Source organism: Aethalodelphis obliquidens, unplaced genomic scaffold (assembly GCF_003676395.1).
Source record: "Aethalodelphis obliquidens isolate GAN/ISIS:26980383/991018 unplaced genomic scaffold, ASM367639v1 scaffold3, whole genome shotgun sequence".
NCBI classification, from domain to species: domain Eukaryota; kingdom Metazoa; phylum Chordata; class Mammalia; order Artiodactyla; family Delphinidae; genus Aethalodelphis; species Aethalodelphis obliquidens.
Genome location: NW_020837947.1, coordinates 15,286,803 through 15,358,891, shown reverse-complemented (window position 1 = coordinate 15,358,891; position 72,089 = coordinate 15,286,803). Strand labels below are relative to the sequence as shown.

Below are 72,089 nucleotides of genomic sequence, written 5' to 3'. Positions count from 1 at the left end.
GTTGCAACTGCTGTCACAAGTGGATTGAGACTGACCACAAAGACCTGGACTCAGAGTCCTGGAATTCAATTAAAGGAACATTACATTTATCATTTGAATTTTTGTAGAAGGATTGCATGTTTCAGTGAATTGTGATATATTTGAGAAAGGTGAGGAAGTTGTAAAATTTGGTCTGCAATGAATATAGATTATTCTATTTTGGATATATCCTATTTGAAATGATGACAAGACACAGCCATGGAAGTATCCTGTGGACAATTGGAGATTCAGGAGTAGAACTTGGGTGAGAGGGAAGGAATGGAGATAAAAGTTTATGAGTCATCTGCAAATAAATGGTAGATTAAAATGAGATTGGAAGACATGTTGAAGGGATACTATAGATGGAGAAGATCAGAAGACCAAGGGTTGAATCCTGGGTAAATGCAGAGTCAGGAAGCAGAGGTGGCAAGTGTAAAATGTGGCTCTGACCTCCAAGAGTTTGTCATCTTGTCAGAGCCACTAAAAATGTACGTGATGGGGCTTCCCTGGTGGCGCAGTGGTTGAGAGTCCGCCTGCCGATGCAGGGGACACGGGTTCGTGCCCTGGTCCGGGAAGATCCCACATTCCACAGAGCGGCTGGGCCTGTGAGCCATGGTCGCTGAGCCTGCGCGTCCAGAGCCTGTCCTCTGCAACGGGAGAGGCCACAGCAGTGAGAGGTCTGTGTACCACCAAAAAAAAAAAAAAAAAAAAAAAAAGTATGTGATGAAGAATTGGAGAGTGACACATGACTGTAAAAACCACCACATGATAATTTGGGCTCTACAACCGTAAATGCTATAGGCAGTAAGAAAGGGAGTGATGTCATGACACAAGGCTGCTGCAGAAGGCTTCCTGGGAAAGAAGGCAAGCTCTGCCTGGGAAAGGTGGCTCTGCAGGCTCGGAGCCAACTGCAATGTATTAGGGAAGTCCCTTTAGCCCAGAGCTATGCACAAAGAAATGCGGGAGGTCTAGTAAACCCAGTGGAAAAATTCCCTCCCCGCCCGCTGCCCCCAAGCTAGCCTGTGCCCTCTCAACATTGCCTCCCTCTTCTCCCTCTCACAGATCCATCATCCTCTCTCTCTCCTGCTGTTGTACTTTCTGGAAGCCTCACAAGACAGCCCTAGTTGACTTCCTTTCTCAAAACTTTAATAACCTGGCTCTCTTTACCATGTATTTGAAACTTTTCTTTATATTTTTAGTCATCATTTATATGATTGGTCTGTTCCCCAAGTCTGTCACCTGCCTTAGAAGATGGTTATAAGATCAGGGGCAATGTATGTAAAGCACTAGCACAGAGTAGGTGCCTCGTAAGAGCTGGCTGTCATCAGCAGTGGCATTACGAGGTCCCTTGAGATCAGTGGCCGTGTCTGATGCCCTCTCCACCCTAGCTAAAGGCAGGCCCACGGTGAACGAATGCGTGTGGATATGACAGTAGATTCTTCCCACATTCCATAGGCTTCTTCTGCATCTTTAGCACTTGTGTTTAACAGTAGGGACTGTGAAAGTTCATTTCTGGGAGGTCTTAATAGATATTTGCCTGGTGATGATCATTTTATAGTGTATAAAAATAGTGAATCACTATGCTGTATACCTGAGACTAATATAATATTGTAAGTCAATTATACTTTAATTAAAAAATTTTTTACAGAAATTTGCCTGATTCATTTTTTTTTTTTTTTTTTTGCCTGATTCTTTTTTTAAGAGATGGAGAAAAGCCAACTCTTTTTTCCTTTACTGATGAAGGACTAGTTGCTTTTGTTAAATATAACATCTCAAAATCTTTCAAATGGACATTAATGCTGATGACAGACTTGACCTCAGCAAACTGCAGATAAATGGGAAATTACTAGCTCAGGAAGAAAACACTCATGGGAGTTTTAAATCCCTGGCTGTCCCTGGCTTGATCCATTAATGTAGGGAGTAATTCTGTTAGTTCCCTCTGTTCTCATCAGGAACTTTGCTTCACATTTAAGAGCACCTGCAGAAGGAGGGTGACGAGGAAAGGAAGAGAATGACGTGGTTTTCTTTTTCTTTTTTTTGGAGTGACATGTATGAGGCCCAGCCTAGATGATTTCCATGATATATTGTTTAAAATTTATTTTTATTTTTGGCTGCGTTGGGTCTTTGTTGCTGCGCGCGGGCTTTCTCTAGTTGCGGCGAGCGGGGCTACTGTTCATTGCGGTGCGTTGGCTTCCCGTTGCAGTGGTTTCTCCTGTTGTGGAGCACGGGGTCTAGATGTGCGGGGTTCAGTAGTTGCGGCACGCGGGCTCAGTAGCTGTGGCTTGTGGGCTTTAGAGTGCAGGCTCAATAGTTGTGATGCACGGGCTTAGTTGCTCCGCGGCATGTGGGATCTTCCGGGCCCAGAGCTCAAACCTGTGTCGCCTGCATTGGCAGGCAGATTCTGAACCACTGCGCCACCAGGGAAGCCCCATGATACTATTTTTTGAAACAGCCTTTAAAAAAACCTTTTTATTTTATATTGGAGTATGGCCGCTTAACAATGTTGTGATAGTTTCATGTGCACAGCAAAGCAACTCAGCCATACAAATACATGTATCTGTTCTCCCCCAAGAAACAGCCGTTTTTAGAGCTTGAAGTAGTTGCAACTCAGATTAGCCCCATTGTCTCTGATGTTGGCAGAGTGATAGGACCTGGAAAGTGTTTGTGTCCCCGGAGAGAGCTTAGGTATCCCCTTAATGGCACTTGTGGTTTGGCCTGTTGTCACGTTTGCTGGGAGAGGGATGGAGACGTGGCTGTTGGAATCTCTGGGCCACATCTCTTTCACACACGGATCTTCAAACTTTGGCTAACAGCTCACTCACCACGAGCTCCTTCACTGTGTGCCTGGACGCCACAGGAACCCACGCCTCCCCCACTGCCCCCCTGCCCATCCCACCGCTCAGGGACAACCGGATTCGGGGAGGATGCCTGCCTCAAGGGCATACAGTCTGTTTTGTCAACTTGTGAGGGGGCTTAGAGTTAAACCATTACCCGAGAGGGACAAAATGATTAATCAGAGCCTCTCTGTCTGGAATTTGCATTGGAATGGTAGAAGTCATATAGTTAGCAGTGGATTTGCCTGAAAAGTCTTGCAGACAAACACCAGGAAGGGCCGTGAGCGAGCTGCAGTGATGAGAGAGCAGAGGGCAGTAAGGCCGGAAAAGACACAGGGCGAGACGTTGGCTGTTTGAACTATGATGATGCTGGGTTAGTTCTTTCAAACTTTGATTTTCTATCCACTAGACGTGAGGGTGATGCCTCTTACATTGTTAATATCATTCAAAGACTTCCATCTGGAAAATTGAATTTCATGTAATCTGAAAAGTGATGTTGAAGGGGAAGGAGCTGCCGGGCCCGAGTTTTTGAGTGTCTCTCTCTGTCTAGGACAAGTGGCTTCCTCAAGACCCCTAAAGCTGGCAGCTGCTCCCTGGTCCCCTCACTCGCAGTGCACATCACATTGTAGGCCCTCAGTAAGTGTCCATTGAAGGGAGAGATGAAGGGCATCTATTTCCTACTTGGGCAGAGTTTTGATTTCTCTAAGGCTTCTGTAGGGACACGGTGCTCATGCTACTGTCCTGGAGGCCACACCTTCGCAAAGATTGCTTTCGCTGTGCTTCCTAAGAGATATTTACGTAGTTAGGCGACGCCTACAGTTTAATAAGTGCAGTGTGTCAGTCAAATCTGACTCAAAATAGAGCCTCCAGGGAAATGACCCTGCTGATAGTTTAGGACAAGAGGGAAGGACATGGTCTAACACAGCAGCCAAGGAGGCCGAATGCAGCGGAGTGTCCGGGCGGTGAGCCAGGCATTCACCTACCACATTCATCAGGCCCAGATACGGTTTCAGCCCAGTCAGCAGTGGCTTCTCTGTGTTTCTCAGCTGATCCTGCTGCAGACCAGGTAGAGCTTGGATGGTTTATGTGAGATAGAGGAGCATTCCCATGTATTTTATTACCACCCATGTGTTGGTTGCAATATCTTGCAAAGATGCTGATTTTCGAGGACTAGGAGCCCTATGGGGGCTCTTCCTGGAATGCAAAGTTGGCACAGGTACAGAATTAACAGCAACTGATGTTCCGAGAATTGGTGTCCAGAGAAAACTCACACTCCTGTGTTACTCACCTGCCTGAGGTCAGTAAAAACAGTCACCTTCAATAAGTCACCTTATTGAAGTCACCTTCAATAGCTTCAATATTAATAGCTCACGTTTTACAGAATTTTAAAGCCAGAATTTCAGAGAGCTTCTGTTTAGTCCTTTGTTGTTGTTGTTTTTTTTTAAACAGGTAAGGAAACTGAGACTCTGAGGGAATGAAATGACTTGTCCAGGGTCACACATTTCATAGCAAAACCTTGATTTAAAGCCAAAAGTTTTGGGCTTCCCTGGTGGCGGTGGTTGAGAGTCCGCCTGCCGATGCAGGAGACACGGGTTCGTGCCCCGGTCCAGAAAGATCCCACATGCCGCGGAGTGGCTAGGCCCGTGAGCCATGGCCACTGAGCCTGCACGTCCAGAGCCTGTGCTCCGCGACGGGAGGGGCCACAGCAGTGAGAGAACTGTGTACCGCAAAGCCCAAAGTTTCTAGCTTCAGTTCAAGGCTTGGGACTGTCTAAAATCTACTCCTTTTAAAAAATTTTGTCCCCAGTATTACTAATGACACATTTTTTCCAAGGTGTTTATTTACATTTGTTATTTTGAAGTGATAGCTGGTTGGGATTTTTTTTTTCCCCAAAATTAAATATATAGAATATCACCACCATCCACCTAGTTGTTGAAGCCAATAACTGAGTTATTCTCAATCCAAACCCTGGCCGCCATCCCTGGCCTGGGTAACATCTAATCTGTTGAGAGCTACTGTTTTTTCTACTTTTAAAATACATTTCAAATCCTTCTATTTCTTTCTGCCTCCATCTCTGTTCCAAGCCCCAACATGTCTTTCTGCATCTGCTGCAAATTCTCCCATCCCTTCTCTATGCTGGAGACAGAATAATCTTTTTAAATTTTTATTTTGAAATAACTATAGATTCACAGGAAATTACAAAAAAAAAAAAAAAGTACAGGGACAGCCCAGGTACCCATCACCCAGTTTCCCCCAATGGTCACATCTTACCATCTTCTACAACTATTGAACACAGTATCAAAATCAGAAAATTGACATCGGTGCAATCCACAGAGTTGATTTCACCAGTTTTACTTGCACGTGTGTGTGTGTGTGTGTGTGTGTAGATTCATGCAACCACCACCACAATCTAGAGAATAATCTTCAAAACTGTAAATCAGTCATGCTATCTCCTTGCGGAAATCTTCCCAGTGGCTTCCCATCCTTCCAGATTGCACTCCAGCTCCCGCCTGAGCAACTTCTCAGCTTCCTCGCAGACACGAGCACTCTCGCCCTGCTGCCTGGCCGGGCCCCGCTGGCCCTGGGAGCTTTGGCACCTGCTGCTGCTTCCATCTGGTTTGCTTGTTCTTGGCTCCTCCTGCCACTGCCTGTTCTCCTCCTTCAGGTCTTGGGTCCCAGGCCATCCTCTCTGACCGTCCTCTCTGTCACAGCCCCCTGCCCTTTGCCTTGCAGCGCCTGTCACCATCGGCACAGCTCCATATGCTGGCTCACTTGTTTCTTTGTTCCTTGGGGAGATAAATGCCAGGAAGGCAGATACTTTGTCAACAGTTGTCCCCTTAGAACCGACTGCCAGGCCTGGTGCCCAGTAAACATATCAAAGATGAAGGTCAAGGGGAGGTCTGCGTCCTAATGCCCAGAATGAGCCAGGGCAGCCCAGGGGCTGAATTTATTTGACAGGAAAGGAAAGCAGCGTCATATATGTAGGGAAAAAACCTCATATTTTAAAAAGAATAGTTGCTTATACTGAATACAAATAATACTTTTAGAATACAAAGGTATAAACGTCTGTAATTTAAAAAAGAAAGTCTGTATCCAATCCTTTTTGAGGTATAGAAAGTTGTATTTTCTATATTTTTTATCAAGTCACTTTTTCGGTGAATGTTTAAGATACTGTTTCTTTTTATGTGTTATATTTTGTATCCTTAAGAGTATCAAGTCCATCTCTCTATATATACTGAGAGTAAATAATTCAAATAGTAAGAGAGGATGTTGCACTGAATACAGAGTGTGCTTGTGTTATAGCTCACGCACCTGGGAGTTTCCGTTTCAGTGTCCTCAGCCACTTGCACACACAGGGCTTCGTGACTGGTGACAATGTTTGGGTTCAGTCCCGAACCTATGGCTGCAGAGGTTAAGCAAACACCCTGAAGACTTCAAGTCCCCTGGGTAGCACCGTGACATTCGGTGCTTCCTGTTTACAGGTCCCTTTCAAAAACTCCTTTTCAACACAAGGCCTTGGGGTACATTCATATCATTTAAAATATAAATGTAAATTAAAAAAAAAAGTAGCCAACACAGAAGGCAATGGAACTTTCATTGCCCTTTTTTCACTTTGAACTGAGGGAATCAGCCAAAGTGACACAGGCCATTGACACACAGGCCCTTCTGCCAGGCTTACTGGTCATGTCTGCCATGGGGACACCCTCCTGTGTGGGAACCTCTCTGGACAGGACTGAGAAGTGGAAGAAATTTGCCTTTCCATTTCTCCACAGGTTTCCCGCTTTCTGTCTCCCGAGGATGTCCGCTCTGCTTCCTGCAGCCTCAGCTCCATCAGAAGTGGGCGGGCACGCAGGGACCTGTTAACGTGCTCCTGTTTCTCAGGCAATCTAGACTGTAGCACTAATCCCTTACTTCATTAAACACCCATTAATTGGTACAGCTGTGGGTCAGGCATCATGTCAGAGACACATAGATAAAAGACACACAGTTCTGGCCAGCTGGAAACTTCCAAGACCCCCAGGGAGGGTGGATAAATGGACAGGCAATCTAATCACAGTAAGACATGAAGGCTGGTGCAGGTTATGTAACACGTGTTACAGGACAAGCCTTGTAGATTTCGGTTCCGGTCAAGCCAGCTGAGAAGGAAAAGGGGTAAGAGCTGTGAGCTCTGAGGGAGCAGCGTCCTCCAAGCTGTCCTTTGAACAAGAATCAAAGCTGGCAAATGAGACCTCCTGCTGAGGAGCTCTGGGACAAGTGGCAGCTCCTTAACTTGTCCCCCCTTTCCTGACCCTTCAGCAGCTGGGGGGGACCAGAGATGATGGGCGATTCCTCTACCAAACCTCCTGGGCTTCTTCTTAACTTCCTTCCTTCCTTCCTTTCCTTCTTTCTCTTTCTTTCTTTCCTTCTTCCTTCCCTCCTTTCTTTCTTTCTTTCCTGTATTTTTATTTACTAAATCTAGCAATACTATTTACAAACTACTATTTTATTTTATTTATTTTTAATGTTTTTATTGAAGTATAATTGGTTTAGAATGCTGTATTAGTTTCTGCTGTACAGAAAAGTGATTCGCTTATACATATACATATATTCTTTTTCATATTCTTTTCCATTATGTTTTATCCCAGGATATTGAATATAGTTCCCTGTGCTATACAGTAGGACTTTGTCTTTTATCCATTCTTTATATAATAGTTCGCATCTGCTCATCCCAAACTCCCAACCCAACCCTCCCCCCTGCCCTTGGCAACTGCAAGTCTGTCCTCTATGTCTGGGAGTCTGTTTCTGTTTCATAGAATAGTTCATTTGTGTCATATTTTAGATTCCACATATAAATGATATCGTGTGCTATTTGTCTTTCTCTTTCTGACTTACTTCGCTTAGTATGACCATCTCTAGGTCCATCCATGCTGCTACAGATGGCATTATTTCATTCTCTTTTTATGGCTGAGTAATATTTTATCCATTCATCTGTCAGTGGGCACTTAGGTTGTTTCCATGTCTTGGTGATTGTAAATAATGCTGCTATGAACGTAGGGGTGCATGTATCTTTTCAAATTATAGTTTTGTCTGGATATATGCCCAGGAGTGGGATTGCTGGGTCATATGGTAGTTCTATTTTTAGTTTTTTGAGGAACTTCCTTATTGTTCTCCATAGTGACTGCACTAATTTACATTCCCACCATCAGTGTATCTCCCAGGTTTTTCTATTGCATTTGCCATCTCCTGATCAAAGACCAGGAGACGTGGAAGCGGAGGTTGAAGCCCAGCACGGCCCCAGCGCTGCCGCTGCGTCGAGGAGGAGGCCTGGCAGAGGTCCCACGCTGAGGCCTCAGAGGTCACCATCCTCTTCGTGTGACTGAATGAGGGGGCTTCTTTCTGTACTGTCTGGGTCATCCCCAGGTTTATCAGGATGCATTTCACACTGCAGATTTGACTCTGTTCTTAAAAATATTTTCTTAATTGCATTTTTAAAATAAATTTATTTTTTAATTTATTTGTTTATTTTTGGCTGTGTTGGGTCTCTGTTGCTGTGTGCGGGCTTTCTCTAGTTGCGGCGAGCGGGGGCTACTCTTTGCTGCAGTGCAAGGGCTTCTCATTGCAGTGGCTTCTCTTGTTGCAGAGCATGGGCTCTAGGAGTGCAGGTTCCAGTAGTTGTGGCTCACGGGCTCTAGAGCACAGACTCAGCAGTTGTGGTGCATGGGCTTAGTCACTCCACGGCATGTTCCTGGACCAGGGCTCGAACCCGTGTTCCCTGCATTGGCAGGCGGATTCCTAACCACTGCGCTACCAGGGAAGCCCCCTCTTAATTTCATTTTAAGAATTAGTAAAATAGTACCTATTTGTATTCCTCCCTCCCCCTGAGAGGAAACTATTGGTAAAAGAGTGTAAGTTCCTTCCCATCATCACTCCTGCTCTGTCTTCACCCTGTATGTGATTCTGTTGAAAATGAAAATATCATTATTTGAAACAAATCCATTCTGCATCTGGAGCTGCCTCTTCTCCATTTCAGGTCACTGACATTGCGGATCTCCCCAGGAGCTGCTCAGGACCTGCTGTATGTTTATTTTCCTTCAAGCCTTTCAGAAGGACCAGAAGATGCCTGGCTCTGAGGAAGAACCGAGAATGTGGAGGTGACTGACCCAGGGATCCAGGTGACCCGTGGATCTGCCCCAGGGCCTGGTACTGCTTCTCGACTTCTCTGAGCTTCAGTTTCCTCATCTGTGAAATGGGGGTGATGAAAGCGCCCACCTCACGGGGTTATTGACCTCACACACACAGCACTAAGCCCAGAGTCTGGCATGTGAAATCTCCTTAAATATAATGGTACAAGGATAGTGGTTAATCAACTCATTGATCTCAAACACAGACAAAGCAGAAAGCAGAGACTAAGAAACGCTAGTATGTTAGCCGATGTAATGCTTTCTATGACTGCCTCTAAGCCTAAACCCAGCCACCATCACAGAACAACAGAGCGGGTAGCCTCCCCAGGCTGCCGTCAGCTGGGTTCCCTCTCACAGTGAACCTGAGCTTTCGTAGGCTCTAGGGTTCTGCTGATGCTTTGTTATGTGCTGTCCTGAGGTCTTGGGTATAATCGTCCCTTTGCGTCATCTCCAGACCTCGGCTGTCTCTGGCCAGGGCTGCATGGCGGAGAACCAGGCTGAATACAGTCAGCTCCACAATAAATCTCAAGCCAGTGCATGACTAACAGTGAGAGTGGACCAGTCTCGTCCATATCTTGGGTTCCTTCAAACGGATCTCCTTTTACCCAGCCATGGGGACCCTCTGAATGTAAATGGGGAACGAGGCTTCTCGGTGATGCTCCTAGCAGTGTGTAAGTTGTGTTCCCATGGGGAGCCATCTATATGGTACAATCAAGACACTCAAAACAAAAGGATCAGAGACAGACCGGAGGGAAGCATGCTGGCTGGTGAAAGGAGCGGGACAAAATGGGGAAGATAGGAGCAGACAGGCCGGGAGCCCCTCAGAGCCACACGGAGCCCACCAGTCCGCCTGCTTCAGCTGCGGGCACAGCCTCTGCCCAAGCCCCGTGGCCTCACGATGGCGGATCCGCTGAGAGGACAAGCCAATGACGAGATGAAGGCCACACTCAGACTTTCCCATTAGCACCTGCATGATGCTTTGCTTGTTGGCTTTTCTCTGAGATTGCGGAGACTGGAAACACCCTGCCTTGCCCAGCCTCTGTTTTAAGGACACCCTCACTGCTAGATTATTTCTTTTCACATTTTAAGTGTCCAGAGGGTCAGAGAGCCGCAGCCCCCTTTAACACACCTAACTTACTGCACATCATATGGCTTAGCCGCGCCCACCTTAAATGTGCTCAGAACACTTGCATTAGCCAACAGTCGGGCAGAACTAGCTAACACAAAGCCTACTTCATAGTGAAGTGTTGATTCTCTCATGTAATTTGCTAAATACTCTATCAAAAGTGAAAAACAGGGCTTCCCTGGTGGCAAAGTGGTTGGGAGTCCGCCTGCCGATGCAGGGGACATGGGTCCGTGCCCCGGTCCGGGAAGATCCCACGTGCCGCGGAGCGGCTGGGCCCGTGAGTCATGGCCGCTGAGCCTGCGCGTCCGGAGCCTGTGCTCCGCAACGGGAGAGGCCACAACAGAGAGAGGCCCCAGTACGGCAAAAAAAAAAAAAAAAAAAGTGAAAAACAAAATGGTTGTGTGGGTACAGAGTGGATCTAAGCGAATTGGTTGTTGACCCTCGTGACGGCCTGGCTGACAGCTGTGGCTGCCACTGCCCAGCATCACGAGACAATCACTAGCCCGGGAAGAGACCCAAATTCAAAGCTCAAAGGACGGTTTCTACTGAATGCGTATCGCTTTTGCACTGTCATAAATTTGAAAAATCCTAAGTGGAAACATTGCAAGTCAGGGACCGTCTGTATAATAACTTCAGCCTGTATTTTTGTGTGGAGTCCAAGAGGAAAAAAAAAAAAATCTCTGTGGCTTCCTCCGGTTTGTCTCCACCTGCCATATATGGAATTCAGATGACCCTGGAAGTTATTTTCTTGGAAGCTTGGATCAGGAGTTTGAACTTAAGGTAACTCAGGCATCCCGACCTGGTGAGCGGCCACTGGCAGCTGACGGGAAGTAGTTACTGGAGAAAAGCTGCAGTTGAACCAAAAGTCTTAGTTCAGCCCTGGTCTCGCCACTCATGGATGCCATGACCTCTGACAAGTCACTTCACATTTTGGTTTTTGGAGCTGTGAAATGAGGCTAAGAATGCAGTCGACCCTTATTACTCACAGACTCCATATTTATGAGTTTGCCTACTTGCTAACATTTATTTGTATCCCTCAAATCACTACCTGTGGCGCTTCTGCAGTCACATAATGGCAGCGAAAAGTTTGAGCCCCTTGCTGCACACATTGCTGAATGTTGTCAGGCAAGGCACCCTCTGCCTTCCTGTTCCTTCTCTCCTGCTATGAAATATTTTCACAATATCTACTTAGTGCTAAATTTTTTGAATTTGGGGAGATTTTTGGTGATTTTGCTGTTTAAGATGGCCCCAAGCCTGGGGCTGAGTGCCGCCTGGTGTTTCTGAGCGCAAGAAGGCTGCAAGGCACATGATGGTGAAAATACGTATCTTAGATAAGCTTCATCTGGGCATAAGTTATGGTGATGATGGACATGAGTTCCATGTTAACAAATCAACAACACACATTAAATAAGATGTCTTTAAGCAAAAGCAAACTTAAAACACGTTTATGTAATGATTGGTCGATGAAAATGATGTGACCAGAGGCTCACGGGAATCTGAGCCAGTTATTTCCTTTAAGAACAGGGGTTCAGTATCTGCTAATTTGGTGTCTGTGGCGACTTGATAGAACACAGCTCCCACAAATAACAAGAATCGACTATACTTGTTCTGCCCCACTCAGAAGATTGGTGTAAAGATCAAGTGAGAGGTTAAAAGCAAAACTGCTTTCTCAACTACAAGCGCTAAATGCTGAGAGGTGGTCACACTTGTTCAGCAGCTGACATTGTACCAAGAACTTGGACATTCACCATCTCACGACCCTGTGATGCAGGGTTTGCTGTGCTTGTTGCTGTTCGTGCTCCAAATCTAAGGAAACAGAGCCCAGAGAAGTGAGGGTCCTACCAGCAGGGACGCGCTAAGTGCAGTAGTATTCATCTACTCTGTGTGAGGCTCTGCGTGAGCCCCAATAAAATGATGAACATGTGTGTCTCCACCTGCACGCCATCTAACGCACTGGGAGGATTAGGCCCGTGAAGCAGGGAGCTTTCCACGTGTGTCTCCTGATTTCCCCTCTCTGAGCTCTGGCCAAGGTGAAAATATTTTGGATGAGTTAAGGAGGCTGGGAAAGTCAGGTGATCTTGCCCTCTGACTCATCTGGGAGCCTGGGAGAGACTGACTTGCAGGTCACCCCTATACCCAGCAGGGGGAAGCCAAAGAGAGTTAGGTGTCGTCAGGGGGATGGTGGCTCCCAGAAATAATTTTACCAAGGTGGCCTGAGGTTCTGGTGGCCTAGGCAAGGTCCACAAGTAGCTGAGAGTCACCTGTAGGTCCTGCCAGAGGAGGTTCTGAAGCTGGGGCAAGGGGACCAGTGTCGGGGCTGAGGAGTGGCCATAAACTGGGCCAAGCAGGAGTCTTGCTGGGTCCTGAGCGTCTGTTGTACTGTGATGTGGGATGAGGCCTGGTAGGACAGGGCCCCCTGTGAGAGACCTCATACCTGAAGTTGCCCATGGCTGGATGCCCCCAGGGTAAAGGGAGGGAGGCAGGGGAGGGGACTACCTAAGAGACCAGCATTTTTACCTAGGAGAGGCTGAACACTGTCCCCAGAAGACCTATGTCAGTGTCTCTCAAAAGTGAACATGCTGAGGGTGTCCTGGGGATCTTATGGAATGTGGACTCTGCTTCTTTGGCCCTGGGTGGGACCTGCGACTGAATACGCTCTCAGCTGAGGCCAGTGTCCCTGGGCTCAGACCACACTCAGACCAAACTCTGAGTAGCAAGGCTCTGTGCTAATGCACCAGATTATACTTGGACTGAGCTGGTTTTTTTTCAGTGGTTTCTTCCTCCAAGTAAATAGTTCTGGAGATCTGGAGAGCAATAGTCATGGGCTAAATACAGAAAACAGTAACATTTCCTTCTGTGTGTCTAAGTTGCGGGAGTAGATTTTCAGAATGAAAGCCAGGGAGGTACAGACACAGCCCCTGCCTCTGCCTGCACCCACGTCACACACCTAAGGAGCCCGGCGCAGGTCTTCTGACTGCCAAGTTCATAGGCTTCTCATTCCCCTAAGGCTCCCAGGGGCAGCTTCCAAGGCCTGGAGGGGACCCCCCACTCCAGTCAGTCCAGAAAGACACGGCTTCAAGGGATGGACCCAGGAGAGAAGTTGGATGGGTTGGACATGACCAAGTCAGGATTTTATGGCTACGACGTGGTTCCTCTTGATGATGAAGACCTCAGCTCAACAAGCATTTACCAAGTACCCTTCAGGGCAGGCAAAGTCATTTCAGCACCATCGATGCCACTGGGGACACAAGGATGACAAGAGGTGGTCCTGCCTCGGGATTTCCTCTCTAGCTGGGAGGATAGGAGTACAATCACACTTCCAAGTTCATATTACACTTGATCTTGTGTAACACTTTGGGATAGGAACTGTCATTGTTTAGGTAGCATCTACTAAAACCATGTAGGGTCAACTGTCTTCAAAGGAGGTTCTATAGTGGGAAATGAAAAGTGCGTTTCAGCATTTCGTGGAAGATTTGTGGCAGCCTTGCCTTGGTCCTGATTAGTCCCCTCGGCCCACTTAGTGGCTATTTACCTGAATTGCAGGATCAGTGCTTCTTGCAAACTGTATCTACAAATCTAAGGCCATCATGAAAAGTTACTAAAGGTCTCAGAGAATTATCTCTTCGCTGTCAAATGGAAAATCTTTCCCACTTTGGAACCCTGGCGACTTATTCCTAGTATTATTTCCACGGCTGTTTTAGAATCTGTTTGTCTTCAGAGGTTTTAGTGAGTTGATTTCTTAAGTGGAGAGGAGAGTCTTTTAAAAATGTTTTTCAGTCATGTTTTGGTACACCAGAATAATGGTAGAGGGAGGGAGATTAAACCTAATAAAATATGAACTGTCAAAAGATAACTATTTCTGAAAGCATGAAATCTGAAATGGCACAAAAGTAACATGTATTGCTCCAATATGCGTGAAAAAAATGCATATAGACCCCATTGTGAAACCTTTGTATATGACTATATATGGTCACAATCAAGATATATTTCCTGAGCACCTTTGGTTTCTGGCACTAGGCACTGTAGAGTGAGTTAAAGAGATTGTCTTAACTCTGAAGGTTCAAGGTAGCAATGACATTATCAACAGTGACCGCTATTCTGGGAGAGTGGCGGGTAGCAGGACAGAAAAAAATCAGTAGTTTGTTTTCACAGATAAGTAGAGACAACAAGAAGTCAAAGCCCATTGGTGCCAAGAGCTGGGGAATGGGGGGGAGCCCTGTAGCCTTCCCTGTCACAATCCTCATCAACCCACTTCCCCATTGCATGACGTAGGCAGCTGACGTCTTCAGTGTAAAAGCAGTATCAAGCCTTGTCTTCCAACTGGATTGCTTCCACTCACTCTCTCCTGTATAAATTTTGGGGTCACCACCTCTCCTTTAAATATCCAGCCTAACATCACTTCTAGAAGTTATCCAAAGGTCTCTTAAATTCTAGTTCATTAATGTAATTTTGGTCTCTGAGAAGTATTGATGTTTATGGATCAGATAACCGGTTGGAGGACTGGAGAACTTCCTGATGGGTGGCTGCAGACAAGGTGCACATCAGCTGGGTGAGTGAACTAGTTCATTGCACTAGTGTGACTCCCAGGCTCGCCAGTCATTCAACCAAGCTGGTCATTCACTGTGTTTAACCTCCGGAGCTGCAAGACTCGATGCAAAAGTTAGTTTCCTTTAGCTGAAAATTGCATGCAATTCAGATTTCTCATTCCCATGACCCTTAAGGCTACAGGATAAAGCAAGGTCAAAAAGTATTCAAGATATCAGATGTGGATGCATAATTCACTCTTAAAATCAAAGCTTAAGAAAAGAAAAGAAGGAAATTATTTGAAAGGGGTTGGCTAACTGTAGCACCCATGAATGAATGCAATAGTGAATACAACATTTAGCAAGAAGCCCCTGAGCATGACCACTTAAGGGTAGCTAAGATGAGAAGCTTAAAGAAATGTGATATAGAAGGTTATAATACCACTTAGTGGAAAATATGTATCTCATTGATAGATGATAAAGATAAAAGCTAAATTGTACGGGTTCACAGAGAGAAGAGCAGAGACCTGAGGGGAGGCAGTATAGCTCATTCATTCATTCATTCATTCAGCATTTATTTATTGATTTGATTTGTTCCTTCCTAAATTTACTTATTCATTCAGTTCAGCATTTATTTGAGTGCCAGATTTGACTGTGCTAGGCAAGAGTGATACTAAAGCCAGATGGTCTCAGGGTTTATGGACCTTACAGCCTAGATGGGGAAGTAGGTACATGACTATTAAGTATCAAGGACAATGACTTCCAGGAGGGGTACACTGTGCCATGAAAGACTTTAAAAAGGGACAAATAGGCCCAGAAAGGCTGCCGAGGAAGTGACACTCGCACTGAAAGGGATTAGTTACTAGAGAAGAGGTTAAGAGTCTTCCAGATAAAGTAAACAGCATGTGCAAAGGCCCTGTGGAACGAGCGGTCCAGTTAGTACAAAGGACAGTGGAAGGACCAGTGTGGCTGCAGTGCAAGGTGAGGGCAGGTGGTGCAGGCCTGTGGAGTGGGGTAGAAGCTGGAGGATGAGGGCTCTGCAGACCGTACTGAGGAGTGAATGGATAATACGCTATGCTCCTCTGCTCCCTTTCAAGTGACTAGATCTCTCCTCAGCCTTCAGGAGAGGAATGTGACAAGGCAGAAAGCAAAAAATAACAGGCAATATCCTAGAAAAGTGTCTTTAGAAAGTTAGTTTGAGCCGATTGTTGTTACAATAACAGCATCTTTTGCAACATTGATTAGAATTTATTGCTTTACACACTTATATTGTACATGTTTTCTTACTCTTCTGAGTCAAAGAGGAAGTTCTTGTGTCTCAAGAATTCTATTGCATTTATAATTACCTGGAGAGTCTAGTCAGTGACAGGCAAGTAAGGCAGGTAACTGTTGGGCTAGTTCTCATGGGAACTCCCTTTGACACCTTAGCTTATTGAGTGCGCCTGGAGAACGTAAGCATTGATGACCCAAGAGGGAGTGGACAGATGTAAGAATAATTAAACTGACTTTCCTTAAAAAAAAAAGAGAAAATAACAGACAAGTCTCCTTCTGGCTTTTGTTTCCCTAAAAATGTTTGAGGAATTCAAGGGACTCTGAGCTCAGGAAAAATGCTTAGAGAAATCTGTGACAAAGCAGGTCTCCTTCCCTCAAACTAGAAAAGAATTCCTTGGGGCCGAGGAAGGAAGAGGGAGATGAGGGAAGGGGACAGGATGGTGGGTGTTGAGGGTTCTGTCTAGAGGGATCTGATCTCCCTGCAGAACCCAGAGGTGGGAGAGAGAGACTGATCCAGGCAGGTAGGGCCTTGGACAGTCTCACAGCGAGGCCAGGGAGCAGTAGAAACGGTCGCGGAGCCTGCAGATTACGTCGTCCCCTGTGAATAAGATGAGGGACAGCTCAGCGGTGACCTGGGTGGACCAACAGCTGGATCAGTGGTCCAGCGTCTGTCCGGACCCCTCCCCGAATGCACTGTGGGAGGCCCCCGGCCACTAGACCCAGTTCCGGGGAAGGCAGAGTGGAGTGTGTGAAATCTGCAGATTAACTGGGAATCAGTTGCTGCAAATGCTACCAAAATAAAATAGAGGAAAAGAGGTGGGGGAGGGAGGGACTTCACATTTACATGCTTATAGAATTGTAGAATGCCTCTGGGACACTGGGCAGAACTGGTTGGCTATGGTTGTCTTGGAGGAGGGGACATTTTCACTTGACCCTTTTTCCTTTTGAATTTTGTGTCACATGCATCTTTCACCTATTTTCAAAAATGTGATGAATGTGTAAAACTCTACCTCTAGATAGAAACGACTTGGTATATTCTTGTAGGCTTTTCTACTTGGTTTAGCAGTTAAGAAAACTCACAAACCAGTATTTTTATCAAGGGGCACCAACTTGCCTCATTCTGGGAATTGCAAGTATTGAATATATATTACTTTAAGTACAATCTGCTTTTTTTCTGTGTTTAATATCTTGTTTCTCTGTACTTATATTGTTCTGGACGTTGTCTCAAATTCTTTCAGCGGAGCATGTGCTACAAATTTTAATGAATAAGAAGATTAATTAAACTTTTTATTTAAAAAATTCAATGAGAAAGAGTTCCTGAATCATTCCAGATAAGTGAATACATTTATATTCCTGGTGATGCTGGGGAAGTTGGAGGATTTTATTAGCTTGCCTACAATTCCTACTCCAGTTACAGTGGTGTTTTCTCATTCAATGTCAGAGTTTGCCTCAACTCAGAAAGCGGTAGAGAATTCTCATTTATATTTATTCTTTCTCATTTATGAATCAAAACCCCTATGTCTATGGTATATACCATATGTCTTATTTTTATTATCACTTAATTATACAGTTTTCAAATTTTCCATTTGAAGTAGAATTCAAGAAGGGGAACACTGGTGGAATGCCAATAAACACTTGTGGCCTAAAGAGCAGAATTTTGTGACATTGACCTTTAAGGAGGGTTCTGGAACTTTGGAGCCACATTCTGAGAGGGACATTTTACTTGCTCGGGAATTAGCAACTGTGCTGTTGGAATGGCCTGATAGGCAGTTACTGACTGACCGACGGATGACGCCTTATGATGAATTTAGTAAGAATGACTGCCCTTGGGCTTCCCTGGTGGCGCAGTGGTTGAGAGTCTGCCTGCCGATGCAGGGGACACGGGTTTGTGCCCCAGTCCGGGAAGATCCCACATGCCGCGGAGCGGCTGCGCCCGTGAGCCATGGCCGCTGAGCCTGTGCTCGGAGCCTGTGCTCCGCAACGGGAGAGGCCGCGACAGTGAGAGGCCTGCGTACCGCAAAAAAAAAAAAAAAAAAAAGAACGACTGCCCTTGAACGGGGTCTCAGATGATTAAAAAAATAATAATAATACAGTGGACCTTTATCTCAGATGTAACCTCCGGAGTTAAAATTATTTGCCTGTGATCTGGAAAGCCTATGATATGTAGCAACTTTTAGATTGACTGAGGCTAGGAATCGAGGGTGCTTTAAAGCTGGCGTGTAGGAACAAACCTCTTGGTTACTAAGTGAGCTTAGCCAGCTGCCAGCAGCTCCGTTTCTACTGAACTCAACTCTTCTCTCTTTACGACCTCATTTGCAACAGCTGTCTGGAATGGTCCAAAGAGATTATGTTGTTCTTTTCCATTAAATTAACATACTTTGTCAAGAAAATCATAGTCTGTAGAGGAATTTGGAATTTGTAATTCCTTTAAATGTCCAGGGTTGACTACTGTGGCTTTGAGTGAGACATGGATAAGGGGCCCTGTAAATTCCCTTCCAGAAAAAAAGAGATTATTGCATAGCTCCTTGCAGTAAATAGCATAAGAATGTATTTCAGCTTCCTACTCAGACACAAAAAATATACAAATATTTTCATCCATATTAAGAAGCCGTACCCAAGTCTCCTGGCTGCATTTGGAACCCATAGGAAAAACAGGGTTGCTTCTTGTTTAGATCAATACAGTATTGTAGAATCTTAGTAAAACTGGGCACAGGATGGGGCCCTTTTGCTTTTTGGTTTTTCTGACAATCATGTCCACTAACAAGCTCAACTAAATGAAATGACTTCAAGGAATGTTAAACAGAACATAGAATTTGTGCGTAATTATGTGGTAATTATTATGAGGGAATTTAGAGTCTAACTTGATGAAAATGTCTGAAGTATAAACAAAATAATATTATTCTTTGAACAAATCCAACTGACAATTTTTCCTTAAAATTAGGCATCTCCTTATGGAGGAAAGGTCAAAATATAAGAATAAAAATGTTAATGATTCTATCAATATAAAGTTCTATAGCTGTGGTTTTCTACCTGTTCTTGAGCTCCTGGGAGGGGTCTTGGAATTTCTGCAAGGAAATGAAAGAAGCTGAACCAGCTGTGCAAGTTATTGGAGTTTCAAGTAAAATTTTTTAAAATAAATGGTTTCACTACTAAATTTTTTTCTCATTGATTTTTTAAATTTAAGTATAGTTGGCATAAAATATTAAATAAGTTATAGGTGTGTGATACAGTGATTCACAACTTTTAAAGGTTATACTCCATTTATAGTTATTTATAGTTTTATAAAATATTGGCTATATTCTCCATGTTGTAAAATATATCCTTGGAGCTTATTTTATACCTAGTAGTTTGTATCTTTTACTCCCCTACCCTATATGGCCCCTCCCTCCTTCCCTCTGCCCACTGGTAACCACTAGTTTGTTCTCTATACCTGTGAGTCCACTTTTTTTTATATTCACTAGTGTATTGTATTTTTTAGATTCCAAATATAAGTGATTTTATACAGTATTTGTCTTTCTCTTTCTAACTTATTTCACTTAGCATAATGCCCTCCAAGTCCATCATGTTGCTGCAAATGGCAAAATTTTATTCTTTTTTATGGCTAAGTAGTATTCCATTGTATAATATAACCACATCTTTTTTATCCATTCATCTGTTGATGGGCACTTAGGTTGCTTCCATATCTTGGCAATTGTAAATAATGCTTCTATGAACATTGGGGTGCATGTATCTTTTCAAGTTAGTGTTTTTGTTTCTTTTGGATATATGCCCAGGAGTGGAATTGCTGGGTCATATAGTAGTTCCATTTTAAGATTTTTGAGAAACCTCCATACTGTTTTCCACAGTGGCTGTACTGATTTACATTCCCACCAACAGTGCAAGAGGGTCTCCTTTTCTCCACATCCTCGCCAACATTTGTTTATGTGTTCTTTTTGATGATGGCTATTCTGACAGGGATGAGGTGATAGCTCATTGTGGCGTTTTTTGCTGTTTTTGTTTGTTTGTTTTGTTTTTTGCGGTAAGCGAGCCTCTCGCTGTTGTGGCATCTCCCGTTGCGGAGCACAGGCTCCGGACGCGCAGGCCCGGTGGCCATGGCTCACGGGCCCAGCCGCTCCGCAGCACGTGGGATCTTCCCGGACCGGGGCACGAACCCGTGTGCCCTGCATCGGCAGGCAGACTCTCAACCACTGCGCCACCAGGGAAGCCTCATTGTGGTTTTGATTTGCATTTCCCTGATGATTAGGGATGTTGAGCATCTTTTCATGTGCCTGTTGGCCATCTCTATTTCCTCTTTGGGAAAATGTCTATTCAGTTCTTCTGCTCATTTTTTAATTGGGTTGTTTGTTTTTTTGATGTTGAGGTGTATGAGCTGTTTATTATATGTTGGATATTAACCCCTTGTCGGTCATATATGTGCAAATATTTTCTCCCCTTCAGTAGGTTGTCTTTTCATTTTGTTGGTTTCCTTTGCTGTGCAAAAGCTTTTAAGTTTAATTAGGTCCCATTTGTTTATTTTGGCTTTTATTTCTTTTGCTTTAGGAGAGAGATCCAAAAAAAATATTCCTATGATTCATGTCAAAGAGTGTTCTGCCTGTGTTTTCCGTAGAAGTTTTATGGTATCTGGTCTCATATTTAGGTCTTTAATGCATTTTGAGTTTATTTTTGCTATGTCATACTAAATATTTTTAAAGTCATAAATATTATCCATTCATTTATTCCTTCAATAAATATTTTTTGATTGTCTATTATGGTAGGCCTTGTGGTAGATGACCACCACACCCTCTACCCCCCGTTTTTAAGTACACTTAATCTTGACTCAGCCATTGGAGTAAAAGATGACACAAATAATGATGCTTCCTCATTATTTCCCAACATGTTTTGAAAATGGAAACTACTATTGGAACTATTTTACAGAGAGGAAACTGAAATAGAAGGAAGGTAGTTAATATCTTACAGAACTGTCCTTGCTCTTTCATTTTAGGTTAACATGCAAGTCTGGCTAAAAGAATAAGCAATGGGAATAATGGTGCGGGAGATGCTCTTATGTGCTCCTGGTACTTTCTCTTTTACCCTTTGGTAGCTGCTGGTGAGTGGTCGGGACTGACCGGAAGAGCCCGGGGAGCTTGAAGGAAGTGGGAAAGGGGAAGTGGTACCATGTTTCTTTCCAGAGGGTTTGACAATAAATCTGCTGGAACTTATTCTGTGTGTCTGCTCTCCTGGCAGTCTGATATTCCTAACCCATGTCGAACTCTGCACATTAAGTATTTAAAAAAATATTAAAGGCCCAAGGTTGTGGTGTGTTTTTGTTAGCATCTTCCTGACAGGGACTCAAGGGCCCTGGGGGCTGCCATCCTGTCATTCATGTCAGCAGAAGAAGTCCCACCCACAGAGGGGAAGTCCTGTAATATCTTCCCTTTGCAAATATGTCTGCCAATTAGGAGCACTTTTTTTACATATTTCACTTGAGCTTCACAACCACCTGTGAGGCAGAAAGAAAATGGTTTGTGGTTCTCATTTGATAGATAAGGAAAAGGGGATTGGAGACGTTTAAGTGACTTGTCCAAGGTCAAACACTCTGTAAGTGGTTGAGCAGGAATTTAACTCCAGGCTCGTGGGGAGAACATTCAGGACATCTGGTTAATGTTTTAGATCTGCAGGTAACTAGTGGTGCAACCCTTGTGAGCCACGTGTTAACGGGAAAGCTAGAGGCTGGGGTTACCCAGGGGATCCCTGAGGTTTCGTGACCCTGGCTGGTAGGAAGTGGGGCTATCCACCTTTCCCTCCCACTGACCTCCACGAAGGCATTCTCCGATGTGGAAATGAGGAATACAGGATAATACTTTCCAGGGAGATTTCATTTCTTTCCTATAAATACAGATAGGCTGAAAAATCGCTGGAGAATCAGCAAAATCTCTCAAGTAGCTCCAAACTCTTTAAGCGATTTGTGCTGCCCAAATGCAGATTTAAGCTGGACTCAGCTGCGAGCTGCTGGCAAGCTGCCTAATTATAATACGGCCGGATGCTCTGTTATATCCTGTGGAACCGCGACTATTGACTCAACCTGTAATGCTGTCTTAGGAAACCTGTCATTTTAGAGTGTGAGCGGTGAGAGGGTGTCACAGAGTCCGAATTCCGGATGTTGCGGTTGCTTTGGATTTTATGTTACTCTCTGAAGTCATCTCCATGTTTCCTTCAGTAACTTTCCTGCCAGTATTTTTGACCCTAAAAACACACCTTTCCCTGTCAGTAATGAGATTCAGCTTCCTGCACAGTGTCTTGAGTTCGGTGGTAACTATGGTAACACACACACACACACACACACACACCCACACCCCGCACGCCCCTCCCCCGCCCCCACCAAGGAGAAAGGAGGAAATAAGTTCACATCATACCAGCTCCATCCCAAGTCCGTGTGAGGAAATGGCTTTGTTTGGGTGAGGCAGCCACCACCATCCCCCCCGGAGCCCCTGGTACTACACTTCTGCTCAGCAATGCTCTCCTCCTCTCCCGGGGCCATCATGCTTTTAGCATCACTCTGTTATTCCTTGTTTTACTGCAGAGCAGTGGTAATTGATGTCGATGCTCTATTAAACAGATGGAGGGATGAGCCGGAAGCATCTTAGTTAAAAGACAGTTTGATTCTATCAGTCTTGTTGAAACACTTTACCCTCTGATTTAATTTTATTCCACTGGGATTGAGGGTTACGGATTCTTGTTCTCATTCTGTTGTCATTCACAAGGATACGCTCTCTGGAAAAGAGACAAGCCTTCTCTCCTGCCCTTCTTCCCACCCAGATTAAGGGTGTGAGGTGAAAACACAAGCAGCATCCACTGAGGGCCTTCTCTTGTGAGTTCTTTTGTGCCAACAGGCAGATGGGGTGGGCAGCCTCTCTGGCAGGCGACAAAGGAGAAGGGAGGAAATCATTACTGTCAAATGAAACTTGAAATGGTGAGGAAGCTTGGTCTGATGCTGTGAATGCAAACCCCTGAGCTTTCTGGAGTTTTCTCTGAAATTTGATCTGAGTGTTTAACCTCTTCCTTTCTGGTCAGACACCTGAATGTGGAATGACATAAGTGATACAGCAAATAAAGTATCCAGACTAAAAGGAAGATAAAGATTGGAATCGGAACATATTTTTCTTAGAATAGTCTTTTACGTGATATTCTAGGTTACTGTGTCTCACACCGTGGATGTCTTAGGCCTTCAGGTTGCCTTACGTACCTTGTGACCCTGGAGGGGTATATTCCTTTCTGAAAGGTACTGGTGGCTTAGCATTTAAGGAGATGCCTGGTGTACTAGTTTCTTAGGGCTGTTGTAACAAAGTACCACAAACTAGGTGGCTTAAGACAATGGAAATTTCTGGTCTGCAGTGAAAAGGCAAGAAATCTGAAATCAAGATGGGGGCAGAGCTGTGCTTCCTCTGAAACATATAGGCGAGAGTCCCTCCTGTGTCTTCCAGTTTCTGGTGTTTGATCCTTGGCTTGTAGACACATCACTCTAATCTCTGCCTGCATCATCACATGGCTGTCTCCCTGTGTATCTATGTTTTTAAGTCTCCCTCCCTTTTATAAGGACATCAGCCACACTGGATTTGAAGGCAACCCTACTCCAGAATGACTTCATCTGAATTTACTTAATTACATCTGCAATGATCCTATTTCAAAATCTGGTCACATCCTGAGGCACTGGGGCTAGGACTTCAGCAAACCTCTTGGGGGGGGACACAATTTAACTCATACGAAGAGAGAATACAACGTTTCCCCGACTTAAGTGTCCAGAGAACGTTTTGATTGAAGAGGATACTGTGGAATTCATCACCTGCGGAACGTACTTGTGAAATGATGCCCTCAGCCCTGTGGAAGCCTCGCTCGTGGAGTTCTCCAGTTTATCTTGAGTATTGCCCTCAACACGGCTCTCGTGCCTTTCAGGCTCTGACACCATTGTTCCTCCATTTCAGTTGCCCGGAGACCATGGAAACTGCTGCCCGGGAGAGGAAGTGCTTCTGCATTTTAAGGAGGCTGCATAGGGGGCGTAGCCCTGCCGAGCCCAGGCATTGCTCTCAGCTGAAGCTGAGACCCTCTCTAAGTGCGTGCCTGCCATCTTGTGGTTGGTTCTGCCTTCCCCCAACAGCAGGGTTTTTATCAAGTAAAACAAGAGCCTTTTGCCTCGGCTGTGATTGGAGCTGCCTCAAAGTCCAAACCCTCAGAGGCAGCCACGCCCTTAGCTGCTCTCTACCTCTGGGACCAAACTAGCCATGCTCTGGTCTTTATATGGTCTCTATAGTGCTGTATGTCAGTTATATCTCAATAAAACTGGAAGGAAAAATATGCCTACTCTTGGGGTTTGAGTGTGATAATTAATCACCTCCCTCTCTGCTGCTTGGAGTTCAGAGATAGACTCAGGAGTTAGATAAATGGGAACAAAACTATTAGTTTTATTATTGGTAAAATTCAATTGGAGAATGTGGCACCCATGTTTTGGTGATCTAGAGAGTCTATTAACATGTTTCATTCTTAATATCTTGACCAGAGTTTCCAGAACAAGAATGCTCTAGAGTGAGCTCTCTTTTTCCTTCTTTTTTTTTAATGTTGATTTCTGATTTTAATGATATTGCCTCTGGTGTTTATTATTAGGAATATTGTTGATTCAGTTTAAGGTGGATTTTTTAGACCATGTTAAAGAAATGTTTTAGGACGTCTAAAGAAGTTCCTAAAAATCAGGTTGGGTATTATGTAATATCAGATAGCTTTTGGAAATCTTTGAAGACTATTATGTAATTTTGAAATTTGACCAGTTTTTGTAATAGAATATATTTAGGCATCTTCATATTTAATTATTCTGTATCACTTGGATAAATCTTATTTGACTGTATTTAATGAGGATATATTTAAAGTATATTGATTAATTTGATTGATTTTTTTTGGTCTGCTATCTTTGTTGAGCTTTGTTAGTAGGATTATTAATACTTTGCTCAATAAATTGAACAGATTTTCATGCTTACATAGACTCTGAGACTTTTTATTTAGCCTGGGTAATATTGTTCTTTAAGTGTTTGAAAAGGTCACCATCTGAGGTAGGATATGTCTTTTTTTAAACATAGCAGTCTTTGACAATGTTTTTAATTTTTTGTCACAGTCACTGATATTTTTAGTCAGCTTTAGAATCTTGCTTGTTTTTTCCCCAGAAATTGACCATTTTCTCAAGTTTAAAAATGTATGGGCACTGAATCATATAAAGCTTGAAGTAATTTTTTTAAACATCTTTAAGGGAGTATAATTGTTTTACAATGTTGGGTTAGTTTCCACTGTATAACAAAGTGAATCAGCTATATGTATACATATCCCCATATCCCCTCCCTCTTGCTTCTCCCTCCCACTGTCCATATCCCACCCCTCTACATGGTCACAAAGCACAAAGCTTGAAGTAATTTAAAATGTCCCTTTGTAATTGCTTTAGATATGAACTTAGTTCTTATTTTGTTAAATTGTGTTTTTCTTATTCCCATTTGCTAGTGTACGTTGTATTCTTTTTTCTGTAAAGAATCATTGCCACTATTTAGTTAATAAATAAATTTATTTGTTTTTTAGAGAAACATTTAAAATGAAAATACAAGAATTTAAGAGTAATTGTAATGCTAACTAGGGGAAAAAAAAACAAGTTTCAGAAAAATTAGCTACTTGTATTATACAATGTTTCATTAAAAAATCAGCCCCCGGGACTTCCCTGGTGGTGCAGCAGTTAAGAATCTGCCTGTCAATGCAGGGAACATGGGTTCGAGCCCTGGTCTGGAAGATCCCTCATGCTGCAGAGCAACTAAGCCCGTGCGCCACAACTACTGAGCCTGCACTCTAGAGCCCGCGAGCCACAGCTACTGAGCCCATGTGCCACAATTACTGAAGCTCACGCGCCTAGAGCCCGTACTCCGCAACAAGAGAAGCCACCGCAAGGAGAAGCCCGCGCACCGCAACAAAGAGTAGCCCCCGCTCGCCTCAACTAGAGGAAGCCTGCGTGCAGCAACGAAGACCCAACACAGCCAAAAATAAATAAATAAATAAACAAATAAATAAATTTTTTTTTTTCATGTGAACGTCCTTAACAGCACTGAACTGTATGCTTCAAAATGGTTAAAATGGTAAATGTTATGTATATTTTTACCGCAGTTTTTAAAAAAGAATATTATGCAGCCGGCTTTAGCCTTAGTTTAATTATTCATATAACAAGAGTACCATAACTCTCTTAATCTATTAATGAGTAGAGAAACAGCCCACACTGGCTTAGCATGCAGAATTAAAGAGATTTTAAATCATTATTTTGCAGAAAAGCTTTGAATGCCTTTCTTTGCCTGCAGAAATATTCTTTTATGCTTGAAATATTAAAATAGGGTGATTATCCTGGATTATTGGGCGGATCCAATGTAATCAGAAGGAGAGATCCTGTCCTCTCTCCCTGTGGTTCTCCCAGTGGAAAAAGGGGTAGAGGTGGAAGTCAGAGTAATGTGATGGGAGAAAGAGTTGACCAGCAGCTGTTGATAGTTATAGTAATTAACATTACTATCTAATAAAAAACATTAAATATAATGAAAATTAAAATACATAACCTTTGGACCTCTGGCCTTTCCAGAGTCCAAGGTTAGATCTAGACGTACCAAAAAAAAAAAAAGGTTCTTGTCTTCCAACATCTGTATTGAGCAATCTCAGTGTCCCAGCTGGACAGGTGAGTCATTGACGAGCCTTCACCCCCAACAGGAAACTGATCACAGATGGAGTGGTTGAGGGAACACCTTTGCCTTCAAGGAGAGAAATGAATGCAGTTTCTCCTGCTCTGCCCACTTTACAACCAGAAAAACTAAAACCCTGGAGACTCACTCAATATGATTTGATTCATATTTCACAGTTAACTGGTGATACTCACAGGAAACAGGCGAAAGTATCTTCACTTCCATTTTATCAGGTGTTATGGGTTGAACTGGGTCCCCGAAGAGATATGTTCACGTCCACCTGGAACGTGCAAATGTGACTTTATTTGGAAATACAGAAATTTCGGGCCATTAGGGTAGGCCCACATCTAAAATGATTGGTGTCCTTTTAAGAAGAGGAGAAACACACAGACAGAGACCCTCGGGGGAGGAGGAGGTGAAGACACACAGAGAGAATGCCGTGTGTTGGCCTCTACCAGGAGTGAAGAGAAAGGCCTGGAACAGATTCTTCCTTAGAGCCTTCAGCGGGAGCCCGGCCCTGCTGACACCTTGCTTTCAGACTTCTGGTGTCCAGAACTGTGAGACAATACAGTTTTGTTGTTTTAAGCCACCCAGTTTGTGGGACTTTGTTACAGCAGACCTTGAAAATGAACACACCAGGCATCCCCTTAAATGCCTTTCTTAAGAGCCACCTTGTTTTGTCAAAATTCTACCTTGCAATTTATTCTTAGAGGAGAAATAATATTGAGAAACCACCACTGGTTCAGATGATAATTTTTTTAAGGTGTGGAAAAGCAATAATGAATCTTATAGGAAGCAAATACAGTACTGATAAATGCTAAATAACGTTGCTCTGGAACATGGCATTTTTCTATTAAAAATGTTTCTGACTAATATCACCACAGTTTTTTGTCTTCTTGTCTAGAATGGATGCGATTTTGTTTGTGGCTAAGCTCATTCATAAAAAGGCATTGTTTTCCGAAGATAATATGATACAGTGGTTGGAGAATTCCTGTAATTTTTCTTCTGTGGGCCCCAATCCATGACTGAGCAGTGCTGTTTGGATATTGCTTGGGTGAGGAAAAGGAACACTCAGGAAATCCCCCAGTCACAGAAGTCATGTTTTGATAGGGGCAGAGACAGTTTCACTTGATGAATCACGCTGCGGAACAATCCCCAGCTTTGTGAGACCCGTATTTTCTTTTCAGCTTTTTTCCTAAGAGCTCTTTCTAGAAGAGTCTCTCCCTCCAGTCTCTCCACTTAAATGCTCATTGGGTTAAATAACACAAACCCTGTGAAATCCCAAACTCTTTTCCCCAGAGAAAGTAAAGAGTGAAACAAAATACAGATTGGAATATGCTTGGAGAAGGAGGGATGTAATTTTTGATTTCCGCTCTAGAACCCCCCATGCCTGGACCTTGTCACTTCCACCACCTCCAACCTTTATGCCACCATTTCCTCTTCCCAGTCCCACAGTGTTCTCCCCTGATGAGCCCTCAGTTAACTCTCATCTGAACGGCTGCAATGGTTCTTCTTCTTCTTTTTTTTTAAATTGAAGTAGAGTTGATTTACAATATTGTATTAGTTTCAGGTGTACAGCAAAATGATTCATATATATCACATATACACACATCTATATATTTCTTTTTCAGATTCTTTTTCCATGTAGGTTATTGAAAATATTGAGTACAGTTCCCTGTGCTATATAGTAGGTCCTTGTTGGTTATCTATTTTATGTATAGTAGTGTGTGTATGTTACTCCCAAATTTCTAATTTATCCCGCACTATCTTTCCCCTTTGTTAACCATAAGTTGGTTTTCTATGTCTGTGAGTCTGTTTTTGTTTTATAAATAAGTTCATTTGTATCCTTTTTCTAGATTCCACATTTAAGTGATATCATATGGTATTTGTCTTTTTCTGTCTGACTTATTTCACTTAGTATGATAATCTCTAGGTCCATCCATGTTGCTGCAAATGGCATTATTTCATTCTTTTTATGGCTGAGTAATATTCCATTCTATATATGTACCATATCTTCTTTGACTGGGCTTCCTGGTCACAGCCTTTATTGACACCTGAGTTTGTGACCAGATTAATCGTCCTTAATATAATTTTTAAAACATCACCTCCATTCTTAAAACTTTGAATTTATATTTATTGGGAGTTTATTATATGCAGCATTCTGTGCTTTATTGAGGCACCACGTAGGAAAATGTTTCAATAAACATTTGATGTTTACAATACTTTGCTCTTTTGGATGGGGAGGACTTGAGCGTAGAGAATCTAAATTTGGGGTAAAGTAGGGAGTGTGAGGAGAGAGCCTTTCTTGAGGCCAGTGGTTCTCAGACTTCGGCAAATGTCAGAGTCACCTGGAGGGTTTCTTGAAACACAGAGTGCTGGGCCCACCCCCAGAGTTTCTGATTCAGTGGGTCAGGGGTAGGGCCCGAGAATCTGTATTTCTAACAAATCACCCGGGGACGCTGATGGTGGGCATCCAGGACCACACTTTGAGGACCTTGTTCTAACTCACTCACCGTGCCTTAGCTACAGTGTATAAGCTGTTCATTTTCTTCAGGGCAGTGGAGGTTTTTTTAATTAAAACATATTTTGGGGTAAAATATACACAATATAAAATTTACCGTCTTTGCTATTTTTAAGTGGGTTCAGTAGTGCTAAGTACATTCCCACTGTTGTGCCACCGTCACCGCCATCCATCACCACCATCCATCTCCAGAACTCTTTTCATCTTGCAAAACTGAAAGTCTGCACCCATTAGACGATAACTCTCCTTTTCCCCCCCTCCCAGCCACAGTCAACAACCGTTTTACTTTCTGTCTTTATGAATTTGACTGCACTAGATACCTCATATATGTGGATTGTACAAGTTTTATCTCTTTGTGACTGGCTTTTTTCACTTAGCAGATGTCTTAAAAATTCATCTATGCTGCATCATGTGTCAGAATTTCCCTCTTTTTTTTTTAAGGCTGAATAATATTCCAGTGTCTCTATATACTGTATTTTGTTTATTCATTCATCTGTCCATGGACACTTGGGTTGCTCCCATCTCTTCGCTATGGTGAAAAACGGTGCTATGAACATAAGTGTGCGAATATCTCTTTGAGACCCTGCTTTCAATTCTTTTGTATGTATACCCAGTAGTGGAATTGCTAGAGCGGTGGAGTTTCTTTTAAAGTGCCTCATCCTGTGGATTAAATGGGATAAAGTAGATAAGGAATCAACACAGTGCTTACACATAGTAACATAAACTTCTGCATCACACAGCCCTCTGGGCATTAGATCTATATAAAATAAATAGCCTTTGATGGCGTTGATGTTATTAGTGAGTATGAATTGTGTATAGGTGAGGCCAATTAGGTTTAAAAATATTTTGGAAATTTTCCCCCAACTTCACACTTGCACTGAGATAAGATTTTGCTGCAGACATAGGCACATCCTATTTCAAGCCTTTAGCTTGAATACTTGATATAACACTTGCTAAATGAGCACTTGAGAGAAATGCTTGATGAAGGTTGCTCGTGTGAATCGTTAGAAACTGTGTTCCCTCCCTCAACACCCCAGGAAGTCTCTTTCCTGGAAAGTTCTCTTTCACCTCATTTGACTTCCCCTGCAAATACACTTGTGGGATGTTATGGAAGCAAGAAGGACACAGGGACAGGGATAATCAGATTCACCATCAGCAATGGAAGTTAAAAGTCATGTGTGTGTCTTGGGAAAATGTGTTTACTAATGTTATTTACCACGTGGTAAATAACTAATGTTATTTACTAATGTTATTTACCACGTGGTCTGCAGACTGGCGGTCCATCCACTCTTGTTAACCAGTCACAATGAGGCACAGAGCACACACTAGGATGGAAATGCAGGCAAAGCGACCATGTCACTACACTACATGCTGCCTAGGCCAGCTGGCTTTTCATTTGTGTTTATGTATTTATTTGGGGAGAGTGTCAAGGGAAGGAAGAATGCATTGATTAGGTTTTGGCACAAGCTGCTTGAGTAGCACTGTCCCAGGTCACACTGGTTTGTCAAGACAGTAAAAGCTTTCTGTCCTCTGTGGGGTCTTGTCCTGCCTCAGACAGAATGAGGGACCCAGAGTGCTCATCTGTCGTAGCACTCATGGTGCTGCATTGTAACGATCTTTAAAAAATATCACAAGGTATTTATTTAGCATCTATTTTTAATCAGAAAAATAAATAGCCCCTGCTAAGCCATGAAAATGAAGTTCTGATACCTGTTAAAACCTAGAAGAACCTTGAAGACCTTCTGCTAAGTGAAACAAGCCGCTCACAGAAAGACAAATAGTCTATGATTGCACTTAGGGTTCCTAGAATAGTCAGAATCATAGCGACAGGAAGTGGGTTAGAGGTTACCAGGGCCTGTGGGAAGAGGAAGGGGGTAGTTACTGCGTAATGATTAGAGGGTTTCTGTTTGGGATGATGAAGCAGTTTGGGGAAGAGTGGTGATGGGTGTACAACATTGTGAATGTACTTAGTGCCATTGAACTGGACCCTTAAAAAGGGCTAAGATGGTAAATTTTATATTGATATTATTATACTTTATCACAATAAAAAAGTAGAAAACAATAGTTCATGCTGGTTGAAAAAAATTCAAATAATGTAGATACATATAAGGCAAAATGTGAGTGAGAGGCCTGAGATAGGCAATCCTTCCCTGTCTCCAAAATCCCGGGACAAGATCCCGGGAGATTTGGTAATCGCTCAAAAGGGGCATGGAGATTGGTTGAGAAGGGGCCAACTCCAGGTGATTCCTAGCTTCGGGCCAGCTGAAGACACACTGCTCTCAGAGAGAATCCACAGGAGGAGGAGTAAACACTTTCCACCACTGCTGGTAAGATCTAGTGCATTAAAGTGTTTCCTCAAATCCTGGCAATTACTGTCTAAGAATATATTGATGGAGCGCACAGTTTAAAAAAGTTCACGCACCAGTGCATTCCCAGAGCCACAACACACCCGGGACACACGGCTGTGATCTTTTCTCCTTTGCAAAGTCCTTGCAGAGTCAGCGAGTTCACTCTGTTCCTTCCCCCGGCCCCCCCTCCTTCCTTCACTCCATCTCCCAGCATTCCCCACTCCTGTCCCTGTTTGTTTAAATACCGGCCTCGGAAGTATTGGCCCCATTCAGAATCAGCCTCAGCGCCATGTTTCTTCTGACTTCAGTCTTGGTAGCAGTTGTCTGCCTTTTGATGGTGTGGATCTTTCAAAATGTTGATGGAGGAACCCAGAGAAGGAAGGGGGAGCCTAGAGCCAGGGCCGAGGCTCGCCCCTGGGTGGATGAAGACTTGAAAGACAGCACTGACGTCCACCAGCTGGAAGAAGGTAAAGACACTGGCCATGTTGCTTGGTTTCCAACTTCTGTATTTTTATGATGAGGGCAGGTGGATGGTGGGGCTTATGGAGAGGAAGAAACATAGGCAGGTCAGTTTCATCATCAGCCTCTGCCGTGTAAACAAATCAGTGTGTGACACAGACATCGTTTCTCTCTGGCGGTCAGCTTGTCACCCCTGGCACCAAGCTCCCTTTATTCCTGGGTCCTCAGTAAAAAGCTGTTGAGGGGGCGACATTTTCCCTGGCTCCAGTCCTCTGAGGCTGCTAAAATCTTTCTGAAGGGGCACATCACAGGCTGGGGGGGGGCTGCGGGTTAAGTGGTCAGGTTTTGATCAAGAACTTTGGAATAAAAAAGGGGCATCTACGTAGGGGCTCGCTACCCTTCATTGCACCAGTCCTGTGGGTCACAGATAAGAGTGGCTGCTGTCCTCCAACCTGAGTGTCCAATTCAGTAGACAAGGCCATAAACAGGCAAACGACAGAGAGTAAAACAGAGACGAACTGGGTGGAACTGATTGTAAGGTGTTTTGAGAAGGCTTGGGGGTTTGGTGGGGCAGCTAGAAAAAGGCTGAACCAGGTCTGGGGCATTACTAGGATATGAATACAAAGGTTAGGAGGCTAAGAGGAACAGGATGCGTCTGAGTCCGGAAGCCCAGGGAAAGATGTCAAGAAGATGGAAGGACTGTACTGACCAGGGGAGGGGTGAAAATGAAGTGGGGTGTTGAGGGCGGGCCGGGGCATGGCTGACCTGAGAAAGAGGGGGTGATGAAAGAGGCAGGCAGGAAGGGAGACGTTCTGGAGGAGCTTTGAGTAATCTGTGTTTGAGGTTTATCTGAGGTGATTTTGTGGGATGGATTCGACTTGGAAGAGGCTCAGTGACTCTCAACTGGGGTAGTAATGCCTCCACCCTCCCTCCCTCCAACAGAGGCCACCTGGAAGTGTGTGTGTGTGTGTGTGTGTGTGTGTGTGTGTGTGTTCTAAGTTGTCCTAACCTCAGGATTAGGGGGTGGGGTATAGAGTTGGCACTCAGTGCTGGGAGCCAGCAGTGCTGAATGTACTGCCCAGGAGGATCCAAATTCAGGCAGCCTCCTGGCAGGGCAGCCTCTTACTCTCCCCCACTAACCCCGAATGCCAATTATGCCAGTTGAGAAGCACTTCCGTTGAATGAGCACGAGACCCACTGTGAAGCTGAGTAAGGATCTGTTCCAGTAATGATGGGCTGGGCGGTGGCGCCAGTGCGATGCAGAGGAAGGGGTGAACTAGAGGAACGGTCAAGGAAGAACAGGGTCTAGTAATAAATTAGACATGAACAGAGGGAGAAGTGGGCACGATTTGGAGACTGGAGGAATCAGAATAACAACTGTCATCAATGGGTGCGGGAAGGGGATCCGGTTTAAAGGGGGAGCTGTTGAATGTAGTGCAGGACGTGTTGGATTTGAGAGGATAGTGACCCATTGAAGCAGAAAGGCAGGGAGGTTTCTAGGTGAGGGATCCAGGCCATAGACACTGACTGGAGAGTCACCAGCATAGGGGTGATGCTTGGAACTTGGAAAACTAATGAATTCACTGGGGGGTATTGCTAGAGAGAAGGCTGAGGTTAGAACTTGGCGGGGGGCACCTTCAGATAAGAGGAACTGCTGGAAGGAATGGACTCAGAAAACAAGGCGTGGGAAAGGAGGGCCAGGGTAGTAATAACAAGCCCTCACATAGTGCTTCCGGTGTCCAATGTCACTTTTACATACGGTGAATCGTTTAGTCTTCATAACAATACAGTGAGGCAGGCACTATTATCATGTCCATATTACAGGTAAGGAAACTGAGGCTCAAATCGGCTAAGTCACCGGCCCAAGCAATTAGTGGTAGAGTCAGGACCCAGGCAGGCTGGCTCCAGAGTTCAGGCAATTCGCTAGGCTGCTTTTCCAAAAGGATGACCCAGAACAGAGGGGGCAGGAGATGGCCAGCAGGGTTAAACATTCCCTGAGAGATCAGAGGTAGTGTGTATGGAGCAAAGGCCGCTGGATTTGAAGACCCAAGAGTTTGAGGGATACAGAGGGGGTGATAAGGCTGGTGGGGAACCGGGGACCTGGGGCTGAGCCTGAAGGTTGGGAACAGAGAACAAAGCTGTATGGCCCCCTTCTGCTTCTCCACCTAATGATTCACTTTCAATCCTCTGCCTCTCCACTCTCTCTTCCTCACACAGAGAAATGAATTGAACACATAGTGGCCGCTCGGCAGCCGTGAGCAAATCTCCCCAGAGTGCAGAGTTCACAGTCTCTTGTTGGGATTTTTGTTGTTTACATAAGTGATACTTACTGAGGTCACACAGTCACACAGGTGGTAGGTAAGGACTAATGTTTAAACTCAGCCTCCTCTGCCACCCAAGTCCCTGCTCTTAACCATTGGGTGGGTGAACACAGTCTAAGAGAGGATGTATAATTGGAGAAGAGAAGGGATTCCATTACCAAGGAAACATGAGATGGTTTTGATAACAGCAAATAGATACCAGATTCAAACCATTTTGAAAATTAACAATCAGGGACAAAACAGTAAAATAAGTATTGTGGGCCATTCTAGTGTGAGTTAAAGAATATATGGGTACCAATCTAGCTTCCGCCGGCTCTGATTCACAAAGAATTCCTATTCGACATTCATAGATCAAGGAATCAGCCTGTTTGGGGGGACGGGGTGTGGGGAAGGGTCGGGGGTACAGAGAAGACATGCGGATTAGAAGTCAGACACAGACTTCCTCTGGGGACCAGTCACACATGGCATCCTGTTAACGCATTTCAGTTCCCTGTTTATCTGTAGCAGAGGTCTGAGGAGGAGAAATGACTGGTATTTAATCTCAAAGTGGAAACCTCAGATCGTTTCCTTAAAATGAATGGGAAATACTGAACAAAAATTCTCTAGTCAGGCCCAGATTCATGAAAGCTCATGGAACTGGAAACAGGAGAAAAATATACAGGAAACGCATCTTATTAAGATGTGTCCATTTTAATGTTAGTGGGGATTTTCTTCACTCAGCTTCACTAGCCATCCAGAAGCTAATATTCTAACTGAAATTTTGATTGTCCCAGTGACCACTAAAAAAGCCTTTGTTAACATTTTTATCTGGTGTGGGCAGCACCTGAGAATAAAAATGTTCCCTCGGACTTGGGCAAGGACAGATTTTTATATACCCACAGGCAGCTGTTTCGAACCTGTTCATTGGATCAATGACAACACATCTCAGTAAAAGCTTAAAAGGTCAGCCAATCAGAGATGGATTCACTCCAGGACCAGCCCCTCTGAGGGCCAACCAGTCAACAACAGTCTCACCCAAGTAACGCTGTTCCTGCAGATGATATCAACCCTCTTACACGCCTGGAAGTCCACCAATGCCTGAACTCCGTGCTTCCCAACCAAGTGGTGTGCAAGAGCTAGCCTATGGGGCTAGCGAGAGCCAACGGATAAATGTTCAGGAAATTTGTGGGCCATTTGTTCAATTGCCAATAGCTTGAGATCGGGCCATCACGGGAGTGTTTACTCTATGGAAATTGGCAAGTGCTATAAACCAGGGCTCTTTTTTCCCTCTTCTCAGAGTGCTGGTTTACCAGCACACCACTGACAAAAACACTACGTAAGGGCAGCAGTCATGACCAGCACAGATTTCCTTTGCCCCAGGAAGCAAAAAATTCAGCTTCATCTTTGCATTTCATCATTCTTTGGCACACCTACGTGTGCATACTTCTGCACGGCTAATTTTAAAAGGCTGGTCTACCAGGGCTCCTGTAAGACATTATGGTTCTAGGACAAAGGACAGGTAAATTCAAATTCAGATGAGAGAATGTTAGGGAAAGGAAAGGACTTGAATGGAGATGTTTGTCCTTGGGATCAAGTCTGGGTGGGTTCTGCTGGGGAGAGTGAAGCTCAGTACAGAACACTGGGGACACCGGGGACACCACGAGAGGTAAAGGGGCTCAGAAAACAAGTTCTGTCAACTTCACCTGGGATAGCGTTGCTTTCTTCAAGGCCTTTCCATCTGGACATCCGCAGACTCCCCAGCCCCCAACCCCCCCCTGCTGCTGCTAGTGAGGTAGTGAGTCTATATTGCAGTCAGGGAGTTGAATGGCTGAGAGGCCCACGTAGGAAGCAGAGCGATGGCCGAGACAGTGGGAAGGAGGAGTTCTCTGAGCCGGTGTTGAGCCTTGAAGCTGCTCTCATTGCCGCCATCAGAATCTGTCTACTGTGAGAGCCGTGTCACCCTGAGCCTTATTAATACTGGTGCAGGGAGGGAACAAGGGTGACATGACACAAATTGGCCTTGTAGTTTCATAGCTGGAAAACATTTGGCCCATTTGCAAAGATTTTGAAGTAGAACTGCAAAAACACAAAAGCAATTCCCGTAGAGATGCAGCCAGAAAAAATGCCTCTAAGCTAAACATTAAAGGATAACCGTGGCCTAGAATTACTTGATCATTAAGCCTAATTACGGAGCAATTTAGGATTCCTCGGCATTAAAGCAATGATAAAAGGCGTGTTGGTCTTGGTGTCAATAGCAAACCCCATGTATGGCAGCACAGGACTTACATTAAAGGCAGACCACTGTAGCGTGCGTTTATTTTAGGATCTGTGGGCTCCACAGCTTGAATGAATCCCCCAGCGTTGCTTGGCTGGTCTAGGGTGGAGGCGGGACAGCTGCGGAACAGAGGCTGTTCTCTTCCCTCTGGTGAGGGCTTATGCCTTGGGGGCAGTCAGGAGTTCAAGAGGAAGGAGAGAGCTGTGCCTTTTTTATCGGTTCACTGCCCTGAGATCCCCTGGAGCTTCTTTCCCTGCTGGCTCAGCCTGTCCCCTTTCCCCAGGCCAAGTGTAGACTTTCTGCCCTGGGAGAGGCTCCGGGAAGAGCAGCGCCCCTGTGCTCTGCTTGGATAGCCCTTCTGGACAATCCAGCGCAGTGGTGGTTGGGACCATTTGTCTGCTGTGCTCAGAGATAAGGCTGTGCAGATAAAGCTCAGGGAGCAGCCCCTTCATTCCGCTAGAGTAGGAGCGCCTGCCCCGGACTTCAGCTGCTGCAGAAACTGCCGTCATGCCGCTCGGCTGCCTTTAGTTTACACAGATGCCGAAGGGACTCGAAGTTAAAGAGACCTTGCATGCATTGGCTCATTTTCCACTTACTGACTGCGGAGGTTGCCGGACTTCATGACAAATGGTGTGGGAGTATCACTGGTGCTGAAGTCTTTGCTGACACGTTTGATAAGGTTCGGGGTTGATACTGATGACATCTGGGCTCGGTTCAGAGTGGATTGCTAGAAAGCTGATAGCTGTTGCCACTCTCCCACCACACTTACTTCCTCAAGCCAGCAGGGACCTGCTGTGTGGCATGGGGAGCTCTGCTCCACGTTACGTGGCAACCTGGATGGGAAGAGCATTTGAAGGGGGGTGGATACATGTGTGTATGGCTGAGGCACTTTGCTGTGCACCTGGAACTAGCAGAACATTGTTAATTGGCGGTACTCCAATATAAAATAAAAGTTAAAAAAAATGTATACAGTGTGGGTCCCCACTGCCCCAGCTAGTAAAGCATAAAAAAAGAAGTTTCTCAGTACTAGCTATGAGCTAACCGTGGTCCCTTTTGGTATTGTAGTTGGGTTCTCAGTGTCTTTGAAGTCCCCTTTTCACGAGCGTTCCCTCTTGCCTACTGGACATTTACTGCAGCCTCCCTTATCCTCAGGGAATACGTTCCAAGACCCCAAGTAGATGCCTGAAACCCAAAGTGTTTTCCTGTTCGTATGTACCTATGATAAACTTTAATATAAATCAGACACAGTAAGAGAATATCCAAATTGCCAGCATCACTACTCATGTGCTTTGGAGTCATTATTAAGTAAAATCAGGGTGACTTGAACACAAGCAGTATCCTGACAGTCGACAACCGAAAGGCTACTACGTGACTAATTGGGTGGATATGACTAATTGGGTGGATACGTGGACAGAGGGATGATTCACGTGGGTGGAAGGATGGAGCAGGACAGCCATGAGATTTCATCATCTTACTCAGAATGGTGCACAATTTAAAACTTATGAATTGTTTGTTTCTTGAGTTTCCCGTTTCATATATTCAGAACACAGCTGGACATGGGACACTGAAATCTGAGAAAGAAAAACCTCTGATAAGGGAGGATTACGGATTACTGTATTGGGGGAAAAACCACTGATTAAGGAGTTAAGAAACCTAGGCTATAGTTCTGGCTCCATGAAGGATTGCTGCCTGGTCAGGAGAAGTTAATTGTGCCCATTCATTCCTATTTCTACTTTTGTCCCACCTTCCCCAGATGGTTCATCTCTCATCCTCTTATCTCATTAAGAAAGTGTCAAGTGTCTTTTCGTTTTTTTTTCAGATGTCCTTAAATCAATATAATAGTTGTAGTCAGTTGAACTATCCTTGTGGGTGTTTTTGGTAATTCGTTTCTATGGCCTTCTCATTAAAAAAAACCAAAACCCTTAATTGTGAAATGTAATATGCTTACTAGAAAAGTGTATGAAAGATAGATGAATGGCTTAACAAATAATTTTAAGCAAAAATCTATATAGTTATCACTTAGATCAAGAAATATAAATTTCCAATACTCCATAAACCCCTATATGTTCCTCCCCAGTAACAACCTCTTCCATAACCTATAGAAGTAACTATTAATTTGAATTTTATGGGAATTACTTCTTTGCTGGTCATTCTATTGGAAAATTACATATAAATTTTTTTTGAGGTCTAGGATACTGTTACTTATTCCAGGGAATATTCACATTTTCACCTATCAGAAGAGCAACGTCCTCACACTCTGGGGCAACTTTAATCTGAGCTCAAGGCTTACGGTTCCCTGGATCACTCACAGGATATTACCTTAGGCTCTAAGACACCAGGGCTGGATTACTTACATTTTACTCTTACTATTGTAACATAAATCTTCAGGCCCTGGATGGCCCTGGGGGTTGACTTTGGTCACCACCCTTTTATCTCAGCTCAGCCTCATGGCGGTATCTAGGTAATTGGAAAATATTCTCTGGACATTTGAGTGCCGATCTACCCCTGTGGGTACTAACCTTCACCCAGATTTTGACTGTGATGTTCTACAGTCACAGATTAGCTCTTCAGTACTTAGAAGAAAATGTTCTATATGTATTTTACTAAGGATTTTAGCTTTCTTTACTTTGGAGGTTTGGTAAATTACGTAAATAACCATTACTGGAAGTGAAAATCCTTTAGTAAATGTCACAAGAATCAGAATCATAACCAAAACATCAGTTAATCTATGGCATCAAAGTGGATTTGTATCTACTCAAAGAAGGAAGTAACGACTAATTATTTTCTATCACACAGTGGAAGGCATGGGATTATATCAGGCAAATTATATATCAGGCAAATATTATATCAGGCAAATATTCATTGGCTTTCGGGTGTTTGTGAATGATGAAGATATGTGATAGCATTACATTCAGTTTTCTAAAGACACAGTTTAGGTAGTACAGTAATAATTCAGGTAAGGCATACACATGCACACAAATAAACCTTAATGGTTTAAAACAATCTAAATTTGTTACTTTAATGAAAGTTAAGTGCTGGGCATTTTCAGCCATTTTATCATCGCGGACTCTGATTATCTGTTCTTATCTAAGTAGGAGTTGCCTCCTACTGGTGATATGGCTTCTCTGCACGGGTCCCCGTCAGGCTGAAAAACATCAGAGCAGATTCAGGAAAGTCTTCAGCCTCTGTGTAGAAGAACCGTCTACTCATTAGAGTCCACTGATATTTTCAGTGTCTATTTCTTGGGCAGACTTCCTGGTGAAACCTTATTTATGTGATTAAAATTCCCTGAAAAGTCCAACTCACCTCAACTCATTCTGGTCTGATGTACCGAGGTCCACTTTCTGTAGTAGCCTCTTTGGTATCTTTTGCCTCCTAGATTCTGGGAGTTGATGAAGTCCAACAACAACCAGAAATCCAAGGCTAATTCAAGATAAGCAAGGAGTATATATATAAATATATGTATATATACTCCATTCAAAGCATTCCTATTTTTAACACTTTTTAACTTTTTGAATACTGCATCTTAGAATTTCTTTCAGTTGAAATCTTTGTAGTTCACATTTAAATCTTCGTAGTTCAGATCAAAAGTATTGTCTACTCATGGGTTTGAAAGGAATGAAGAAACACGTATTCAGAGGTAGAGCTTCAACTTCACCTATTGAATCCTCCATTGCATCTTCATCTTCTGTAAGACCTTGAGCTACAGATAATGGGTTTCCACAGCTCTGAACAGGAAGGAAATGGGGGAAACAAGAAGTGGCAGAAGCAGGCAGGTGTAAAGATAACTTTGCTGTAGGTAAATTGAACAGATTTTTTTCTTATGGTTAATATTTTTGTATCTTGTTTAAGAAATCCTTCTTCTCTACAGGGTCATGAATATAGTCTCCTATATTCTTTTCTAAAAGCTTCAAAAATTAGTCTTTCATAATTAGAACGGTGGTGAGAACAGGCAATATGCATTAATTTTCAATATCTGATGGAAGAGTTTCAATGTTTCACCACTAACTATGTAGTTGGTTCTGGATTGTTTTGGTGTTTTTCCCCATAGTTAGACTTTATCAGGTTAAGAAAGTTCCTTTCTACCCCAATTTACTAAGAGATGAATGCCAAATTTTATCAGACACCTTTTCTGCATTACAGCGATTATTAGCTTGTGAATGTAACAAACAACATTGCTTTTCTCATGTTAAGTTAACCTTGCATTCCTGGGGTAATCCCAACTTGGCCGAAGTGTATTGTTTTTTTATATATTGTTGAATTCTGTTTACTAATATTTTGGTTAGGACTTTCTGCATCTATATATATGAGAAAGTTGAGCCTGTAGCTTTTCTTTCTTTTAATGTCCTAGTCAGGCTTGGTAGCAAGTGTGCGCTAGTCTTATAGAATGAGTGGGTGGCGGACGTGTCCTCTATTTCTATTCTTGGGAAGAGTTGGAGAAAAGTTAGCAATAATTGTTCTGTGAGTGTTTGGTAGAACTCCCTCATGAAGCCATCCGGGCCTCTTCCTAAGGGAATCTTTTTTTTTTCCTCTGGCTGATTTTAAGATTTTATATTTGATTATAAAAGGTGTGGGCTTCTTTTCTGTTATACTGCGTGGGATTTACTGGGCCTCTTGAATCTGTAGATCTGGCATTTTTCATCAGGTTTTCATATCAGATATTCTCTTTCAAATATGGTCTCTGCCACATCCTCTTTCCCATCTCCTGCTGTCACTATCATCACGTATATTAGAACATTCTCGCTCTGCTTTATTTTTTCTTGATCGTTCTTTTATATTTTCTGTCTTTTGGTCTTTCCTTGCTCTATTCTAGATATTTTCTTCTGAGTTGTCTTCAGTTCATTAATTCTTCCTTTAGGTATGTCTAACCTGCTATTAAACCCACCCACCAAGTTCTTAATTCTATTATTTTATTTTTCAGTTCTAAAAGTTCTATTTTAAAATATTTTCTATGTCACTTTTCATCTTTTCCTGTACCCTACAGATTTATATATGCCTGTCTTTTTTTCTCCCCCCTCTAAACCTAGTAATCATAGTTGTTTTATCTCTTGAGTCTGATAATTCCAATATTTGGAGAATTTGGTGTCTGTCTCTATTTTTAAAAACCTATTCTGCTGTTTCTTGATCAAGATACTCTTTTCGTATGTCTGGTTGTCTTTTATGTGTTGCTGATAATTGTACTTAAAATTATTTATATATTGGCATTTGCTTCTGCTGGGTAATGGGGGTATTTTCAGGCAGGACCACACTATTCCAAGTTCAGGTTTGAGGCAGGACCCATCAAAATGTTATAAACTCTTGGGGGCTGATTTATTTATTTATGGCCGTGCCATGCTGCATGAGTGATCTTAGTTCCCTGACCAGGGATGGAACCCGTGTCCCCTGCAATGTAAGTGCCGTCTTAACCACTGGACCACCAGGAAAGTCCCTGATTTATTTATGGTTCTTAGTTTTTCTAAGGATGTAGTCTTGGGGTCCCAGCTTGTTAGACTTCCCATCGTATATGGACCTGGGCTTTGATTTCTGTCCAGCTTGATCCCTGAAAATATAAAAATAAAAATTCAAATATATTGGGATTGGCAGATGTTATCAGGGCAAATGCAGCGTCTGTGCTTATTTACTTCTGCAGGATCATATTTTCCCTTCACTTTTGGCCTGGGAATTTCTTACTATGCTGTCAGTAACTCAAAGAATTTAAAACGGCTTTATAAAAAATTATTTATTTCAAGATCTTAGTGGTTTTCAGGGGACTTCCCTGGTGGTCCAGTTGGTTAAGACTCCATGTTTCCACTGCAGGGGGCACGAGTTCGGGGAACTAAGATCTGGCCAAAAAAAAAAAAAAAAAAATAGATCTTAGTGGTTTTCAGCCAACGGAGATTGTTTCAAATAAGTTAGTTCACCATTAACAGAAATTTACATTTTTCATCTTTATGTGCGTAAAAGTTTTCTTTTTCTTGATTTATAATGAGTCTGGGCTTTGAAGGACAGTCAAGATCAGAGTTTCAGGATTCTGTAGACCTATTTTTCCCATTTTTGCTTGATGTTTTTGAGCTCATAACCTTACAGATATTTTGAGAACTTTATTTCCTTCTCCCCAGTGACCACCTTACGACTATAAGGGAGTAAAAATAATTTTCTCTGGCTGAGACCACCACGCCCCCATAATAAAAACACATTAACGAGAGAAAAACAAACAGAAGTGTAATAACATGTATATCTCTTGTGTACATGGGAGAGACCCAGGAAAACTGAGTAACTCCCCCAGACAGCCTTAGCCACCACCTTAATCCATCTTCAGATAAAGACAGAAGAAAGGCATTGGGGACTGGGGAGACCCAGTTAGGGGAGGTTGTCAGGAAAAGCAGAGCAAACAAGGGTAAGATTGTTACAGAGATTTAAGTCCACACCTTCTCTGTTGACAAGAGTTTCTTGTGATTTAGAATCATCCTTCTCTTCCTGGTACAGAGAGGGAAACACTTCCAAATAGAGATTTCCTTTATAAATGTCTCTTACAATAGGATGACTTCTATTTGGGTTTTCAGAACGTCTCCTGTGTCTGCGTTTCCTAAAAATAGTTAACTCAAAATAATTCTTATGCTAAAGAGACATATTTTGGGGGAGGGGCATATTGCACTCCCTTCATGACCAAGAGAGATCCTCTAATTTGCTGTCTTCCTTGTTCTTACTGGCAGACGCTGACGACTGGCAAGTGTCAGAGGAAGAGGTGGAACACATCCCATTCTCCCACACCCGGTATCCTGAGAAGGAAATGCTTACGAGATCCCGGGAATTTTATGAACTTCTCAATAAGAGACGGTCTGTTAGATTCATAAGTAATGAGCAAGTCCCAATGGAAGTGATTGATAATGTCATCAAAGCAGCAGGTCTGTAAGTGCACAGTGGGTCTTAGAGAACGTCCGCTACAAGTGACAATAGTGGAGCAATGTTGAAGTTCAAACACAGTGAATAAAGCCTGGAATGATACGTTTACCTGTAAGGTCTTACCCAGGTGTTGACTGACTGCCAAGCACAAGATGATTTCCACTTTCTACAAACTTTTTTTTTTTTTTTTGCGGTACGCGGGCCTCTCACTGTTGTGGCCTCTCCCGTTGCGGAGCACAGGCTCCGGACGCGCAGGCTCAGCGGCCATGGCTCATGGGCCCAGCCGCTCTGCAGCATGTGGGATCTTCCCGGACCGGGGCACGAACCCGTGTCCCCTGCATCGGCAGGTGGACTCTCAACTACTGTGTCACCAGGGAAGCCCTCTACAAACTTTTAACTATTACAAACTTCTCGGGAGCAGATGTGACAACAGTTCAAAACTTCTGAAATTATTCAACATTATAAAATTTTTGAAGAATGAAAATTTCTGAACACATTATTATACATCAGAAAAGAAAAATCCTTACTTTCACCTCACCTTAAAACACACACACACACACACACACACACACACACACATTTATACATTTCTCTTTTGGGAACCGAATTTCTTATATTACACACCATGATGCTCTAGTACTGTATTCTAATGAACTAGCAAAATATATTCATGTGAATTCACAAAATAAATCAAAGCAAGGCAAACATTTTTCCCCCTCTTTTGCTTTTTATTTATTTATTTATTTGTCTGCTTCGGGTCTTAGTTGCGGCTCGCGGGATCTTCATTGCGGCGAGCAAGATATTTTGTTGCCGTGAGTGGGCTCAGTTGTGGCACTGGGGCTCAGTAGTTGCAGCACACGGGCTTAGTTGCCCCACAGCATATGGGATCTTAGTTCCCTGACCAGGGATCAAACCCACGTCCCCTGCATTGGAAAGCGGATTCTTAACCACTGGATCACCAGGGAAGTCCCCCAAATGCATTTTCAATGTAAATTAATATCTATTCCCAGAGGAATAGATGAGAATTATAGAAAAAGGGAGAGGAGATATGAGAAAGCCCCCTATTTGAGAGTCTCCTCTGATTGGATTCTTATTCCTATATAAATCACATTCAAGTTCATTTGCAGAAATTATTGCATGACTATTATAAACCCATTGCCCAAATTAAAAGGAAGTAAGAATAAAACAGTTCACTTCAGTTAAGAACACAAATACACTAGATTGGTGAGTCCTTTATCTACCTAATAGCAGTTACTAAATTTCTTCTGTGTATAGATCTGTATCTAAATATGTGGGTGTGTGCATATGACATTCAGAGAGGTTTGGCATAATTGAAAACATTAAGGGGCAATTTATTTCTTGTGTTTGGTGACACCAATATTTAGTGAACAGACGACGTGTACAAAGTGAACTGGAATCCCTCTGTTCAGAAATTTGGGCTTTATGTTCAGATTTGACTTGCATTTCACAGTTTAATCATGCCCTCTCTACCACGGGGACTTGTGGATGGTAAACTCATCAAGGCTGGCAGGCCTGAGACCCCTCCTGTAGAGTTTATGCCATTGAACTACTCACTAGGAAGAAAGAAATACTTGCTTCTGAAATATACCACCAGTGGGTCACCGTGGTCTACTTCTAGAAACTTCTAGAAACTGTGGTCTACTTCTGTCCATTTCTAGGACAGAGAGGTGACACCCAGATCAGAAGCTGGGCCAGCCCATGGCTGGAATCTTTTTTAAAAAAATATTTATTTATTTATTTTGGCTGTGCCAGGTCTTAGTTGTGGCATGTGGGATCTTTAGTTGTGGCATGCGAACTCTTAGTTGCAGCATGCATGTCGGATCTAGTTCCCCTACTAGGGATTGAACCCAGGCCCCGTGCATTGGGAGCACAGGGTCTTACCCACGGGACCACCAGGGAAGTGCTGCTGGCTGGAATCTTAAAGGGAACTTAAGCTCCTTGGGTCCCATGATGCACTATGAAGCTTTGTCTGGGATATTGGGACTGATCCAAGGGTGGGCTGAGGTTTCCCAAAACCTGTAAGAGCTGGAAGACACTCTGCTGTGTGTCTGAGTGCCCAGGGCCAAGAGTTCTCATGTGTTCACTATAGGGCCACAAACCCCACAGTGCCACACTCAGAACTTTGATATAGGCACTAAACAATTTATAGTTCAATTGCCTTTTGGAGATCCTTTTGAAACCATTTGCCATTTAAATTTTGCCATCTCCAATAAACTTCCTGACTTGGTCATTTTTCAAGAATATCAAAACAAACAGCATTTTGGAGGCTTTTGGCTATCAGAGCTTCCCATCTGTGTTCCCTTATTGGTCACAGAGTAGTGCCTAGGGATGTTTTCTCTCACATGATCAGAGAAGCAGTGATAAATTCCCCAAACCTAGGAACTACTGGCTTTGATCTCGGTTAGTTGGTTTGGAGACCCTGACAGAGATGCTGAACAAAACGGGCCTGGCAGCAACATCCCAGAGGCTACCGCCAGGCATTTTGTGTGTCAGGTGATCTAACTTCATTTTGAGCAACTATGAGTTACGTTTATTCTTAATTAACAGACTCAGATTTTTCTTGCAGTTTTAATTTCTGATTTTAATTTAATGGGTGATAGGAACAGCCCCAAGTGGGGCCCACACAGAGCCCTGGACCTTTGTGGTTGTGAAGGACCCAGACGTGAAGCATAAGATTCGGGAGATCGTTGAGGAGGAAGAGGAAATAAACTACTTGAAGAGGATGGGACCTCAATGGGTTTCAGACCTGAAGAAACTGAGGTACAAAAGTGGGTAGAATTAGGCTTGTTTGGTTTGGCTTCCTAAAATGAAATAATTATGACTTCAGTTTTCTAGTTTTGTTTTAGGTGTTAAAAAGTTTCATTTTACCTGTGGAAGAAATAATGGAAATTAACTCAGGCCTCACCGCTGAATTGCCTTGAGCATACGTATTGCGCAGGGGTGAGGGATGCCGACTGGAATCCCATCTGGGTTCACGTCTTAGCTCTGGTTTTCCAGTTGCAAGACCTTAGGCATTTGCTTACTCCCTCTAAGTGCACTAGTCTGGTTTCTCCAGAGAAACAGAATCAATGGGGAGAGAGAGAGACAGAGAAAGAGAGACAGAGAGAGATAGAGAGAAACAGAGAGAGAAAGAGATTTACTATAAGTAATGGGCTCAAGTGATTATGGAGGCTGAGAAGTCCCAAGACCCAGCGGAGTCGATGGAATAGTTCCAATCTGAGTCCAAAGGCCTAGGAACCAGGAAAACCAATGTGTAAGTTGCAGTCCAAGTCTGAGTCCAAAGGCAGGAGAAGACTGATGTCGCAGCTTAAAGGCAGTCAGGCAGACGGAGAAAATTCTCCCTTATTCCACCTGTTTTGTTCTATTCAGGGCTTCAACGGTTTAGATGAGGCCCACCTACGTTGAGGAGGGCAATTTGCTTTACTCAGTCTGCCAATTCACATGTTAATCTCATCCAGAAACATCCTCACAGACACACCCAGAATAATGTTTAACCAGCTATCTGGGTGCCTTGTGGCCCAGTCAAGTTGACACATAAAATCAACCACCACACTTCTGTTTTCTCACCCAAAACGATCATGTTAAAAATTTGGTATCAGGATTAAATAAGATAGAGGCTAGGAGTAGGGCCTGAGAAGCTAGAGTGCTTGGGTTCAAATATGAGGTCTGCCGCTTATTAACCTATCTGTGCCTCAGTTTCCTCATCCGTAAAATGGGAATAAGTCTAGTATCTACTGCATTATGAAAATTAGATGAATTTGTAAGCACTTAGAACAGTGATGGCACATAGTAAGGGCCACATGAATCGGGTAAATAAATAGGCTATGACCCATATAATTATTAGTAAATTGTGAAATACTTCTCAGGATCTTGAGTGACGTAAATTACATTTTCCTATAAATAGTCTCGTACATGATCTCACTCAGCAGGCTTTCATCTTAGTACATGTTTAATAAAAGTACAAATTTAGTAGAGGTATAATATTCATTAGGCATTAGTAATTTTGCAGGCTTCCTTATCTCCAGGGAAGAAGCGGATTGGAATTCAGTGTAACTGGCTTTACCGTGAAATTTCAGCGTATTCGGGTAGACACGTGCGAGGTTTCATTTTTTTTCTGGAAACTACAACTAACTATGTTTGTTAATCCCACTTTTCCCATGGAGGACCAGTCACCCTACACAATATCTAGGATGGATTCCATAATTTCTCGGTCATTTTTGTAGTTAACACAGTCACTTTCAATTTTTTCAGGCTCAGCCTTGTCATTTTAAAACGCTGGTCACAGGGTCCTGTTTACAAATACTGCCCTCCCCACAGAGGCATCTCCTTTCCCTTCTAACCCCTTCTCAGGCTGAGCATGAGGAGGGATGGGGCACAGATATTTGTCCTGACCTCTCGGAAGGCCCTGAGGGGAAGCCAGCTTGAGTTCTTGGCACGTAGCATGTAGAGGTACTCGTGCCTCTAGCTCTCAGCTCTGGGCCTTTAGCGGCCAGTTCCAGCACCAGCCATCCAATACCCGCTGTGACACAAGCCTAAGAAAATGCAGTGTGATCTCCGTCTTGTGGGGTAAAGCGGGACTTCTTCTCCGGTAGCCAGGGCTGGGTGGTGAGAAGGATGGCCTCTTAGTCCTACTCCTGTCTCATTTATTTGCCCCAGAGGACAATTTTTTTCCTGAGATATTTAAACCCTATTGAAATTGATGTCTATTGGCGTTGTAACTTATGGCTGTGTTGTGGAATAAGTGTAGGATATTAATAATGAATATGTAAATCTCATTGCATATTCATGAGAAAAAACGGATGGGCAAAGTTGAGTCTCTCTTCTTAGAGAGAGGCTGTGCTCTGTGTGTGCCTGCTGCCAGCCCTGTCACTCCCCAAAGAAGGCAGCATCAGTTGCTCTCTTGTCTCTGTGCTCAAAGCACCTAATACACACCTTCCGTGCATTTAAAATAGCCATTACCACATAGTTATTTAATTATTGGCCTACTTTTCTTCTCATTTTATAGACCATATTTTAGAAACTCTTGTGGTACACCAAGATACTCTTGAGAATCCAATTAACATTATAGACTTTCTCTGCAGACAATATGCGTGCACACACACACACACACACACACAGATATACATATACATATATATATGTATATATATATACATATATATACTATATATATATACACACATATATGTATAGTACATATATATATATATAGTGTCTCTAGGATCCAGAGACCTCTAGTTTAAAAAAGTCTTACATTGTAGCACCTAGCACAGTGCTGATGCATAGTAGGTAATTAAATAACTGTTAAATTGCATCACAAATGAACATATGTCCTGATAGCCAGTTTGAGTCAACTCTGAAACTCATAGCTGTCATTAAAGGCTTGATATACAATCTGGTCCAACCTCCCCGTCAAGCCTTCTTCTCCTGCTGCTGGCGTGAGACCCTTCACCCCAGGTGGACGGTGCTAATTGTCCTTTCTTAACAGGCCTCGGCACGGTGCTATCTTTTTATTAGCTCTAATATGATGTCACGATACATTCTTGCAAAATTGAACAAACCCAAAATACTAGCTACCAATGTATGCCTAGGCAAAATAAGTACAAAGATTAGTAAAAATTGCTAACCTGCCTCTGACCTAGTAAATTGCTTATTCTTTACCTCATATTTAACAATTGTTTTCAATTATTCACTGTAAAATAATACATAGTAATAATAATAATATTAGCTAACACATACATGGTACTAGGTACTCTTCTAAGCACTGATCTATTTGGACTGGTTTTACTGTCGCAATAACCATTGGAGGTGAGTGTACAATAGCACATTTTACATTTAGGGCACTGAACTGTGAGAAGGTGAGCGGTTGCCCAACGTGGCAAAGCTAGTTGACTCCAGATGTTTTTTGTAAACTATTAACATTCTCCCACTTTGTAAAGAGAAAAAGAATTGATACTAGTCACATGTGAATAAGCTGGTTGAAGTATGGTAAAGTAGCTTTGAGAATGTAATGTATAGAAATTAGCAGTGTACAAGGAACTGTAGAAAATACACACGTGGGTTTAATGTGTTTTAAAACAAGGAAGCGTAACTAAGCTAAGAATGAAATGAGTGGTGACTATCTCTTGCTTATTGATGACATAATTTACCCTAAGGAAAAATTCCAATGTATAGCATTGTATGAGTATCTTTCCTTTGAATATCTGTGCTAGAGTGAAGCGTTTGCCAACATGTACGGGCAGGGTAATGAAACAGAGAAAGATATGCTCTTATCTGGAAAATAAAAATGGAAACTCAACATTTATACCTCCTGTGAGTTATCTCCCACTCCCACAAAAGTTTCCTTCCTTTTCTCCATAGCTAGGCTAAGAACGTTACCATCTGCCCACCTGGAATTTTGGTTCAAACTCACCATCACCTTTTTCTTCTCCCTTGTGCACTCCTGTGCCGGATCTGTCAGCTCCTGCCTCTACAACTCCCCAAGTTCTCCTGGGCCATTGCCCTTGTCTCCTATCTGGTCCCGTTTGAGCTGGTCCTTTGCCCACACCCATCCGTCTCTTTCTGAAACAGATCCTATTGCGTGATGCTTCTGCTCAGAAGTTTGTGATAACTTTCCATCAGCCGCTGAACCAAGTCCAGCACCCTGCAAAATCTGTATGAAAACTGCGAGCCTCCCAACCCGTGCCCCACCACACACACCATCGTCCAGCCTACCAGGCTTCTGAAATTCCCTGTCCAGCCAAGCATTCTCCTTCTGACTCTGCCCTTTGCTCATCTCTTCCCTGGGCTGCCCTTCCCAATGCCCCTTCTCTAGCTGGTCTTCAGGGCCCCGCCTCAAGAGAAACTTTGGAAATATTCTGACAATCTTATTCAAAGCTAACATTTTATTTTTGGGCTCCTAAGGCCCTTGTCTTATATTTCTTTAACAACACTTACCAGGTTTTAGTTTGCTAAATTTGGCTTACTGCCCTCTGGGTTATAGGATCTATCTTTGTATCTTTCAGCATTTCACGTGTCTTGCTATATTAGGCCCTTATTAATACCTGTTGGGATAGATAGACTTGGGATAGAAAAAGGTAAACATGATGTGAACAAAAATCCTACTCTTTTTCAATTTAAACATAAAAGACAAGGAAATGTTTCTATTTTTAATGTATATAAGGTGGTAAACAGGGAACAAAAAAACCATTAAGAGAAAATATTCTGAATATCTTTTTTTCTCCCTTTAGGACCAACTGGATTAAGGAGTACTTGGACACAGCGCCTGTTTTGATTCTCATTTTCAAACGAGTACACGGTTTTGCTGCAAATGGCAAGAAAAAGATCCACTACTATAACGAGATCAGTGTTTCCATCGCGTGTGGCATCCTCCTAGCTGCCCTGCAGGTATGTCACCCTCCCACTGGGCCCAAGAGAGAGACTTAATACTTGGGGGCCAACTGTGGTTTTATTTGCAAATTTCAGCTGAGTTTCTAGTTCAGGGACAGGGATTCCTCAGTAAGGGAACTCTGTTGTGAAAACTGCCTCTGGAAACCTGGATTGGTGAGGATGATGTTTCTAACAAGCTGGCATCCTTCCTGGAAATTTACTTATAACATTATTTAAGGGTCAAAAAACGGTCGCTGTGTTTGCCTTCATCTGTAACCACATGAAGCTTTAAGGGCTTTAGTAAATACACATGAAGAGCTTCAGAGCCTGAAAGTTCCAGGGCCTGGCTTCTCAGCTGTGTTTACTGTTGTCTGAGCCAGTGGGATGATTCAATAGCTATAAGGGGAACTCTATCATAGAGCTCCTGTCCTCAGAAGTTGAGTTTACATCGTATTGAATTAGAAAGATGTCCATGTGCTTAAAAACTTTCCATCTACATAGTAGCTACAGCCCTGCTAAGCGTGAAACAGAGCAGGATTGAGGTCTGCCTTCACATGATTCAAGTCATTCGCTCAACAGATATTTTCTGAGCTCCTTCTATGTGGCAGATCTCAGGAGTCACCAGGAATAGTCACCTCGTGAACTGTACGTTCTGGTGGGGACTGCAGTCCTGGGAGAGGGTGGAGAGTGACAGTAAACACGTGAAATAAATAAAACAAACAGGATTATAAGAGCGAATCAGCCTCCTTTCAAGGGAGAGTAGATTCCAACAAACTATGTGCTTCTTTGTTATCTCAAAGAAAAATGTGTTTGCTGAAAACTTGCAAAATAGTCATTGTGACATAAAAGAGGAATATATTTTTAGATGACTTGAAAAACTGTTCCAAAGGAGCTGGCATCCTATTTACCTCCCAACTCTGTAACAGATAAAGGAATTGCTGTGCTACGTCAGACCGCAAGGCACCGTCCCCGTCAGGGTTCCTGAAGAGGCAGTTTAGGCTTGGCGTGGGTTCCCTTCACCTGTGCCTTCTGTGCATTCCCATCAGCAACTTTTCCCACTTTACTGTGGAGTTTGCTGCCCTCTAGCTTTCTGTAAGGCATAAGTCTGAGTGTAGGTCTTGATTTGTGAAGGAGGAAGGAATCTTCTGGAAGCCCTTGTCTGGGCAGATTGCACAGAGACTGGAGGCGTGCTCGACTCCCAAAGGCAGTTCCAGAACCTCCTTCTGGTCCAGGCTTAGCAATGAGCATCTGACGGGAAAAGCATGGAGGGATGGAGAGGGCCAACTGGGAAAGTGTCTTGAAGTTTACATGTGATTTTTATTGGATGTTTATTATTCGAGGGGGCTGGGAAGAGGTTGGTGGAGTATTTCCTCTACCTCTTACATACCTCTTGGCCACTAGGTCCTCCCTCACTGGACATAGGTATTTTCAGCTAGGGATGACGCTCTGCTTCCACTGTTGGTTATATAACCACAGGAACTGCCTTTTGTTTTTCCGTTCCTTTGGTGTAGTTGGATTCCCCAAATTTCTTTCCATGAAATAACCATTCCCATTTCTTAAGCATCAGTGAAAAATGACTGGTATTTTCTTCTCTGAGAAGCTTCCCACTGTTTGGTTAAGAGAAGGTGGGGTCTGAGGAGGTCGAGGAGGGCAGGTAAGATTCAAGACACCATGGCCCAAGCTGGTCGTTTCTTTGCCACCCAACTTCAGGGAAATGATGGGACAAGCAAATCTTATAGGGACTAGAACATGCCCAGGCTGGGATTTTGCCTGCTGACTTTAAAATGTTTTCTTTTCCTCTCCTGTTACAGAACGCGGGACTGGTGACTGTCACGACCACTCCTCTCAACTGTGGCCCCCGTCTGAGGGTGCTCCTGAACCGCCCTGCAAATGAAAAGCTGCTAATACTGCTCCCTGTGGGGTACCCCAGCGAAGAGGCCACGGTGCCTGACCTCACACGGAAACCTCTGGATCAGATCATGGTGACTGTGTAGGCAGGACACAGGCAGGGACGTGCTGGAAGGTGATGCCCCCCACTCCTTTCTCCTGTTCCTTTTGGGAGTACAGGCTGCTCTCTCCCTGGGTGTTCCTGGCACTCCACTCCACAGGGCTGGCCTCTGTGTGTGTGAAGAAACCTTTGCACTTTCTACAGCACTTTGAGTCTGAGAAGCCCTGCTTCCGATAGTGTGATTAGCTGAACCATACAAAGTAAGAGATGAATAGGTATGTTCTCTTCCATTTCTTATCCACTTTGGAAATGCATTAAATTTTTGCTAAGAACATGCCCTTGGTTTTTAAGGTTTTTTAATTGTTCCAGAAAACTCACGGGTGATTTTTTCTTTCACTCTAAAAACTCAAAGAGGACAGAGTCATCAGAAAATTTAATATAGTCCCAAGAATTCAGCTATGTGATGATTTTTAAATTTAAATTTAGACTGATCAAACAGTTTTCTGCCCCCTGCTTTCTGGTGGCTTTTAGGCAAGGATGTTTTTTTTTTTTTTTTTTTTTTGCGGTACGCGGGCCTCTCACTGTCGTGGCCTCTCCCGTTGCAGAGCACAGGCTCCGGACGCGCAGGCTCAGCGGCCATGGCTCACGGGCCCAGCCGCTCCGCGGCATGTGGGATCTTCCCGGACCGGGGCACGAACCCATGTCCCCTGCATCGGCAGGCGGACTCTCAACCACTGCGCCACCAGGGAAGCCCCTATTCTGCCAGTTTTTAATGAGTAACCTTCAAAATAATTAAAACATCACAAGCACAGAACAGAACAGCGCGTGCTGGGTAGACTGGCCGCCATCTGGACATATAGATGGTTAGTCGCGTGGCCCGGAGTGCGTGTCGCAGCTGCCTCGCACCAGCTGGTTGAAGCTGGTGGTTAAATATTCAGGAATTTTGTGAGCCAGTTGTTAAACCATCTGCAGCTTGAAATTACCCGTGGTGGGAGTATTTACACCATGGCAACTGGCAGGAACACACAAATCAAGGCTTGCTTTCTTTTTCTTAAAGGGAACTGTCTTCCAGACACTAGGGAGTTCTAACTGTGCTCCCCTTCTTTTCTACTCTCCCCAGAAGAAACACACTTATCCTTTTTCTCCAGTTGGCAGTCACACTGTATGGAGCTGATGGGGTCACAGGGTGCCGGGCAGGGACTGCCAGCTCTAGCCCTTCACCTGTCACGCTCTGTCTTCCCTTCCAGGGGTGCTGCTCACACAGGTACACTCAGAGCTCAGATAATTGCTCATCAAAAGCAGCTCTACTCACCTCTCTATCCCCTTCCACTGTCTTTTTTCTCTTCTATTTTTTTTTTGACTCAGATCCCTCCAGAAAAACTCTCCTGTCTCTTTTCACTTCATTCGTGTGTCACACGGTGCATTGATAAGATCATCAATCGTATCATTGATAAGAGTCAGAGCTGGTGACAAATCTGTATCAGAGAAAAGGAAGAATTTTTTTCCCTTTAAAATATGATTAGAGGGAATTCCCTGGTGGTTCAGTGGTTGGGACTCGCCCTTTTCAATGCTGAGGGCCCGGGTTCGATCCCTAGTTGGGGAACTAAGATCCCGAAAGCCACGTGGTGTGGCCAAAAAAAAGAAAAAAAAAAAGAAATAAAACTCTTAAAAATATGTACATATAATTGGATATTACAAGAACCTGTGTTGTCGGCCTCTGACGCACCCAGAGTCTCTTTTAGAATCTCCAAGATCTTCCATCGTAAATCTTTTTTTCTCTAAACGTGCTTTTCCCCAAGTCTACACATTTTACTAAATACAAACTTTCTTATATCTTGTTTCTATTCTTTTTAAAAAAAATATTAGTATTGTGATAGTTATTTGTCCTGAACTCTTTATGGTAAACGAACATTGTTTTAACAACATTGTGGCTCTGTTAGATTTATGTGGTCTGCGCTGGGAACCTAATCACTGTACTTCAAGTTGTTTTTCATAGGAAAAAGATACTCTGAGTTCCAATAGCAGAACAATAAACACTTTGGCATCATGGTGCAAAGAAATTGAAGTTATATTTATGAACTTCTATTTCTAATGTTTTGAAGCTCTTTGCTAGTTTTAGGGCACCCTGCTGAGGAGCTGCGGGTGCGGGAGAACCTTGCCCCCAGGTGTGGGGTGGAGAAGGAATCCGGACACTGGTTGGGGTCTGAGTGCAGTTGTTCAAGTACAGAACCACTTGAGAGGAAAGTGGAAGTCCTATCACATGGGTTAGGGCCCTTGAGCAAAGGGTTGATCACCTTCTAATCGTGCCACCCAGAAACACAGCCCTGATTTCTCATGGATGCTGAACACATTTGCAAAGGTACAGATTTGGGGGGTGCTCCAGCCAGCTTTCTCTTTGGGGGATGGAATGATTAGTAATTTTTTTTTTTTTTTTTTTTTGCGGTACGCAGGCCTCTCACTGTTGTGGCCTCTCCTGTTGCGGACGCACAGGCTCAGCAGCCATGGCTCACGGGGCCCAGCCGCTCTGCGGCATGTGGGATCTTCCCGGACCGGGGCACGAACCCTGCGTCCCCTGCATCGGCAGGCGGACTCTCAACCACTGCGCCACCAGGGAAGCCCAGTAATTCTTAATCTGGACAGCACAGCATAGATGGGCCTGGATTCAGGTTTCCCTTCTGCTGCTCCCCAGCTGGGTGGCTGTGGAGAACTGAATCTGTCTCAGCCTCATTTTCTTCAGCTGTGAAATGACGATAAATGCAGGGCTTACCTCAGGGCTTCCGTGGAGACTGAGTGTGATGATTCACATGTAGTTCCCGGCATAGGGTAGGTGACACAGGGTGTTAATTTTGGGCTCTTGATATTATTATTAGTGTTATTATCACTATCATTAATACCATGTGCTATGCACATTTGACCCCAAAAATTAAAAAATAAAATGACACCCTTTAAGAGTCTTGTCCTTAATGCACAAAATCATCTTAAAATATAAAGGAAAGGCGTTCTGTCATCTCAGCTTGAGCCTGAGCTGTTCTGAGGATTTAGGTTGACTTGGCTGTTTCTGGTGGGTTCTGGGAGCCTCTGGATGGGACCTCAGAGTCTATTTAATAGGGAGGTCTAGAAACAGAGATCTATTTAATAGTAAGGAAAAGGCTCCTTGGAAAACTGATTTTCAGGGAAAAAAGACTGGAGACATATAGTAAGATCCTATGATGGCAATCAGTGTCAGAAAAAAGGGGCAAATCTAAATGTGGTTTAGAGTCTGCCCCTCAGATACCAAGTCCTAGACTCCCACTAAGCTTCCGGGGCAGAGGGAGCTGGAGCCAGCAAAACAACTGCTCCCTGAAGATCTCTCAGTGATGGGGGTACAGCCCAGCCCTTTGACCCACTTATGTGTAGGGTTGCATTCAAAGAAACATCAGATGGTTCTTGTTTGTCCAATAATCATAGATCAGCAATTAATATCTTTACTGCCTTCTTTTGAGAACGCAGCAAAGGAAGATTCCAAAACTGAAAACCCTCTTTCCCATCTGTCTCTCTCTCTAAATATATATCTAACCGACATACGACAGCTGCTCCCAAGGTATATATTGTCCCCATTTGTAAATCATCTCAACATTTTGTCACAAACTCGCCCTATGAGGGCTCTCTTATAGCCCTTGCTCCTCTCAGGCCTCTGTATCTATTTTATTTTATTTTATTTTTTGGAGATTTTTGAGCTAACTTTTTTTCTTTTTTAACATCTTTATTGGAGTATAATGGCCAGAGCTAAGTCACATGGCCTCATCAGAAGGTCAGGAAATGTTATCCTCCTGTGTCTGGAAAAAGAGGGGACTGAGATGGGAGTAAGCATCAAAAGTCTCTTTCTCCCAAACAAGTAACTTGGAACTTAGGAAATAAACTTGGATACAACAAAAAATGTGCCGAGAGGAAGGAAGGCTGAAGAAATGGATGAAATTAGAATTAGGATGATGAAAGGCATAAAGATCCTCTTCTGAAAGGGAAACGTTAAGATTGCTCGATATTTGTCTGATACAGCTTTTAAATAGAGCAACCATTTGGGCCAAGAAAATCAATATAAATATATAGAGAAGCAAACTAAAATTCCCTTCTTCCTAAACATTCCTGCCTCTGCCTACAAAGTGGAAACTTCTATCTCAGAAGTACTGAAGGAAAGTCCCTATTTCCACGTTATTTGCTTATCTCTATGGAGGAAGAGGGGCTTCTCTGGTTGGCGAAATTGGAGGAAAAAAGACTTATTGCTCAAGTTCAAACTCAACAAAGTATACTCCATTTTAAGCCAAATGTACAAATTACAAGTGATTATTCACCTTAGAAAGATGATTAACAGTGAATTTCTCTAAATATTGGGGTTTTAAAGAGTATTTGAACAGATATGATACTAAAAAAAATTTTTGTAACCATTTTTAGGAGTATCTTTAACCTAAGGAAAATATAGTTATCAATGAATATTTCTCTTTAGAGGTACGAGGAATATAACTTCTTTTGCCGGATATCAGCAGACTACTCCCTTAGAATTTGGTGAAATGGGAACAATTGTAATGTTTCAATCCACACATATCTATAAATAATGAAAAATCTAAAACAAACGTTGCTCCAGCTCTGCTGTGGTGGCCTCACTTTCACACACACAAAAGACCAGACCTTCAAAAAAGGGGGAACTTCTCTGCCTTTTAGAGAGAAGCGAATAAAGAGAACAGGAGGTGGGGATGGTAAGGAGACCCCCTGTGCTGCAGTGGGCTGAAAGGGCTGATGCATCTGAGGTTGGGACCAGATCAGCATCCCCTTTGGGTGGTCTCAGCTAACATCCAGCAAGTACAGCCTCCAGGACGAACAGTACCTGCAGCAGAGATCCTGTGAGTTAAGTACAGTAGTTCTAATGAACTGTGAGACGCTATAATCTCATTTTGGGAATTCCTGAAAAGTCACAAGGAAGGGGAATGGTTTGTGTTAGTCTCATGACTTCAGAATCATGGTTCAGAGCCAAATGTTCAGGATTAAATTCAACAGCATTAAAATGTCCTTAGAGCAACACGGAAATATGTCAGCAATGTCTGCAGAGGACCAAGCAAACAGAGAAGCCAATAAAGTAACAGAGGAAGTTAGCTAACCTGGGTGGAGGTGGAGTTGCCAACGTCCTTCTACTCTAATCACGAAAAATAAAGAATAATAACTGAGGAAACTGGAATGAAGCTTCTAAAATCAAATGCCTCTGAAGGTGTCCCCTGTTGTCACAGCAACTACAGAAAGGGTCGGTGCCTCGTTTTCCTTCTGATTTTCGCTCTTTGGTGCCCTCGGCTTCTCTGAGGTTCCACCACGCTGTGGTCACGAGTAACTTGGACTCCCTTGAGGTCGGAAATCTGTTCCTTTGTCGAATAAGTGACTTCCCAAGTCTGAGAATGTTTAGAATCGAAGATGGAGGTGATGAAATAAATCAAACCCATAATATTGATACTCTCATGTCAAGAATAATCTTGCATATGTTTCTTATTCAAGTAATTTAAATGTGTTTTTTTAAAACGTATGATTCCAATTTAAAATGTGAAATTGATTTAGACTTCTAATTTTATGTTGAAAGGTGTAAGAAAATTTGACTTTACTCATTAACAGTATTAAAATAGATTCACTGTATTTATACATTTAACTTATTACGTTTAGAAGAGCAGTTTGAGTATATGAGAACATTTTGGCTTAATTGGCGGTAAACTTGCCAGGTCAGTTATATGAAGCGCTAAAACAGAAAATCAACTATGATTAGGTCCATACAAGGAGTTGAAAATGTTTAAGAGATTTTAATAAATGATGCTTGTTAAGGAGGCTGATGGTTTAAGGGAGTTTGGTTATTCAATTTGAGTTAATCAAGCATTAATCAAAGCCCCCCTTCTCCGAAGTGATTATTTTATTTTATTTAAATGTACTAGACTTATAAATATAATAATACAACATGTGTATCAGGTTAGAATGCTTTTGGCAGAAAGTAAGAAACAAAAAACCCCAACCATAGTGGCTTAAATAAACAGGGGGGTATTTTCCCCTCATAATGTTAAGTTTGGAAGCAGGTCCAGGGTTCATGAAATCAGTGCCAAAACCTCAGTGGTTCTCCTGGCCTTTCTTTATGGCCACAGGACAATGATATAGCTTCTCTCACCACAACCAAGCACAGTACTTGAAATAATAGGCACACAATAAATATTGGGAAAAGATTGCATTTATGCAAAAAATATATCTGCATTATAACAAAAGCTTACATGCAAGATCTGAATGAGACTTGGAAATCTATGTTTTTAATAAGTGTTCCAAGTGGTTCTGCTGGTAAACATGAACAGCATTCTCTAACAAGCTCCTCTATCCCAGGGCTCTAAGTACCTGCCCTCTGCCAGTGCCTCTCAGGTCTCTACCTCCAGCTTTGACCTCTTCCCTAAACTCCAGACACTTACACTCAACTGCTTCCTCTGCACCTCCTCTTGGATGTCTATTAAGCATCTATTAAGATGTCTACTAGGCATCTCATCTTTGATGTCTGTTAAGCATCTTAGATGCTTCCATGCTCAGAGTAATTATTCTGAATCTTTCTCACCCCTTGCTAGGATCCTCAATTCACTCTCCTTTAGATGCAGCCCCAAATCTAGAAAGCATCCTAAATTTCTGTCCTTCTCCTATCCCCCGCATCCAAAGTCATCAGCAAGTCTTACCCACTCTACCTCTGCGTCGCCTGCAGGCAGTGAGCACGGAGAACCCGTGTGAACACGAATGACACTCTGTCTGCTGCCGAGAATAGTAAAATCTCTTGGTCTGACCCAGATGTCTCGGGTCTTCGACCAGCGCCCACAAAACTGGCAGGCTACCTTGTTAGCATGCAAGAAGGGTACTCACTCAGACCCTTCACGGTTCTTCACACTTTCCACTAAATGTTCTCTCGACCTCAAATGCTGCAGGCATCATCGCGGCTGGCTTCTCCATGCCAGTCACATTTTCAGCTCAACTCTTACCTCTCTGAGCAGCTTTCTTTGACCATCCAATCCAAATACCACCACGTTGGTCATTCTTTATTCTCTTCATAACACTTGTCATTATCTAATAAGTTTTAAAAACTAAGGCAACATTTAAAATATACACACATGATCTAAAGAATATTATAAGAAATAACTACGTAACCACAACTTTGGGTTAAGATATAGAACATCACCAACAGAGTTGATACCCATTACTTCCCCCTCCCCAACTCCATCCTCTTCTCTCCTTTCACAGAAGAAAGCACTAACCTCCCTGTGTAATGAAGTTGATGTTATTCATTCCCATGCATTAAAAAATGCCTTGTCACTCAATAATATGTACTATTATTTTGCATATTTTAACTTTGCATAGATGGTATTGCACATTACATATTTTTCTATGGCATGCTTTTTTTAAAAAAATTAATTAATTTATTTATTTTTGGCTGTGTTGGGGCTTTGTTTCTGTGCGCGGGCTTTCTCTAGTTGCGGTGAGCAGGGGCCACTCTTCATCACGGTGCGCGGGTCTCTCACTATCGCGGCCTCTCTTGTTGTGGAGCACAAGTTCCAGACGCACGGGCTCAGTAGTTGTGGCTCACGGGCCTAATTGCTCCGCGGCATGTGGGATCTTCCCAGACCAGGGCTCGAACCCGTGTCCCCTGCATTGGCAGGCAGATTCTCAACCACTGTGCCACCAGGGAAGCCCTGTGGCATGCTTTTTTAAGCCAATGGTATGTCTGTGAGACAGTCAACCTTGATATGTGCAACTGCTATTCATTTCTTTCCACTACTCTGCACCATCCGTAGGAATAAGTCCCACATTATTCATTCTCTTGCAAATTGACATTTAAATTCTTTCATATTCATTCTTTCTCCTTGTGTAAATGTCTTAAGAATTTCTCGAGGGTATATACCTAGGCAGAGAATTGCTGGGTCAAAGGGCATTCATATTTCAACTAGATATTTCAACTAAGTTGTTCTCCTAAGGTTCCCCTGCCCCGGATTTTTAAAACTCATTTATTGATCATCTCCCACGACCAGACTTAAATTCTAAGACGTCTTATCTCTCATGCTCACCTCTATGTCTGTGGTGCCCAGAACAGTGGCAGTAACATGAATATTTGTTGACTAGCTGAAGATATGGTGACCCAGAGGGGTGCAGTGACTTGTCCAGGGTTACAAAATGTCTTAAGGACAAAGCTGGGATTTGAGCTCAGGCTGCTACTCCCTAACGCCAAAGAGGAAGCAGTTATTGGAAGCACAGTCCCTCGAGCTATGGGTCCAAAGTTCTGTACCCAGGAAGAAAGTCCAGAGTGAACTCACACTGACAACCAGTGGGCTCTCCACGTGCCTGAGCTGGGGCGAGCCGGACACACGTGCCCAGTGGAGGTAGGAGGTGTGGTTCCTGAAGATTCTTCAGAAGGCTAGCATCTGCCCCAAGAGCTGCCGGGGGCAATGGGGGCTGTGGTGACAGAGGGGACGGGGTGGGGGGGAACAGGACACTCCATTGGCAGAGAAAATGCTGACCCAGCAGAGGCTCCCTGTGTAAGCCCTGAGATGACACCAGCCTTTCAAAGGTGAAGAAGGAACGCCCAGACACGTTCCCTCCAGCTCCCCATGCGTCCTCGTGAGGCAGACCTCGTGAGGCAGAGATGGGCTTTGGGCTGAGCCTCAGAGCCCTGGAGGATGGTGCAGACGCAGACTCAGCTTTGAAAACTGTTAGCTTGAAGTCTTGAAGTGTGTGTTTATTCTGGCCTTTCTTTCTAGTCGATTTGCATTTGGTTTTCATCGCACTCTGCCTTGGATTCAGTCTGGAACGGATATATCACTTAGCAAGCAAGCAGACAGCAGGGCCACTGAAGGGATAGAAAATGAAACCCCCAAAGTGGGGTTGAAGACGGGCAGTTGGAGAAAGGGAGCGGGAAGCACAGGATGGGGGCAGAGAGGGGCTGGGGATGTGAGTCACAGAGGCAGTAACAGTGTCTTCTACTTCCCGAGGACCAGCTCTGCCAGACTCAGATGCCTGGAGAGAGAGAGAGAGAGAGACAGAGAGAGAGAGTGCTTTTCTGAGCCTTTGTTCAGAGTATATGAAAGAGAACTAGGCCAAGAATCCAGCACTGGGGTGTCCCACCATTGCTGCTTAGTCAAATTGGACCATTTTCTGGGCCCTCAATCCGCCATGGTTGCCTTCCCTGCTTAGACCCAGACAACCTTCCCATTTCCTTCTCCCAGCTTTATCCTGCCATCCTTTAAGGCCCAACTTTCCGTCACTTTGCTGAAGAAGTCCCCCCAGATTCTCCAATCAGACTCCCATATGCAAAGGCCAAGGCTGGGCTCATCCCTCTCTTTCGAGCATCCCTGGTGTCCCTTCTTATGGCACTTGCCATCTTCCTCCTCAGGTCAGGCCTCCATTAGACTCTTAGCTCCCAGAGAGCAGGAACCAAGCCTAGTTCAGCTTGGTGTCCCCTGGGCACCTGGCACATGGCCTGGCCTATGGTAGTTGCTTGGTAATTATTGTCTGATAGGATTCCCATTGCAGGGAAGCCCTGCAATTTGATGCTATCATTGGATGATTGGGAGACTTCACCAAAATATCTTCTGCACTCTTGGAATAAAAAGAAGAGCCTGGGTCTCTCAGATTCAGTGGTGAGATAAATAAGCTACAACAAAACCCACATAATTATGGGCAGAGTAGGGGTAGGTATTTGGAGGGCAGGTGGCAGGATGGGATTAAACTAAGTGCAACCTCTTCACTCTTTGGCACTCTGAGCTTATAATTTAATTTCTGTTCACAAATTGGGAACCCAGGGCTTACTAAACACCACGTTTAATATAGATTTTTGGACTGAAAAAGGAATTGAAAGGCTATTTCTACACCCATTCCCTGCTCTTGGAAGGGTTGGATGCCACCCATGCTGCTGCATTCCAAGAAAGGTATTACAGGGTGTATTAGACAGGTCCAGCCAGGTAAACAGAGACCGTTTGTTTCCATAAAGGGATTTTAAAAAAGAAATTGGTTGCAAAGTTGATGGGAGCACTGACAAACCAAAGGAGACATTGAGGCAATGGTGTATGAGCTATTACCCTCCGTTTCCCAGTAGTTGGGGGGCTGGGGAGGGGTCTCCACAGAGGGGCCACCTGGAGGAAGCTGGGAACATAGACGGCCTGCCAGGTAGGGACCACAGGGCTTTGCAGCCACAGCCAGGACACCGTCTGAGACAAGGAGAGAGAAGTACTCTGACTTTGCCTTTCCTCCGATCCTCCAGTGCTTCTCATTGGCTGAGACTTCCTTCCTTTCTACCTTCCTCTCTCCTTCCTTTCTTCCCTATTTTTGTTTTAAGAAGAATAAAAAAAATTTTTTTCAAACAGGGAAAAATTTTTTTTCTGGTGCCTACTAATATTTCTAGAAAAGAAAATAGCACATTTAAAATTAAAAGTAAAAACTAGAATGTCCTTGGTAGCCCTGAAAGCAATGAGGAGCCAATGCTTTTCACTTCCTGCCCTCAAAGTTTCCATGGAAACTGCCGATGAACTTCCCCATCTTACTGAAGAAGCAGTGGACCTGGCTGGCAGGAGTGTAGGACCCAGAGGCCGGCAACCTGGGTCCAAGTTCCAGGTTCACTTCCTAACCACGAGCTCCTGTAGACCTCTCCATCAAGTGTTCTCAGCTGGGGAAAGGATCATAGCATCCCTACCACAGAGGATTATTATAAGGATTCTGGAGTTAACACACTTAAGGACCATGGAACAGAGCCTGGTGAACAACACAAGGACTCTTGTCCTGAGAAGATTCCTAAGCATCCTTGTAGTCCTCAGCTATCTCCCAACAAAGCTCCAGAAAATGGAGCAGAAGCAAGAAGGACTACAATCTTGCAGCCTATGGAATGAAAACCACATTCACAGAAAGATAGACAAGATGAAAAGGCAGAGGGCTATGTGCCAGTTGAAGGAACAAGATAAAACCCCAGAAAAACAACTGAATGAAGTGGAGATAGGCAACATTCCAGAAAAAGAATTCAGAACAATGATAGTGAAGATGATCCAGGACCTCAGAAAAAGAATGGAGGCAAAGATCAAGAAGATGCAAGGAATGTTTAACAAAGACCTAGAAGAATTAAAGAACAAACAAACAGAGATGAACAATACAATAACTGAAAGAAAAGTACACTAGAAAGAATCAATACCAGAATAACTGAGGCAGAAGAATGGATAAGTGACCTGGAAGACAGATGGTGGAAATCACTGCCACAGAACAGAATAAAGAAAAAAGAATAAAAAGAAATGAAGACAGCCTAAGAAACCTCTGGGATAACATTAAAAACACCAACATTCACATTATAGGGGTCCCAGAAGGAGAAGAGAGAGAGAAAGGACCCAAGAAAATATTTGAAGAGATTATAGTCGAAAACTTCCCTAACATGGGAAAGGAAATAGCCACCCAAGTCCAGGAAGCACAGAGAGTCCCAGGCAGGATAAACCAAAGGAGAAACATGCCGAGACACATAGTAATCAAACTGGCAAAAAAAAAAAAAAAAAAAAAGACAAAGAAAAATTATTAAAAGCAAGGGAAAAACAACAAATAACACACAAGGGAACTCCCATAAGGTTAACAGCTGATTTGTCAGCAGAAACTCTACAAGCCAGAAGGGAGTGGCACAATATATTTAAAGTGATAAAAGGGAAGAACCTACAACCAAGATTACTCTACCTGGCAAGGATCTCATTCAGATTCGACAGAGAAATCAAAAGCTTTCCAGACAAGCAAAAGCTAAGAGAATTCAGCACCACCAAACCAGCTCTACAACAGATGCTAAAGGAACTTCTCTAAGTGGAAAACACAAGATAAGAAAAGGACCTACAAAAACAAACCCAAAACAATTAAGAAAATAGTAATAAGAACATACATATTGACAATTACCTTAAATGTGAATGGATTAAATGCTCCAACCAAAAGACAAGGCTTGCTGAATGGATATAAAAACAAGGCCCAGGGCTTCCCTGGTGGCGCAGTGATTGAGAGTCCGCCTGCCGATGCAGGGGACACGGGTTCGTGCCCCGGTCCGGGAGGATCCTGCGTGCCGCGGAGCGGCTGGGCCCGTGAGCCATGGCTGCTGAGCCTGCACGTCCGGAGCCTGTGCTCCGCAGTGGGAGAGGCCACAACGGTGAGAGGCCCACGTACTGAAAGAGAAAAAGAAAAAAAAAACAAAAACAAGACCCATATATATGCTGTCTGCAAGAGACCCACTTCAGACCTAGGGACACATACAGACTGAAAGTGAGGGGATGGAAAAAGATATTCCATGCAAATGGAAATCAAAAGAAAGCTGGAGTAGCAATACTCATATCAGATAAAATAGATTTTAAAATAAAGAATGTTACAGGAGGCAAGGAAGGGTACTACATAATGATCAAGGGATCCATCCAAGAAGAAGATATAACAATTATAAATATATGTGCACCCAACATAGGAGCACCTCAATGCATAAGGCAAATGTTAACAGCTATAAAAAGGGAAATCAACAGCAACACAATAGTAGTGGGGGACTTTAACATCTTACTTACACCAATGGACAAATCATCCAGACAGAAAATAAATAAGGAAACAAAAGTTTTAAATGACACAATAAATCAGATAGATTTAATTGATATTTATAGGACATTCCATCTGAAAACAGCAGATTATACTTTCAAGTGAACACAGAACATTCATCAGGATAGACCACATCTTGGATCACTAATCAAGCCTTGGTAAATTTAAGGAAATTGAAATCATATCAAGCATCTTTTCCAACCGCAATGCTATGAGATTAGAAATCAATTACAGGGAAAAAAGCATAAAAAACACAAACACATGGAGGCTAAACAATACGTTACTAAATAACTAAGAGATCACTGAAGATATCAAAGAGGAAATCAAAAAATATCTAGAGACAAATGACAATGAAAACACGACGATCCAAAACTTATGGGATGCAGCAAAAGCAGTTCTAAGAGGGAAGTTTATAGCAATACAATCCTACCTCAAGAAACAAGAAAAATCTCAAATAAACAATCCAACCTTACACCTAAAGGAACTAGAGAAAGAAGAACAAAGAAAACCCAGTGTTAGTAGAAGGAAAGAAATCATAAAGATCAGAACAGAAATAAATGAAATAGAAACAAAGAAAACAAGAGTAAAGATCAATAAAACTGAAAGCTGGTTCTTTGAGAAGATAAACGAAATTGGGAAACCTTTAGCCAGACTTATCAAGGGAAAGAGGGAGAGGACTCAAATCAATAAAATTAGAAATGAAAAAGGAGAAGGTACGATGGACACTGCAGAAATACAAAGCATCATAAGAGACTACTACAAGCAACTCTATGCCAATAAAATGGACAACCTGGAAGAAATGGACAAATTCTTAGAAAGCTATAACCTTCCAAGACTGAACCAGGACGAAACAGAAAATATGAACAGACTGATCAAAAGCAATGATATTGAAACCATGATTAAAAATCTTCCAACAAACAAAAGTCCAGGACCAGATGGCTTCACAGGTGAATTCTATCAAACATTTAGAGAAGAGCTAACACGCATCCTTCTCAAACTCTTCCAAAATATAGCTGAGGGAGGAACACTCCCAAACTCATTCTACGAGACCACCATCACCCTGATACCAAAACCGGACAATGATACTACAAAAAAAGAAAATCACAGACCGATATCACTGATGAATATAGATGCAAAAATCCTTAATAAAATACTAACAAACAGAAATCCAACAACACATTAAAAGGATCATATACCATGATCAATTGGGATTTATCCCAGGGATGCAAGGATTCTTCAATATAGGCAAATCAATCAGTGTGGTACACCATATTAACAGACTGAAGAATAAAAACCATATGATCATCTCAATAGATGCAGAAAAACTTTTAACAAATTTCAACACCCATTTATGATAAAAACTCTCCAGAAAGTGGGCATAGAGGGAAACTACCTAATAATAATAAAGGCCATATATGACAAACCCACAGCAAACATCATTCTCAATGGTGAAAAACTGAAAGCATTTCCTCTAAGATCAGGAACAAGACAAGGATGTCCACTCTCACCATTATTATTCAACAGAGTTTTGGAAGTCCTAGCCATGGCTATCAGAGAAGAAAAAGGAATAAAAGGAATGTGAATTGGAAAAGAAGAAGTAAAACTGTCACTGTTTGCAGATGACATGATACTATACATAAAAAATCCTAAAGATGCTACCAGAAAACTACTAGAGCTAATCAATGAATTTAGTCACATTGCAGGATACAAAATTAATGTAGAGAAATCTCTTGCATTCCTATACACCAACAACAAAAGATCAGAAAGAGAAATTAAGGAAACAATCCCATCCACCACTGCAACAAAAAGAATAAAATACCTAGGAATAAAACCTACCTAAGGAGGTAAAATACCTGTACTCAGAAAACTATAAGACACTGATGAAAGAAATCAAAGATGACACAAACAGATGGAGAGATATACCATGTTCTTGGATTGGAAGAATGAATATTGTGAAAATGACTATACTACCCAAAGCAATCCACAGATTCAATGCAATCCCCATCAAATTACCAATGGCATTTTTTACAGAACTAGAACAAAAAATCTAAAAACTTGTATGGAGACACAGAAGACCCCAAAAAGCCAAAGCAATCTTCAGGGGAAAAAAATGGAGCTGGAGGAATCAGACTCCCTGACTTCAGACTACACTACAAAGCTACAGTAATCAAGACAATATGGTACTGGCACAAAAACAGAAATACAGATCAATATGGTACTGGCACAAAAACAGAGATACAGGATAGAAAAGCCAGAGATAAACCCAAGACCTATGGTCAACTAATCTATGACAAAGGAGGCAAGGATACACAATGGAGAAAAGACAGTCTCTTCAATAAGTGGTGCTGGGAAAACTGGACAGCTACATGTAAAAGAATGAAATTAGAACACTCCCTAACACCATACACAGAAATAAACTCAAAATGGATTAAAGACCTAAATGTAAGACTGGACACTATAAAACTCTTAGAGGAAATCATAGGAAGAACACTCTTTGACATAATTCACAGCAAATATTTTGGCCCACTTCCTAAAGAAATGGAAATAAAAACAAAAATAAACAAATGGGACCTAATGAAACTTAGAAGCTTTTGTACAGCAATGGAAACCATAAACAAGCCGAAAAGACAACCTTCAGAATGGGAGAAAATATTTGCAAACAAATCAATGGACAAAGGATTAATCTCCAAAATATATAAACAGTTATTCAACTCAATATTAAAAAAACAACCCAATCCAAAAATGGGCAGAAGACTTAAATAGACATCTCTCCAAAGAAGACATACAGATGGTCAAGAGGCACATGAAAAGCTGCTCTCAACATCACTAATTATTAGAGAAATGCAAACCAAAGCTACAATGAGGTATCACCTCACACTGGTTAGAATGGGCAACATCAGAAAATCTACAAACAACAAATGCTGGAGAGGGTGTGGAGAAAAGGGAGCACTCTTGCACTGTTGGTGGGAATGTAAATTGATACAGCCAGTATGGAGAGCAGTATGGAGGTTCCTTAAAAAACTAAAAATAGAAATCCATATGACCCAGCAATCCCACTCCTGGACATATATCCAGAGAAAACCATAATTCAGAAAGACACTCGCACCCCAATATTCATTGCAGCACTGTTTACAATAGCCAGGTCATGGAAGCAACCTAAATGCCCATTGACAGATGAATGGATAAAGAAGATGTGGTACATATATACAATGGAATATTACTCAGCCATAAAAAGGAATGAAATTGGGTCATTTGTAGAGACGTGGATGGACCTAGAGACTGTCATACAGAGTGAAGTAAGTCAGAAAGAGAAAAACACATATCATATATTAATGCATACATGTGGAATCTAGAAAAATGGTACAGATGAACCAGTTTGCAAGGCAGAAATAGAGACACAGATGTAGAGAACAAACGTATGGATACCAAGTGGGGAAAGTGGTGGGGGTGGGGGTGGTGGGATGAATTGGGCGATTGGGATTGACATGTATACACTGATGTATATATAATAGATAACTAATAAGAACTTGCTATATAAAAAAATAAATAAAATAAAATTCAAATAAATAAATAAAAGTTGTATCTATATTCCAAAGTTAATGGAAAGGGAAGGGGGAAGGGGTAGAAATAGTTTAATTTAGCCAAAATGTTTTACTTTAAAAGAATTGGTTGATTTAAGTCCTATCACCAGTGTCTAAGCACTAGTTTTCAATTAACCAGTTGTTTGAATGAAATGGTGAATTTTCTCTTTCCCTCAAGCCAGGCTCATATGGCTACCACCTAAAATCAATGATTAAAAAAATGTTTAATAGTACCTGCCCATCCTTAAATTATTATCATGAATTAAAAGTGTAAAAAGAAAAAAAAATAAAGTGCTTGCAACTTCAATAGTGTTTAAGAGTATCACTGTGTTAGAGCATATAAACTTCTAGATGAATATTAAAACAGTGGAAGACAAAAGAGAATATATTAAAATAATTTTTTTTTTCTGTAGAAAATTTGGAACATGTATAAAGAGTAGGAAAAGAAATCTCCCGTTGATCTTGTAACTTAGAAATAATCTTTGTGAACCATTTGCTTTATTTCTTCCTAGTTGCCAACATGTGCAGTAAATTTGCAGCGCTAAGAATTTGTATGAGTTCATTTCCTAAGGGCCTAGCTCTTCAAACAGAAGCTTTTTATTGAGGCTTCTGTGAGGAGTCCACAGAGCCAGGGGGATTCTAGGTATTCCCTCCCTCCTCTAGTGCTGGAAGGTGAATTGCTCTCTTAGAAGAAACTATGAACATTATGGTAACCATTCTGAAGTGGTTTTTTAATTATGTTTTTACTGATGTATGTTAACTTTGTTGTGATAAAATATGAAATCTGTGACCCGCCTCCTTTAGCCATGTCAAAAGGAACTGTGGCATCCGTGGTTTCACATGTATCAACATGTCCAAACATCTATGGATTTGTTTTTTGAAATATTATTTTGGTCATTTGAAAAATGTAGGCAAATACTGAGAATATAAAAACGCACATGAATCCAGCACTTTGTATTAGTGAGTATTTACATTTTATAATTTTGCATCCTTTTTTTGAATACAAGAAAAAAAGCATTAGAAATGCATGCGTAAGACCTCACAGGACGCTCCTCGGTCCCAGCTCATTTGCTCCTTTCTCCGAGACAATTATTGCCTTGTGAGTCACTTTTGAAGGGAAGGTATTAATCACCAGCAGAAATCTGTGGATGCCAATAAGGAAATGGATGTTCTCAGTGGCACGTTACAATACCATTCCATCTCTTTTCTACTTGAAAGTCATGACTTCATAAAGCGCATGGCGACTGGCTTTCTGGCTCCAGATTAGACTTGACTTTACATATGTATATATGTATGCATGTATACACTCAAGAGCATTGAAAACATATGTTTCTATAAAAATGTGGACACGAATGTTCATAGCAGCATTCTTCGTAATAAAGCCCAAAGTAGAAACAACCCAAGTGTCCATTAACTACTGAATGTATAATAAATGATGTGTTACATAGTCATACAATGGACTATCTATCATTCAGCCATGAAAGGAATTAAGGACTATAACGCTACAAGGTGAATGAACTTTAAACGTGTTAAGTGCAAGAAGCCAAACATCAAAGACCACATACTGTATGTTACCATTTATATAAAATATATAGAATAGGCAAATCCGTAGAGCTAAAAAGTAGATTATTGGCTGCCAGAGGCTGGTGTGGGAAGAGGGACAGGGAGTGAGGGAGGTATGGGGTATGGGGTTTCTCTGGGGAGTCATGAAAATCTTCTAAAATTAGTCTGAGGTGATGGTTGCCCAACTCTGTGAATGACCAAATGCTTTAAAATGGTCAATTTTACATTATGTGAATTGTAACTCAACCACAACAGCAACAACAAAAACAGTAAATAAATCGATAAATGTTATCAACTATTTGGAATATTCCAGTTTCAAGAGTAGATTATGTTTTAAAAATTGGACACATTTCAATTTTACCAATGTTTCCAAAGGATGCAGACACTTTTGCCCCAGCCTCACTTCCTTCTCATCTCAGCTAGTTTACCATTCTGTACACTCATATGTTTTTACAGATCTGTATGAAATGCGTAATCATTCCACAGCAACTTGTAAAATGAACTCTGGAAGTTTTCTCTTTTTTTCTTCCTTGAGTTTCTTCTGACTCTTTCACCGCGGTTGGTACAGAACCTCCCAGTTGAGAGTGTAAATGGATGATCCGAGAACTTCACAGAACTGGGGAAATCTGAGGGCTGGGGACAACTTTAGGCGGGTACTGATGACCTCCATAACACAGGTCAGGGAGCAGGAGACTCCAGCTAAAGAGAGAGCCAGAGCTGGTGTGGCGAGGCTTCACATTTCGAGCAAAAATTAGCAACCATCATCACCACTTCAGAGCAAGAGATTCAGCAGGTCAACGTTGGTGCTTTGTGAAGAACATCAGCCTTTGGTTATTCAAAGGACGGCTGTTGAGTTTGGGGATCTTTCTGCATCTTTATTAGTTGCTACTAGTACTATCACTACTTCTTAGTACCTTATAAACAGAAGGAAAGAGAAGTCTGTAGCTCCTCTACTCAGCAGTTAAACTGGAGGGCAGGGACCGTCTACAGAGCTGGTTGGTGTCTTTGGTGTCCAGACACAATACACACTTTGACATTTGAGTGAATGCTTTTAAATGATGAAATCAGGAATTTGTGTGAAGTTCATGAGCTCTCACTCCATAATCGGCTCACGTAATTTGGAAATAGCTACATGTGGATGCCATAGAAATACTCTTTCAACCCCCTTTCTTTGTAGTTGATGGGAAATTCAAAGCGCCTTTCTGAACCGGATCTATTGACATTTCCAGCTCAAGGCAGTTACTGTGAATCCACTAGATGGCGCATGCATGCTGGATCAAGACTTGCTTATAGGTGAGGATGGCGAATCTCACCAGATAACTTCATCAGATACTTAAAGAGCTATAGTTCACTTCTCCCACCCCTCCCCCCCGAATTTTCCTGTGTGTTAGTAATTTATGCCTTCCAGATCATGTAAATACAGATGTGCTAGAGCTAGTCGTCCAAATCAACTGTTCCGCGTCTAAGGCGGGGCTGTAAAAACGGTCACTCTCCTTTGTTTTCAGTTCAAGTATTTTGACTATTCCTTTGCCACACATTCCTTTATTTTTCATACAGTTACATCAGTGGCC

The 72,089-nt window shown here is 42.8% G+C and overlaps 1 protein-coding gene across 1 annotated transcript; it reads left to right on the top strand.

Annotated features, from left to right (window-relative positions):
* The first annotated feature begins 31,796 nt into the window (after positions 1-31,796).
* IYD (iodotyrosine deiodinase) lies at positions 31,797-53,108 on the top strand. The gene is made up of 5 exons (XM_027079328.1): positions 31,797-31,988; positions 43,248-43,439; positions 46,059-46,218; positions 50,688-50,844; positions 52,638-53,108. The coding sequence occupies exons 1-5, from the start codon at positions 31,811-31,813 to the stop codon at positions 52,818-52,820; spliced, it is 870 nt and encodes a 289-aa protein (XP_026935129.1). The 5' UTR covers positions 31,797-31,810; the 3' UTR covers positions 52,821-53,108.
* Positions 53,109-72,089: the final 18,981 nt, after the last annotated feature.

Excerpts from the sequence above, each read along its gene's own strand:
- IYD (XM_027079328.1), top strand. The coding sequence starts at position 31,811 with ATGTTTCTTCTGACTTCAGTCTTGGTAGCAGTTGTCTGCCTTTTGATG. Across the intron at positions 31,989-43,247 it reads CGTCCACCAGCTGGAAGAAG|ACGCTGACGACTGGCAAGTG; the intron begins GTAAAGACACTG and ends TCTTACTGGCAG. Across the intron at positions 46,219-50,687 it reads TCAGACCTGAAGAAACTGAG|GACCAACTGGATTAAGGAGT; the intron begins GTACAAAAGTGG and ends TTCTCCCTTTAG.